General features: G+C 35.4%; 1 protein-coding gene and 1 pseudogene across 1 annotated transcript; both read right to left on the bottom strand.

The window, feature by feature from the left end:
• Positions 1-2,194: 2,194 nt before the first annotated feature.
• On the bottom strand, positions 2,195-2,513 carry LOC111148344 (annotated as a pseudogene).
• Positions 2,514-20,994: 18,481 nt separating this feature from the next.
• LOC111148383 (family with sequence similarity 174 member A) lies at positions 20,995-44,001 on the bottom strand. Its single transcript, XM_022504891.1, has 2 exons — positions 43,385-44,001; positions 20,995-21,133 (listed from the first exon to the last, which is right to left on the bottom strand). Exons 1-2 carry the CDS (start codon positions 43,807-43,809, stop codon positions 20,995-20,997), a joined length of 564 nt encoding a protein of 187 aa, XP_022360599.1. The 5' UTR covers positions 43,810-44,001.
• Between the last annotated feature and the right edge of the window lie 28,088 nt (positions 44,002-72,089).

Below are 72,089 nucleotides of genomic sequence, written 5' to 3'. Positions count from 1 at the left end.
AACAAATTTCCTGAACTCATATTCAATAGGCCATTCTGCTACTTTCTAGCTGTTGGATTTGAAACAAATTCTCTAATCTTTCTGAGCCTCTGTATCCTTATCTGCTAAATGAGGATAATAATCTCTCTCTCAGTTAGTGTGAGGATTGAACGAATGAACAAATCTAAAGCATTTAGCACACTAGTGTTCAGTTAGTCTGAACTATTTGTATAGGTGGAGAATAGGAGGTTGTGAAAAAAGAAATACTGAAGATACCAAGAGGAAAATGATGGAGCCATAATTCAGTACAGGTCTGTTAGACTCTGAAGCTCTGCTCTCAATCACAATGTGATTAATCTTTAGACTGGAGAAGGATCTCAATCTGAGTTTACAAAATAATCGCTCATGTAGCTTTCTAGCTGTAGAGATGCTTAATTAAGCCACCCCTTATGCCAATATAACAAGAATTTTTGTGTGTGGAACCAGCATATATGTACTTAATCTGCACCCCCCTGCCCCCCCCACTGCCAGGTCTAGGAGCCATCACTCTGCCTACAGAAAAAAATCTTGCTCTTCAACACTTCTATGTAGAGTCCCATTGGTTCTACTAATAGTTTAGGCTTTCAGATCCTCAGATATAATTGCTTTTTTTAAGCCATGTACATCATAAAAAAGTTAAAAGTAAATAACACTGTGAGCAGATATCCAGAATAGGTGCTTTTGCTGGGAATAATGTTGAGTACCTTGATAGGTAACTAATTCAGGAGCAATAAGCAGTGGATTCCTATGGATATAAGAAATAAACTTGATTAATCTACCTCTATCTGTCAAAGTCTATTTAGCCACAGGAAGTTGCAGGGAAAAAAAAAAACCCAAAACTATGGAATATTGTGAAATAAAATTAATTATCCATATTTTGAACACAGAATACTGAAATCCATTAAAAGGGTAAGCAAAGAATTGGGATGATTACTTTTGGAGCCTGGCTTGCCATAGTTCAAGAAAGAAATAATCAACAGCAGAAAAGATAGAGAATTTATCTTTTCTGAAAGACTGTATGTATTGACATCACCTAAGATCCTAGGATTTGTTAAACCCATAGTTTGGGTATGGTGTATTGCAAATCTGACAAATCAACACCAGCTAATCAAAGGTCACATATTTGTTGCTTGGAAACAAGTTATTATGCAGGCTTCCTGGATCTCCCTGACTATACTGGTACTAGAATACCTAAAATTTAGCTGATTTACCCACGAGAAGCTATTAGCCCAAGAAAAGCTTCCTGAGTAAAATAAAAATTTTAGAAAAGGAGAGTAGACCCTGAACAGATGAAGAGTAGCAACAGAATCAGTGGGGAAAATACATAATTTAAGGGGAGAAGAGCTAAAGTCTGAAGCTTACTATTTTGTTTTGGAGATAAAGGACAAACAAACAAACAACACAGCCCTCGAACTTTCTTCAGGCAAAGGGATGAGCAGAATCAAAGGTTGAAATGAACTCCTAATCCTTCTTAGGTCATAACAATAGGTGGGGCCCCTGGTTGCTCCAAAAAGGACCATGGCAGATTAACAGAAATAACTATCAGAGATGTTTGGCTTACTTTGCTTCAAATGCCTATTTGACCAAAGCGATCTGAGTAATTTTGCCTTATCGGCCTGGATGACACAGCATAGGCACTAAAGGAAACTGTATATTAAGAATAAAGACTGAATGTAATAAAAATAAATAAAAAATTTTTTAAATGGAAAAAAAAAAAGGAATAATGAGAAATCCAAATAAAAACACACAAATTTAGAGTCATATGTAAAAAACAGAAACAAAAAAAAAAAATAGAGCCAGACAACTGCCCATACTATGGCTCTATGACAGAAACTTGAAATGGAATACACAGCATTCAGGATTTCTCAAGCAGCTAGTCATGAAAGTTTTGGGGAGGATCCCCCCCACCCCTAATTTCTTCCCTTCTATTTTACCTCTTGGTTTGTAACATGTTAATGCCATGGGTAGGTTAAAAAAAAAACAACACTGGAGACTGTGGATTTAAAATGTTCAATTTCTGATACAGAGACTGATAGTATAATATGAGAGAAAATATCAAACATCTATCTTACTAAATCAAGCATAACATCTATAATAAGAATTTTTTTCGCTTGATTTTTTTTTTTTTTTACGACAGAACAAATCTACACCTTTGCTTATTTACTTTTCATTAAATTTAAATCCTTGAGGGGTACAGTATCACATGGGTTCTATGGCCAATGACTTTAGCAGGAAGGTTGCTTCAAATTTGGCACAAACCATGACACTGTTTCCATGAGCATGAGTTACTTTTCCCCAGATTACTCTGGTTTGCTGCCAAGAGTCACTGTGTTGTTCTTTCCTTTGTACACATAAGCACATCTCTTGCCTAAATAGAGTTCTGTTCCATCTCGAGCATATACACCTTCGATTTTAAGAAGAGCTGTGTGCTCCCTCTGGTTCCGTTGACCACGCTTATAGCCAGCAAAAATGGCCTTGGACCACAGCCTTCCAGATTATTATTTGGCGTTGTAGGGGTCCTATTCCAAGCAGGCTTACACCCAAAGTTCAGCAATAGGAGTTCCACTCACCTCTATTTTTTGCTTGATTCTTAAAAGTTACTGAAAGTTTTCTTTGACTAGGGTAGCCTTGGCAGGGTAACCAGAGGAATATTCGGGGGAGTACCCTAAATGTCTACAGAATAGATTATTTTGCTACATTCATCCCTTCAATCTTTTTTTTTTAAGATTTTATTTATTTATTTATTTGACAGACAGAGATCACAAGTAGGCGGAGAGGCGAGGCAGAGAGAGAGAGAGGAGGAAGCAGGCTCCCTGCTGAGCAGAGAACCTGATGTGGGGCTCTATCCCAGGACCCTGAGATCATGACCCAAGCTGAAGGCAGAGGCTTTAGCCCACTGAGCCACCCAGGCGCCCCTCTTTATTTTTTCTTAATAATTTCTTTTTACATCCCAAAATGAGAAAGACAAACTATCTTTCCTTTATTGTTTCACTTAGAGAGGTAAATTACGTAAAGCTATACTACATGAGTAAAAATAAATAAAATTAAAACTAAAGTAGCAAAAAAAGAAAAAAAAAAAGAAAAGGATAGGTGATACAAGGTAATAGATTATACCTTCAGTAAGGGAACTAAAGCCAGTAATTGCCTAGATGCTGACTGGGTGCAGTTTGAGTACCAAGCCCAAGGGCTTGTTTTCACTACACTATAGTTGGTTATCTACCTAATAATTACAAGAAATTAGGCAGAAAGAAGCTACTTAATTTTCCAGCCCCATTGGTCAGTTCAGTGTATAACATCTATAAATTATTCCAAACCTACCCTTTCTCTAATTTACTCTAATCCTAAACTATGAACACAATTATATTACTCTCTATTGATCTCTAATTCTTAGTTTAGGCTCTTAACAAAATAGCCACAAAGAAATACAAACTGGGAAAGGAGAAAAGTAACAGGTTTTCACAAGATTTATGATCCCCAGCTATTTTATAATGTACATACAGCTCTGTAGATGAAAATTCTAACCATTTTATTGGCATGCTTGTTACATACCTAATGAATCTAAAATCTGGCATACTACCTGGCATTTTAATAAGAGCATGGCTTATTATGATGATTATTTAAGAGTAGATTTGCAGTTCAGGAATGACTATATGAATGTTATGAAATAAGAGCATATTTAACAAACATGCCAGAATTTCCATATTCAGTTGAAGGATATTCTCTTTAAAGTAGTCAGTCACCTACTGAAATTGCGTATTTCCAATAAAGTTGCTGCTGCTGCTTAAAACATTTTAGTAACATCTTTAAACCTAACTTGGAGATCATTTATTAAAATTATCATTACTTTATCTTAAACAGAATTCTTATTCTAGGGTAGATTTGATTCTTAACTCCATTTAGTTTTAATGCAAATGTCAGTTTATAAATAACAGTGGTCAGTAGATTAATTATTACATATAATACATATATATCACATATACTATTATATGGGATTTTCAAATATTACAAAATGGTAAGTATGGAGCTAAACTTAAATCCAAAAATGTGTTCTATTCTAACACTTCAAAATGAGGAAACGTACAAGAAATCTGGAGTCCTGGCTTCTCTTGGGAAATAAAACTATGACTTAGTAGCATGAAGCAAGCGTTTCCTCAAAGTAACTGTTATGGGAGTCAAACAGAGGTTGATCCCTTTAGAAGAGGAAATATATTTGCACTTTAATTCCTCCTTACACAACACATAAAAATACAGTGACATCAGGGGGACTTGACTCACTGTGTTAAAGCCAGTTAGCATACTTGGTAAAACTAAGTTGGCATTTTGGGTGGTCAAATACTTCAACTTACCTCATTGCTAGAAGATTACCTATCCTTGCCTTGTTGAACTCTGGAGTAGCCTTAGGGTTTGTTTGGACCAATAAAATGTAGATGGAAAGGAAATATATCACTTTAGGGCAGAAGCTTATGAACTAGCATGCAGTTCGCACGTCTGGACATTTAGCTACGAGGCAATATTCCAAGCAGAGGTTTCTCCATTAGCCTTGACCCTGAAGAAAAGACAACGAAGAGTAAAATCATAGTCCATAACAAATGGGCAGCACGAGTGAGAAATAAATCTTTGTTGTAACCCACTGTGATTTGGGGACCATCTGTTACTACTATATGACCAAACCTATCTTGATAGACACCACATATTTACATTACCTCCCTGGCCTCTATAAGCAACTAAATTTGTGACCCATGCTTTTCCTGTAAGTTCCCCTCTAATTTTAGAATGTGAAAAATTGAAGCTCAACAGGGTTAAACAATTTGTTCAGAGCTATTAAGTCAATCTCTGTATTCAGGTCTGTCTGACTCCAGAGTCTACACACTTTAATTCCTTACTCTACCGCACCTTAATATATTACTAGAAGGCTATTCTATTACTTCTATCTTCCATAATACTATAAGTAAATAAAGTGGCTTTGAAATTCACTGTTTTCTAAAATATCTAATCAAAGCAGGTATCTTAAGTTGCTAAATGCAATAACCCTTTTTTGAAAGATTTTTCTAGAAACCATATAAAATAATTTTGTTAATATATAACACTACACTCTTTGGATTTATTTTGTAAACACATTCTGTCTGTACCACTTTAAAAGTAATTTTAAATCATATTTATTTTTTGCATACAATTCATTTATTAATATTTAAAAAAACCAAATGCAAAGTAATAAACTTGGCTTCTTTTTCCCACAAAAATGGGGAATACATCTCCGTAAAGAAATTTTAAATTATTTTTACACATCAGTTTGTTGCTGGGATTAGTTTCAGCAAAAAACAATTAATGGGGAAAAAAACAACTAATGGGCAACCCCTCCAAAAAAAAAAAAAAAAACCAAAACAAAACAACATTAACTAATATTTAAAACTGTTTATAATATGGTAAGTAAGAAACAGTAACTGATCAGAAAATACCCTGCTCTAAAGGAAATTTCACACAGATTTCTATTATAGTGCAGTTCACTCCCAACAACTCTGAGCCCATTAAGAGCACTTCTATACATACAGACATAACAAAATGATACAGTATTTATTGCAACAACAAATTAAAGTTTTTCATAATATATGTAACTTAAATACCCTCCCGCCCCCAGTGATAAAGTGGCTTCTTATTCCTTAAACATAGAAATTCTGCTCTTCATTGTAGAAAGATGAAGTTCTCTCATCAAAAGGCACATTCTTATCTGCAAGAAAAAAAAATAAAAACAAAATTTTAATACTCATTCTGGAACAAATTAAAACACATTTTAAAATATTCCCAAAGGTTTGGAGTAGCAGGAAGGTAATGAAAATATTTAAGGGAATTATAATGAATGGCACTCATAAAATACATGATTATTTTGCCTATATTAATTATATCAGATTCTATCTTTCAAAATATGATTCTAATATTTCCAGGATTTTATATATAATTAGTGTAGGTAATCAAAAATGATTTTAGTTATACTAAAGTGATAACCTCACATAATATTCTCAATTGACTTAAGTAAACAAAACAGTTATTTGTTTCTATAGTTTCTGTAAATAAAATTCTTAACTAATCCTTTTTCTTAACTCTCAGAAATAGGGATTTAACCAAAGCTGCAGGCCTGGAAGTATATTCTGAAACAAACAAACAAACAAATGTGTTTTTTTGTTTATTTGAGAAAGAGAGAGCAAGCACATCCGCATGTGCACATACACACCAGGGGGAGAGGCAGAGGAAGAGGGAGAGAGAATCCCAAGCAGACTGTACTGAGAGCAGAGCCCAACCAGGGGCTCTATCTCACAATGCAGAGATCATGACCTCAGGCAAAACCAAGAGTCTGATAGTTAATTGCCAAGGCCTCCAGGTGCCCCCTAAAATGTTTTTAATATTTATAATACAGTCAAAATGTATCCATATAGAGGTTTTCCACAGGTTTGCCTATTTTCTTACTCTACTCACTAGTTTATGGTAATATGAGGTTATTATTTTTATCACATCTTTATAGACCTTAATTCTAATTACACATCAGGCTGTACTATTAATCTAAATCACAGCTTCCAAAAAACTTCTGCTAGTAAAAACTATTACAACAAAAAGTATTTAGAGTAAAAGAACAGCAAAGGTGTGTGGATCTTACTAACTTAATAAATCTTTCTTCATAATCACCATTAAAATTTAGAATTCGTTGGAGATATCAATGACTAATACTCTCTTCTAATTTATTATTTTGTCTGAATCTTTAGTAAACAATCTAAAGCCAATGAAATTCTTATATATCTTAATTTGAGGATAAGTTTTTTAACAAAAATTCTGAAGGTTATTAAAAAAATGTAATCTAGTCCTCATTTTTACACAACTCTTGTCTTTTGCATGACTGAAACTCTTGATCGTTTCAATAATGAACTTGTGGACTATGAAAAAAATCAGATGAATAAAACTTGCAGTACCATTTAGCAGAGTGAGAACATAAAATGACAGGTACCTAATTCCCCACTGTAGAATTAAATAGACTTTTGAATTCAGACCACTTTTGAGAACGTAGGCAACATTTAACAATGTTTATAAAATGTTTTGGAATCAAGAAATACCTAGTACATGATGAATCTCTTAATGTACAGTTTCAGGAATGCAATTTAAGATTCATAATCAACCCCAAAACCGGTGAACATGCATACCTGTCTCTTATTTTAAATATACCCAACATTTTACTGAACCTGTTTTTACTTTCCAGACTCTACAACCTGCTTTCCTACTTAGAATATTGCATTCCTTGGGATTTCCTCAGAATTCCATCCCAGATGTTTCACCCTGACTAACACTTAAAATGTGCTATGCAGAACCACCATTCCCTAATTTTTCTGGCATGACTAAACTACAGATCACCAATACCTAAGAAGATCTTCTTTCTCTATATGCCCGGCAGGAAATATTTTTAGCCCATCAAGAATCAAACCCATTATCTTCTAGTCTTAAACCTGGTCTTCCTCTGAAACTTTTTTTTCTTTTTTTTAAGATTTTATTTATTTATTTGACATAGAGAGAAAGATCGCAAGTAGGCAGAGAGGCAGACAGAGAGAGAGGGGAAAGCAGGCTCCCCACTGAGCAGACAGCCCGAAGCGGGACTCGATCCCAGGACCCGGAGATCACAACCTGAGCCCAAGGCAAAGGCTCAACCCACTGAGCCACCCAGGTGCCACTCCTCTGAACCCTTTTAAGTCAAACATTTGTAACACAACTTACCTAGTCACCATTCCACCTGGGGGAGGTAGGGGACACTGAGGTCCTCCCTGCATTCTATTGAGTACTACTGTTTTTGTCAGTTTTTCATTTCCCTCCCCTCCTAAACTAGCTTTTGCTTCTGCTTTGATACCTCTCAAGTGAACAGGTGAAACAGCTGTTACAGCTGAAACTAAGATATTAGACCTTAGTTTCTTTCCACCTCTAATTTTTTCATAAGGTTATCAGGATCCATTTCCTAGAACATATATCTCATGGTATCACTCAGCTCCAAAGCAGTTGATGATTTATGACCATTTTCACAAATAGTAAAATTCAAATCCTTAATATATATAAATATATATATATATATATATATATATATATATATATTTTTTTTTTTTTTTAACATGGCCTTTCAGATCTGGCCCCAAATCTGACTGATTTTCCATGACCCTAGGACATAGCCTGTGTCCTAAAGAGGCTCACAACATACCACACGCATACACCCTCATACAGGGAATCCCTTAGCAATGCTTTCACTTGAAATGCAACTTTCCTTTTTCATAAGGCTCTTATTTGAATAACTTACTAGTTTTAAAAATAACTACAACTCAAATATCACCTCTTCAGTGAACTCTCTTATTTTCTACTCTAAACTCAGTTTCTCAGAGTTCTCACAGCAATTTGAAAAATAGGGAGCTAAGCATGGCATGAGGAAAATAACCAAGGGTTCCCACTGTCCAGAGAGGTAAAACTGTACAAGACAGACTGGAGACTCAAAGAAACTTGGGGACAGACCCAGGATTACATAGTTTAATCCATGTGGACCTGTTAACAAGACGCTCTTTTGGCACAAGTGGAAGGACCAGAGGCTCACGCCCCAAAACCTAGCAATACTGTAAGCCTACCTCCTCATACGGAGACACTATATTTCACAGTTTCTAAAACACATTTTTCATATTTTAACATCTCTGATTTTGAGATGCATCTTCCAACTGATGACAGGCTTTTTAGAATTGCTACTACACAGTTATCACTGCCTATGCACAAAGTTGATCAAGCTGTTGTCACTTCAACAGAATTACAAGCATTTTTACAAGGGATGAGTTTAATATTTGGAATGCCTTTAAAAAGATAATATCATGAATCATCACTGAAGCAAAAGTTACTGTATATGTACATAAAATGAAAGTAGTAGGCTATAGTTTATTGTCGGTGAAGCCAAAGTTTATTACTGGAACAATGGTATGAATTCCATATTTTTCCAAGAAACAACCATGTCTTTAAAAATGAGAAGAGGTCCGGGACGCCTGGGTGGCTCAGTTGGTTAAGCGGCTGCCTTCGGCTCAGGTCACGGTCCCAGCGACCTGGGATCAAGTCCCACATCGGGCTCCTTGCTTGGCGGGGAGCCTGCTTCTCCCTCTGCCTCTGCCTGCCACTCTGCCTGTGCTCGTGCTCTCTCTCTCTCTCTAACAAATAAATAAATAAAATCTTTAAAAAAAAAAAAAAAATGAGAAGAGGTCCCAATGTTCCAGGTAGATGAAACTCTAATTTCTGTTCTGAGAAGCTATTACAAACCAAGAAATGCATGTGTAGGCAGAAGCAACTGCCAAATTCTTTAGAAGCAATGAAGAATGTGAAAGTATTTAGAAGATAATATGCACAATTCCTGCATTACATGAAAATATTGCATTATTTCATAATAAAACTATTTTTTCTTTCTTTGTGTAACAGCTTAAAATTAGTAATATCTTAGATTAAATGGTACAAATCTCCATACAACTTTTATCACCTTAGAGTGAAGGGAATGGGGGAAAGGCATAGAGAATCTTCAATTAATATTGCTTAAATTTTGAGTTGATAATTTTTAAGTTGGAAATAACTACTGAAATTAACAGGTTAAAGTTTTTCACCAATTAGAATTTAAGATCTAAAATTCTCTAAGAACATCACATCCTTCCTCAACCACTCTATGGTAGTGACATGCAGAACAAGTACAGACAAATCTATTTCAAAGATAGTCTCATGTAAAGGCAGGCATAGGTAACCATGATACTTACTGCCTTGATTTATTTAAAATAGGGTGTACAACATATTGGGCTGTGTGTGCTAGCTACTAAGTTTAATACTTAAGCACATTTTTTAAAAAAGGACATTCAATCAATCACCGAACATATACTGAGTTATTATCTGTCAGGAAAACTGCTTGATAATGGGTAAGATGGTGATGACAAAAAAGAATAAAGGAGAAAAACAATAACCATAATTCCCTGTTCTTATTATAGAGTCACAAATACAGCATGGAAATCACTTAGAGGACAAAAAACTATGGCCTAGAAAGGAAGTCTGAATTCTAGTACCACTGATCAATTATTTACTGGGTAAGTCTTTCTTCATAATAATGGGATAAAACAGTTTCTAAAAGATTAAGCATATCTTTTTATGGAAGTTTTCAGGATGAAAAAAGAAACCTTTACAGAGCCCAAGAGCTGAAAAAGCATTTAGGGATGCAGTACAATCACACTATTGTCAGGTGATTTGGTAAGGAAGAGCCAAGATTCAGGAGACTGAAGTAAGGAGGTTCAGTTGTCAATGCCAGAAGCTCATGAAAATACACTTGAGTCTACATAATCATATTATGCTGCTCCTTATTTTACCATAACACTTCTCAGTCTTTTTTTTTTTTTTTTAAGATTTTTTATTCATCCATTTGACAGACAGAGATCACAAGTAGGCAGAGAGGCAGGCAGAGAGAGAGAGGGAAGCAGGCTCCCTGCTGAGCAGAGAGCCCGACTCGGAGCTCGATCCCAGGTCCCTGAGACCATGACCTGAGCCGAAGGCAGAGGCTTTAACCCACTGAGCCACCCAGGCGCCCCACACTTCTCAGTCTTGAGGATTTAATCACTGAAGTCTAAGGATTAGATCAGATGTCAAATGTTCTATTGTTCAGCCATTTACAGAATTCCCACTGTACTAAAAAACAAAAACAAAAACAAAAACAACCTCATCTCTTTATGATGTTAAATTCCTATTCTTACCGTTCTGCATAACTGCTACTCATGAACAATTCATTAGAACTCACTCCTTTATGCAGTGACCTTCAAAACCAAATACTTCTCTTACCAGGTGCCAAATTTAACCTTCAGAAAACATTCTGAATAATCAGGGTGACATATTATAAGCTGTCTATTCAACACTTACTATCTCCTTTTTGACTGCTAATAAAAATATTGACTTTTTGTTTGTTTTTGTTTTTGCTAGCAAGGCAGGTAAAAGACTGTTGGGAAGAAGAGGATAGTTCTGAGAAATTTTGATTTCCTGATCAAGAGCCTGATGTGAGATGGGTTCTTGCCTCCCAACCCTTGTTGCCTAAAACACAGATGCAATGGCTGAAATTACAGCAGTCATCTAAGCAAGATAAGACAAGCATGAGGAAAGGTTGAAGAAAACTGCCTAACTGTAGATCTTATGATCAAATAGCCACTGAATCGATACCAGGAGCTAACTACTACAGACTTCTCATGACTTGAAAAAAACTCCTGAATTCAGAAAAAATTTCTGTAATTCTATGCTCTTTATTAAAATAGACAAAACTAAAAACGTAGTTAAAAAAAAATAGTCCATCATAGAGAAGCAGAGAGTTCATTAGTGGTTGCTTACATTTGAGAGGAGAGTGAAATGAAGAGTTGCTATTCAATGTTAGGTATAAAGTTTGAGTTATACAAGATGGGTACGTTCTAAAGATTTGTCCAACAACATTGCACCTATGGTTAATAAACTGTAGTGTACACCTAAAAATCTAAGAAGGTAGATCTCATGTTAAGTATTCTTAACACAATAAAAAAATCACCATGCTTTTCTGTGAGGTAAAGTGAACTGCAGTTATTAATAAATTTTATGGGAACCTCAGCTTAAGTATTTTTCAAACCTCAAGAATGTTCTGCCCTTCATACTATACAATAATACAATGATTAAAAGAAAAGACACTATTTTCAAGGATAACTTAAAAACTAACTCAGAAAATCTTAAACTATAAAAATAGCTACAAATAAATGCACATCAGGTTCAGGAACAAAACAAAACAAAACAAAACTGTCCTAGTAGAGGCAAGAGTATTGTTACTCTTTACTAACTTAAAAAAATTTGCAAATATTAGATTCTTGGAGCTATTGGGGGTTTTTGTTTTGTTCTGTTTTCTCTCTCAAGTTCTTTTAAAGATACGGTACCTAAGGATTTTAAAGAATGGATAGAGTGTGGATTTTAAAGAACACTATCTGAGAATAAAGGGAAAGGTTAATGACTTAACTGTGTTTATAACTTTTCTGTCCATAAACTTGAGATCTTTGTCCTGTACTGTCTTTAGCCCTATTCACACATATCAGCCTCATGAGTAGTTATGGTCTGCCTCCCATATCCATCTTATCACCATAGAGAGACTGCAATCCAAACAATCACAGAATATAAATCCTGAACAAAAGCAGTAAACATTTCACTAAATGGATCGAGTGCTATAGAAACAGAAACTTGCGGGGCACCTAGGTGGCTCAGTCCATTAAGTGTCTGCCTTTGGCTCAGGACATGATCCCGGGGTCCTGGGACGGAGCCCTGCAACAGTCTACCTGCTCAGAGGGGAGCCAGCTTCTCCTTCTTCCTCTCCCCCAGCTTGTGCTTTCTCTCTCTCTCCAATAAATAAAATCTTTAAAAAATTATAATAATAAAAAGAAAAAAAAAGAAACTTGTGATTTAACTGTTGGATAAGCTTTCATTTAATAGAATTAATTTGAACCAGATCAGTCAAACATACTTCGCTCCAGGTATGTTTTGTCCAACGCAACAGCAACTAGGCACATCTGGCAATTAATAGTGAAATTCAATAAAATTAAAACTTCAGTTCCTGGGGCGCCTGGGTGGCTCAGTGGGTTAAGCCGCTGCCTTCAGCTCAGGTCATGATCCCAGGGTCCTGGGATCGAGTCCCGCATCGGGTTCTCTGCTCAGCAGGAAGCCTGCTTCCCTTCCTCTCTCTCTGCCTGCCTCTCTGCCTACTTGTGATCTCTGTCAAATAAATAAATAAAATCTTAAAAAAAACCAAAAACTTCAGTTCCTCAGTCACACTAGTCACACTTCAAATGCTCAAGAGCCACATGTGGCCAGTAGCTATCGAATTAGACAGGACAACTCTAGATCGTGCAATGAGGGAGAAAATAGCACTATCAAATAAAATTTGATGTTACAGAGCATTTGTTAAAATAATATACAAATGATTCATGTTCTTAATTAATAAGCACATTGCAATGTCTAATTATTAATGGGGCAAGGCAAATTTTCTTCTAAGGCTTGATGTCCACACAAACGTAAAACATACCAAAAAAGAACAGCATTACAGTTCTCTTTTATTACCTTTTATCACTTACTATTTTTATCATTCAAGTAATGACAAATATAGGATAACACCCTTTAAAGCAGAAAAAGTACAGATGATCCTACTAGTAACACACCACTAGACATCCTAAAATACTAATTTTTATCTAACATAAACATTAGTAATTGACACATTCCTATAATCCTTTTACTTTGAATAGCCTTAGTGTTTATTCTGATAAAATGTTAAGTTTCACATTGAAAGTAGTGTTTTAGAAATTAGAACTGTTTTCCAATTGGAAATTCTTTGAATAAGATCTTAATGAGTGTTTCTTGTTAAATACTTTCATCAAATTTGCTTTCTAATTCTGATATGCTGAGGTTAATTGTCAGAAAATATTTTGTGGTCAAGTAACACTGAGCACAAATGTAATGAAGACATACAGTATTACATTTAATGAAGCAGAACGAAAGTAGCTAAAAAGCAAATTTAGGGTTTTAAAATTATATACTTGACAAAAATTACTTAAATAGCCTTGAAGTGATGGTATGTATCAGCTTCTATTTTTTTTTTTTTTTTAAGATTTTATTTATTTATTTGACAGAGAGAGCAGATGTGCATAAGCAGGGGGAGCTGGACAGAGAGAGGGAGAAGCAGGCTTCCCACCAAGCAGGGAGCCCGATGTGGGACTCAATCCCAGGACCCTGGGATCATGACCTGAGCTAAAGGCAGATGCTCAACTGACTGAGCCACCCAGGCACCCCGTAAGTGTCAGCTTTTAGAAGCTGCTACCAAGACTGTTAAAATGTCTTATAGCGTACATCATCATAAAATACTAATAATTTTACTTTTCAGGAGAAATCAAACAAAATTGCAAAAGAGTATTGTTCCCATTTGTTGTTTTGTGTTGTAAAGCACTGATTTAAACTGTTTTAGGGACTGGTTATGAGTATTTGTTTCCAATATTTTTCTTTGAGAAAATGAAGGTAATTTTTAGTCAGCATATGCTAATTCCTCATTAGTTTTTCTATCCAAGAGGGCTGAAACACCCAACAAAACAGTTAAAGAATCGACATTCGTTTTTTAGTTTTACAAAATCTTTGTGCAAAATGTTTCAGTAATCAAACATAAGAAATTACCCTAATATACAAAATCAGGATGTCAATAGCACATTTGAGAAAAATTATATTAACCGAGTTGTTCAAGATATTTTTTTCACATTCCTACATTTTCCGAATTTGATTAAATTAACCTCAATGCTTAAAGTGCTAGATATAGTGGCAATGGTGGTTAACTCCTCAGTATCTATTCAAACACAGATGATAATTCTGAGCTAATCATGGTACTTCCATTTTTCTTCCCAGGTTTTAATTTAGAAATGGCCACATGGCCAATGATATGGAAAACAAAAACAAACAAACAAACCAAACAAACAAAAAAACACCTCTATTAAGAGCTTCTGGGGAAATCTTTCTCATTCCTAAGGAAGGTACACAAGAGAGCAAGTCCCTAACTTCCACTGAAAGTTACCATTCTAGGTATAATTATAGGAACTGCTCGCACCATCCTATTAATCAGCCTAAAAATGAAGCCAACACATGGTGTGCAGAACCAAGGGGATTGCAAAGAAAAGGAGCCAGAGCCTTGATATACTGTGTTTAGAGTCAGCCCTATCTGTGACATACTATTATATGAAATAATAAATTTCCTTGAAATTTAGATTAAACCATATATTGGCAGATTCATATGGTTCCATCTAATACAAAGAAACAGTAAAAATAATTACCCCAAATTCTAACTACCAACAACAATCGTTAAAATTCTAATGTATTAAAAACCACAATAAAAACACTCCTCTCAGAAAGAGCTGACTACAAAAGGATAGTTTTATGCTGTGATAAAATTATAGGCAAGGAAATTCATTTGCCTCTCTGGAAATAACTTGCTTCCTGTTATTCTGTGGATAGAATCTGGAAAATAAAGAGGAACTAATTTTAGAAAGCACTTAAACAATGAAGGCAGCATCAGTAAGAGCTAATTCCACAAGAATTACCAGCAGTTATACTGTAAACTAATATGATTCTGCATTGCAGTTGGCAAGGTGGGCAAATCATAATATTTACATTCCTCATTTTTAGGGCCCTCATTTGCAAAATAAAGAGTAATAGCAAGAGCTGATATAGAAGACAGAATGAAGAGAATTTATAATTATTCTCTTTATAAAGGTATAAATCAAATAAATATTTAAGAAGTAGAATTAAATTACAGCAGGAAGAAAAGCCTCAATTACTTTAACTCTCTGAGCCTCAGATTTCTTATCTTTAAAATAAGACCAAAAGAAACAACTTTATAAGACTGTCTCAATGATTCCATAATGTATGTAAGGAGCCTAGTACAGTGCCGGTATATCCTGTACTCAAGTAGATACTAACAAGTGACTATTTAATTGCTCCTAGTGTAGTTCTGTTAATCCACTGTGTCCAGGCTCTCCCCTGAGCTCAGTGATAAGTCCTCTGATTTTATCCTTCTAAAGATATCTCTACCAATATCATCATCCATTCTCCTGGTTTCTTCTACCATTTATGTAAGACTGCTGGGAAGTCTTTGGTGGAAGTCCTCTTTCAGGGTCTAAAAATACCTTACAATACACTCTCCATATAAGTATTGATTTTCCCCCTTTATTAACGGGAGAAACAAATGGCATTAACCCTGATAATGTTACTTAAGTCAGTCACAATAAGATCTATGTGTATCTTTCCCACAGGATAAATTTGAAATGTTGACTAAATTGATGGCATAATGCATGTTTAATCTCTAACACTAACATTAGAAGATTAGAGAGAGTCTTGCCCAATGAATCAGCTTCAAATAAAGTAGAAGAGTTTGGACCATGTATCTTATCACAGACAATAATCTCTAAGTTACAGATGGTAATAGGAATATTAACACACCTCTACGAAATTGTTGTCAGCAGCAGAAAATGACTGTTTTCTACTATGAGACTGTAGTAGAAATGTGTCTACCTTCCTGTAAGTGAGAGTCAGAAAAAGGGGTCTGTAATTGCACAGACTATGAAAAAAAAAAAAAAAATCGAAACAGAGGTCTAGAATCAGTGTAGGTGTTATTTAAATGATGTTTAATATTGTGTGAAGAATTAAAAAAAGGAGAACAAGAGAAAAACTGCTTCTCAATGTTTGAAATATCCATCTTATTGCTCATTTTAGAAGAGGCAAAAGTAGGTGTGCCCTGGAAAAGAACATTACCCCTGATTTTGGCAAGGTCAAAAATAATAAAGGGAACCCCAAGTCTAGCCAGGATGTCTTTGTTCTCTATTCTGGCCTATGCATATCTACTACATTGTTAACTAAAATGAGGTTGGGCGTTTTGTCTCATTTTGTTCACCACCATATCCCCATAGCTTAGTAAAGTATTTGGGGACAAACAGGCAGTTTTTCATTGTTTTTAATGAAAAAAAAAATGAATCCATGCAATTTGCTATGTCCACTGGGATGCCTCATAGTCACCTCTCATTTTCATGGTTAAAACTGCTTTCACCCTTTTTGACCTATAATCCCAGTTCTGGAAATTTACCCTGAAAATGACCTGCAACAATACAAAAACACATATGCACAAGGTTATTCACTGAAGTATAACTTGTAATTGCAAAGTAATTGAAAATTACCTACATGTCAAAGCATAGGCAGTGGAGTGAATAAGTCATGGTACCTACACAGCATGGGACATTATGCAGATGTTAAAATTGAAAAATATCTCTGTGAACTTATACAGCATGAGTTATAGGAGATATCACAAAGTGCAACAAAAAAGTATAAAAGAACATACATTGTAGGCTACCTCTTGTGTAAGAAAGACAAGTGTTAAGAAATATATATTTCTACCAACTTTTATCAAAAGAACCACAGGGAAGACAGACCAGATAAATAATGAAAGTGATTACCTACAAGAGGTAAGATGATGAGAATGGAGAGGAAAGAATACAAGAGGGAAAGATAGTTCTCTGAGTGTATGTGCATGTATAATCTTCAAACAAATGTGTACAGTTTTTAGTTTGGGAGGCATGTTGGTATTTTATATATTAAAATGACAACGACTGACAAATAAAAAATCTTTAAAAAAATGACAATGAAAATGGGAAGGGGAGGAAAAAATCTACAACAGAAAGCAAGTTCAAATTACTTCAATTATATTTCAAGTGATTATGATAAACACACTGAAGAGGGAGGAAGAAACCAGGCCAAATCACTTACATATCTAATAATAAACTCTAAGTTTTGGGCAAGATGGGGTTGTGAAGAGAGAAGAAACAAATACTAAACCTTCTTAGGAGGCTTGTTTATTTTAGTGCCATAGGAAAAGCAATTCTGAAACTGTATTAGTTCTATTACAGAATTGAGTAAATGAATAAATGCTGATGTTGGGATCCAAAAGATTGTTGGAAGTCACTCTAATGACGGAACAAAGAGAATGCCACTATGGAAAAGGAAGAAGGCAAGAACACAGTGGCAACGGACCAGCAAGGTAGAATGGGAGGTATGAAGTAATACTATGTAAGCTATGCATACATATGTGAATATGCATGCGCATGGACACACATGTCTATGTGCACATACACATACATTTCACAGACCTGTCTGCTGAAGGGGCCAAGAAGCAAGGACACACCCTAGTAACGAAGAGCTCACTTGGCCACTCAAAGAAACCAAGGCTCTTTGGAGAAATGGCTAATTCTACCACTAGGGCAGGGTAGGTATAAAATGAGCCTGGAACATCTTATTAGGCCAGAATGTGAGGAACTGCTTTAAAAAAATGAAAGCAAGTCACAAGGGCACAGAAGCCAGCTTGAAGAGGCTCTCACTGGCAAGGAGAGCAATGGATTCTAAACCACTGAAAAGGGAGAAAAATCATGACTCCGTACTGTCAATAGTTAGATAAATGAAACAGAAGGAATGAGGGAGAGCTCTTGCTTACACTACAATATCAATGCTGATAGGTAAATATAAAGGAAATGTTGAAGTTGGAAAATTATTATTTTGCAATTATCACAGTGAAGATTAGATCAGGCAAGAATCAAGACTAATGACTGCTAAACTTAGGGCAAAATTTTGATAAAAACAGAATATTTTCATGATTTTAAAACCTCTTATTAGTTGCAATGGAGAAAAAATAGTAACATACTAGAGAAACTGGGAAAACCTTAAGCAGGTGCATCAAAGTTACTACTGCTAATGAAAGAAAGAAGGGCACTGTGGGTCTCCAGACAGGATACCCTGAAAAAGACATATCCTGATCTATACAGTGTTTCAGGTAAGAATGCATAATTTGAATCTAATTATAAGGAAACATCAGAATATTAGGTAAATATAAAATGAGGAATATGCATTCTTCTGTATCTATATTATAAGATAGAAAAGGAGCACACAAGAGAACAAATGAAATAAAATGTCGGTAAATCTAGATTTAAGAACAACAGGATATTCTTTGTACTATTTGTATTCTTATAACTTTCTGAAATTCTGAAATTATCCCTAAATAGGCAAATTTTTCCTAAAGTAATGCATAAATATGTGATCTTTGAGAAAAGATCACATATTTATGTGAAAAAATCAACATAGAAGGATATATAAGGACAAATGAAAATAAAAATGAACTGTCAATCTCCCAATCTCACCTTTTCAATACTAGAAGTTAAGCATCACAAAGTCAGGATTTTTTTTCTTTTTCTTTTCTATTTTGTGACTGTAGTGTATCCCAAGTGGCCAGATCAGTGCCAGACATTCAACAGCTGCTATATAAATAGCTGCTCCATCATTCATTCCTTAGATGAATGAATGAATGAATGCATGCATGCACGCATAAATGAATAAGTAAGCAGCATTTATTTGCTGTTCTTACTTTAAACATATCTATATTAAAGTTTTTTTTCTAAGTCTTTTTTTAAGTATATGGGGTCACACTACTAAAAATCTGAAGATGATGTCATTATCAATTATCATTGATATCACTGATAATTATCATTACCCCTGAAACATGCTTCTCCATTATTACAGCCATTTCTCCCTCCTTTACTACCCAAACACAATTACTAAATTGTGTTCATAATACCTTTCAAAGTCTCTTTAATAATTTACTCCTTTCTATTTCTCTTGCTATTGCTCTGGTACTGGATACCCCATGAACTTGTGCCAGTCACCCCATGTACTTGTACCATCTAACTGGTCTTCCTGGTTGCCTTACTCCTTGTCTTGCTTTTCTTCAATCTACGCAATCTTCAGAACAGAACTTTGATTACGTTTCCCCGTCTTAAAATCTTCCAGGTGACTTTTCATAACCTGTTGAGTGACTTCTCACTGACTGCCATGGATCATGATCTGTCTTTTGATTCTTTGTTCTGCCTTACCCATTACTCTTATTTTTGCATTTAAAGCTCAAAAACTATTCATTCACTCAATCATTTATTCTTATAAATATTAATATAGCATCTATTTAACTTCTTTTAGTTCCTCGAATACTCTATATTCTCTTTGGCTTCTGGTACTTTGTACCTATCGTTCTCTCTCCAACCCCAACCCCTATATCCACTTTTAATTCTGCTAATTTTTACTCATTTTTTTCAGGTCTCAATTAACATATCATATCCAAGAGGCTTCTCTGGACCATTAGTTTTTGGTTATTTGTTCTATGTCACCACTACAAGTTCTCATATCACCTTATACTTTGTTCATGTAACCCTAATTAATGTCTAGCTCCTTAATAGAATACAAATTCATGAAAAGTGGGGCATAAGAGAGGGATAAGTACTGGAGAAATATCTGTGATGATGCATGCTGCAAAATAAAAGATAACTATAGGTAATTATATCTCATGGAAATCATTCCCTTCTTTATGTGCCTCCTACATTCCCTGGTCTGTCTCTCTTCATCCTTCATCTTTCTAGGCCAACTTCCACTAATACAAGAAGTATTATTCCACAACACAAATCTGATTATCTGATTACATACACTCCACATAAACAATACCAATGGTTCTCCAAAAAGAGCAGGGTAATACCAAACTCTTTAGCAGACTGTAAAACTCTACATATTTCCCTCAAATACAAACAACAACAACAACAAAAGCTTGCATATCCCTATGTCCTACCAGAGCTGATCCTCCCAACCTTGCATGTATAAAAATCCAAGATTTCTGTACTCATGGTACTTCTTGTACTTGATTGTGGACTCCAGTTTTCCTTTAGCCAAATAGTCTCCCTTGTATTCCAACATGTCTTTCCCTACTGAGTGGAATCTTTACTACCTCCTTTCCTTATTCCATTTGCTTTGAAACTAAGTCTATAACCATGTAATTTTGCTTATACAAATCTCTTAGGAAGGGTCTTAACACTCAGCAAGAACAGATCTGGGAATAGATACCACAGCAAAACTAGCAGACCATCATTCCCACAATTTTGAGTGAAAGTATGATTTACAAATAAAAGAGCACATACTAAAATCAAAATATCTTCAGAATGCAAAAAGAAAACCAATTTTACTAATATTTCTTTCTCCCTCTCTCTCACACACATGTAAGACTTACTACATATTACTTTGAGTTACTTTGAGCAGTTAAAAGGACAAAGCTCTCCAAGGGGATCTATTAACACAGATTTCTTTTTGGAATGGTATTCTATTACTTAAACCTATTTCAGCAAAGCAATATACAAGTGAACTATTGGTTGGGTAGCACAAAGAACATCATGAAATAGAACTGAATAAAATCTGTTACGATAAAAACTGCTAAATGAAATACTGTATTTTTTTACTTTATTTTTTCAATTTAGTTATCCAGGATTTGCCTCCCTAATTCATGGAATGAAACTGCCCAACAGTTACTTACCTTCGAGGATGATTGGCATCAAACAAAGTGTTATCATCATCCTCATCATCTTGTTCTAAAGGCGTCAACTCCATGTTTTCTATGTTAGTGTCCAAAACTCCGTATCTCCTGGTCTTTCGGTTTCTTCTTCTCATCCTATTAAACGGAACATATTGATCAATAAAAATTATTTGAATATGGCATTGATGATCCTTACTTTATATTTATTTATAAACTACAAAATAATCCCTCGGTTGCTGACATCAGAGGCACTCAGTATCAGAATGACTGCATTTCAGAAATGTAAACAATTTACTATCTAGGGTTATTTATGAAACAAAATCTATCCTACTTGTCTTGTACCACTTTTTCTGTCTGACCTGTTCTCTTCTCTAGCAGCTTATGGTATGGACAGATAAATCCTTAAGGTACCATATACTTATGAAAGCCTTCTATTCCAGCCTTTTCCCTACCTTCCTCATGCCTTCTTACTATTGTGCAAGATTTGGTACTTTCTGCCCCACTAAGAAACCTATTATGTATATGCATGTTCAAATTCTGCACGAAGTAGCTTACAAACCCGGCTGCACGTCAGAATCACCCTGGGTATGTTAAAAAGCTTCATACTTAGTCCTTATTTCCACATAATTAGTTCAGAGTTTCCAAAGAAAAGGAACTAAGCATCAATATTTTGTTGAAGTTCTACAAGTTATTCCAATGTGCTGAAAACCACGATCAGTGGTTCCTGAAGTGTGGTTTCCTGGATCAGCAGAATCACTATCAACCAATAATTTTTTAGAAATGCAAATCCTCATGCCCACTCAGACCTAGTAAATGACAAACTTTGACCTTGAGGCCCACAAACTCATGTTTTAACACACACTTCTCATCAGTAAGATGCATGCTAAAGTTTCAGAACCACTGCTCTAGAGAACTCAAATAACTTGATTTTTTTCCTTCAAAGTGTTCACCTCAATCTGCATTTACATTTGCTTATGTAATGGTTATTTGAGTGTTCATCTGCCTCTCTCCCACCAAGTTCCATGAGGGCAATTATGCATGTCTTGTTCACCACTCTATTACTACTCTGTAGCAGTGTCTGATTCAGATGTTCTTTAAATATTCATTCAGGGTCTGAGTGATATCATATTCTAGCTCAGTGCTCCAAATCCTACCCTATAATTAGTGCCTAAGTTACCTCCAATGAAATAACCTCAAATCCACACACAAGAAAACATGTTTTACACAAATATCTATGGGAGATTAAGAACAAAATAGAGGATATTTCAGTAAGTGACAACATGAAAATTTACTTAAATGTATGTTTCTGGGTCACTTTATTTGATGTAACAGTGTGATAACAAATACCATGACTACCGGGCCAACTCTGAAGAGCTATCTATACAAGTTTCTGCAAATGTGACTATGGGAATCCCCTGGGAGAAAAACTGTCCCACACATACATACACGTAATACACAGATATACACAAACATTTGCTCAAGAGATATTTGAATTTTATTAAGCATCAGGCATTGTGCTAGCTTCTGAGTGTGAAGCACCTGGTCTCAATGGTGAAAATTTAGAAAATTATACTAAGCCTGGATAAAACCCAAGAAAAGCTTCCACCTGCCACTGCCTATAGATCTATCTATATGTCTACCCAAAGGTGATGGGACAGGAAACAAGAGGTTTAAGTACAGTATTTAAAACTACAAATGTAACCAGAGTTACATAAGAGTTAATACTAATGTTAAGACTTAAAAAAAGGCAATAAGAAGTATAAGCCAGTCTTTATATAGTGAGAACTTAAATGTTTAGGTTGCTATATTAACAAGGACATATATGTGTGCATGTTTGTATGTATGTGTGTGTGCGCACATTGACACACACACCCTATGTAGATCAAAAATCTAAACTTTTTCTGCAAAACATCAAATATAAATATTGTAGACTTACAGATCACATATGGCTTCTTGCCACACATAGTCACCTTAATTTTTTGTTGTTAGTTTAGTTCTTCATAATCCTTCAAAAATGTAAAAAAAAAAAATTCTTGGTTCATAGGTCTTAAAAAAATAGGTCAGTGAACCAGATCTGGCTGATGGGTCACAGTGTACCAACCTGTGATTTTATGTAAAAATTTTATGTAAAATTTTATGTAAAATGTAATTTTACGTAAAAATGTATGAGGCCACAGAAAATAAACACAACAGAATTACTTCTGAAATGGGGCGCCTGGGTGGCTCAGTGGGTTAAAGCCTCTGCCTTCAGCTCAGGTCATGATCTCAGGGTCCTGGGATCGAGCCCCACATCAGGGTCTCTGCTCAGAAGGGAGCCTGCTTCCTCCCTCTCTCTGCCTGCCTCTCTGCCTACTTGTGATCTCTGTCAAATAAATAAATAAAATCTTAAAAAAAAAAAAAAAGAATTACTTCTGAAAGTAATTCACAGAAAAACTAAGAAAAATACTGACCCAGGAAGAAGGAATAAAAAGGTCTGGGGAATTACAGTTCATTATTAGTCCTTTTGAGCCACATAACTGAATAACATCTTCAAGCATTCCTTTGGTTTAAAAAAGTTAATACACAAGAGTGAGTAAAGCCACTTGGCAGTCTAAGTTAGGATATCCAGAGTTAGAATTTCTCCTCTTCCCTTTTGCCAGGTTTCCACTCAAGTTTCTACACCATATATGGCTTTTCAAACATTCTCTCATTTTCAGTAAACAAAGAAGAAATTAATGTCATGTGACTTATTTTCAGAAAAAACAAGATCCTTCCAGGTCATATATCCCAAGTAGTCAATCTGTCAATATCCTAGTCATTGCCAGTCACAGGATACTCTGGCAAGGCTTAAAAAAGAGAAGGATACAAATATAGACCTTAAGGACTGTTGCAATTTTATCTCAGCTGACATTCTTCTTCACTCCCAAGGTCTTCATCCTCTCTTGAATGAATTCCCAATCTTTCAATGAGTGGCTAATCTGGCAAGCAATGCTGTTTTCTCTATCTTTGTATAGTGTAAACGTTTGACTGTATCGGTTTGAGCACTTTGTTATTCTAGCTTGCACTCCCCTTTAATCATTCATATAAAATAGTATCTTCTAAACATAAAGAGCTTCCTAAGTTCTTTAAAAACAAGAACCCATTTCATATACACAGAAAGTAGACTGTTAGGCACCAAGTAAGTGGGGGAATGCAGTTCAATTTAAATGAAGTCAGCATTTTAGTAAATGTTACTAATTCATACAAGAATAAGTCAAGTAAAAAAAAAACAACAAGGGGCACCTGGGTGGCTCAGTGGGTTAAGGCCTCTGCCTTCGGCTCAGGTCATGGTCCTGGTGTCCTGGGATCGAGCCCCACATCGGGCTCTGTGCTCTGCAGGAAGCCTGCTTCCACCTCTCTCTATCTGTCTGCTTCTCTGCCTACTTGTGATCTCTGTCTGTCAAATAAATAAATAAAATCTTTGAAAAAAAAAAAAAAACAACTGTATATTGTTAAATAGAATTTAAAGTTGAAATGCAATTTCTAAAAAAAAAAAAAAGTTCCCTAAATCCAAAGATCTAAGCACTGATGGCTACACGATTGTGACAGCAACTTGAGTATAAAAACATCACATATATACATATGCAGTGATTTTTCTCAGGGAGGGTCAAAAACATCTGTAAAGCTTCAAAATTACTGAGCTGATTCAATGAACTATCTACTTAAAATAATAAATATTAAACATAAAATACAAACATAAAATAAAACTATACTGAAATTTTAAGTAAAAAGACTACTCTTTTTTTAATATTCAGTGTGCCTTGTTTTTTTATACAAAGGTATAAGAGGGCTTTTAAAATTCACACAATTTTAACAGCTATAGTTCTTTTCTCACAAATGAATGCTTTCAGTAAGTTCATGACAGACAATCTTGTCTATGTGTGTTGACAATTATACACATATAATTATAGATATGACACTTTTCTCTTAGACATAGTAAATGCATACTGCAGTATGGGAACAAATTTTATTGACTCTTAACAAAAAAGTAGGGACTTTATAAATGTGTAGAGGAAAATATGGAAGATTAAAAGGGCAAAAGAAAATAACTAATAGGGTTGATTATACTGAGTGATATTCACTCATCACATGGCATGCACAGGTAAATGATCTTGATCAGATCCATTGCAAATAATCACGTTATCATTCAAATAGCTCTCTAATATAGTTGTAGATTCCTCAATGTTCCATTATGCTCAGGTTGGTAAGAATTATTTCTGTTTAAATAGCATGTAAAAGCTACAGTACAAAAATAAAACTGAACTGCTAAAGTAAGCTTGATAAAATTTTATGTAAAAATGTATGAGGCCACATAAAATAAACACAACAGAATAAAACTCCATTTCATTTTACTACTCTATGAAAGAGAGAAAACTGATCAATAGAACTTGCTGTGCCCATCTGGTTTTATTCTTTTTCCTTTCTTTTAAATGAAAGCCTATAGGGTATTAAGTATGGAAAGATTTAAGTAATACTCCTTAATTTCCTTAACTCCTTAATTTCTACAGCACATTCAAAACTAAACTGAGGAATATATTATTTACTGGGTATTTTATATACATACATTCTCCTATCTGAGAGGCATAATGATAAAGCAGAATAATTCTTAATAACTAAAAGTATAACTACTGATAAAAAAGTTTTGTCTTAGCTATTTATGGGAAAACAATAAAATATTGATCAAGAATGATTTTGAAACAATTACTTTGCCATTATAACATAATACAAATAAAAATTAGTGAGCCACAATTTTAGTTGTCTACGATTTATCAAGAAATCCAACTCAACTGAATACGTATATATAAAATACTTTAATCTGATACCTCTCTCATCTTCATTCCCCATTGCCAAAACCCAATCCATCAGTTGTCATTTCAAGTTCTTCAAGAAGCAGAAACCAGTAAGAAATAAGATTATGTTATGGGCTGAACTATTCAAATTCATATGCTGAAATCCCAACCCCTAGCTCCTCAGACTATGACTTTATTTCAAGATAAAGTCTTAACAGTCAATCAAGATAATATAAAGTCATCAGAATGGGTTCTAATCCAGCATGATGTTGGGGAAAAAAAAGGAAAAGAAGAAAGTTTTCAGACAGACACACATATAGAACGAATACCAAGTGGAGAAGAAGATGGCCATCTTCATGCCAAGGAGAGAAATTTGAACAGAACTTTCTGTTTATTAGTCTGCTCAGGCTGCCATAACAAAATGCCATAAAATTGATTGCTTAAACAACAGAAAGGTATTTGTCAATATATTGGAGGTTAGAAAGTCTAAGATCAAGGTACCAGGTTTCATTCTGAGGCTTCTCTTGGCTTGTAGGCAGCTGCCATTTCACATGTGCTCACTTGACCTCTTCTTTGTGTGTGTAGGGAGAGAGCTCTGGTATCTCTTCCTTTTCTTATAAGATGCATCAGCCCTACTGAATGAGGGCACTGCCCTTATGGCCTCATGTGACTTTTATCATTTCTTGTAAGTCCTGTCTTTAAATACAGTCACATATGAACGTGGTAGGACATAAACATTCAGTCCAGAACATTCCCTCACAGTATTCAGAAGGAACCAAGCCTGCCAATATCTTGATTTCAGTTATCTAGCCTCTAAAACTGCGAAGTAAAAAATTTTTGTTGTTTGAGTCACCAGTTACAGCAGGAAACCCTGGCAAACTGATAGATCATAGGGGATTTATTAGCAGGAAGGTCTCCAAATATAGAGGGAGGGAAAGGAGAAGAGGAGATCCTATGAAGGTTAATGCAGGCCTAAGGCCTGTGAAAGAGTGGAAAGAAAGAATGGTTGGGTAGGAAGAGCAATAGACTACAATGCGGTTCTGAGAAAGTTTTGACCAGCCAATGGGATGTCCTTAGGCAAAGAAAGATTACCCATTAGAGGAAGGAGTCCTCTGTTAATCAGGATGGCCAGGTTTGGCCACTCTCAGTCACTGGCCGGAAAAGGCCTAAGAATTATGGCCCTGGCATGGATACAATTATGGATCCACAGCTGTGACAGCTGGAGGCTGTCAGTCAACTATGTTTCCTGCAGCAGGGTCTCTTAAAAGGGAAGTCTGATCAGTATATCTCCGGGGCTGTCACAATCACAAAGTCCTATTGATTGTACTTCCTGAGAATCATTCAAATTCACTTCAAGTATTCATCACTGCTATTATCAATCACCTGGACTTGATACAGCTTAATACCTGTGTACCTCTATCTGCTCTGGTCACCCACTAACCTCCCCTCCATCCTCTAAAATCTCCAATGGTTTCCTATTGTTCAGGAGTAACAATTGTGTAATACGGCCTATAAAGTTCAACATAGGATGGCTCATACTTACCTTGCTAGCCTCACCTTGCTGTTTACTCTATATTCTGCTTCACCTTCTGCACTCCAGCCACAAAGACTTCTAACTTGTGTTCCCTTATAATGGCCATGTGTTCTCTGTCATTGGCCTCATACTTTTCCCCACACACCATGCAATTGCCGTGTAAATTCCTATTCACCTTTCAGCTCCAGCTTCCTTAGAGAAGTTTCCCTAATCCACCTGGCTAGGTTACAAATAAACACCTAATATTGGTTTCCATAGCACCCCTGTACATCTCCTTCAAAGTACTTATTAATGATACACTTGCATACTTTTTTGTGTAACCTATTTGTCTTTCCTACTAGACTTAGTTTCATGGGAGCAGGTGTTTTTGCTCACCACTATACTCCCAGTACACAGGGAATGGCATAAAGCAGATGCCTACTATCTATTAAATGAACTAACTAAAATATATGGATTGACAATATATATTGTGTTTTCTATGTATAACAACAAAACCTACAATTTTTATGTTAATATCACCCCTGGGATAAGAGAAGGATGAAAAGAACATCATCTCCAAAAATACACCACAGCAAAACCTATAGGAGCTAGCCAATTTTTTTTAAATTTTTTAAAATTTAAATTCAATTAGCCAACACATCACTAGCTTCAGATGTAGTGTTCCACAATTCATCACAATTTTTAAATCATAATATGGATAACATCCTTCTGGCTCAGGACAGAAAAAAAAAGGACTAGAATAATTAAACATATTAAACATGCACTCACTCCAGGACTTCTCAGATACTCATTTAGTATGTTTAAGTCAAGCCTAGGTGATTCTCATATCCAAATTAGAACCAACTATATTCAACCTGCATCCTGTTCTGAGTAGTTTCATTTTTATCTTTTGCGTATACAATTACCATGTTGTAAAATGTAGTTATACTTCATTTACACTCTAAATAATTGAAGTTTATCCATTCAAAAGCCAAAGGGACCTTTTTTTGGCCTTCTTTTAAATTCTCGGCATTTGAATGTAACTATATGCAATGCTAAAGATATCACTGCCTTACCATACAGGATAAATGAGTTAATTCTACTCCTTTTGATGTCTCAAGATTATTATGGCTTTTCCACTTTGACGTAAAACAGTAATGCTCTCAGGAGCTGTTGATCCCATGTTGAAATTCTCAGGCTACTGTGCTTTTTTAAAATTCCTTTGGCTTGTTTTCATAATTATTCTTCGGTCCTCTCTACTGGCCCATCAGCTAACAAGCTCTGTCACTATCATGACCTTGACTAAGTGCAGCACTAAAAAGAAGACTGTCCCAACAAGGTATCCTGCCACTGTTCATCTCCAGTAAATGTTCATTGCTAACACCCAAAACTTTGGAAAAAAAAAAAAATCAAATGCATGTTCATTTATGTTTAGGAATACTACAATGTTGTTTTCTCTGATAGATCCCTCTTCTCATCCAGTTCCCTATAATTCAGTACATAACAATCAATTCCTGTGTTTAGACTTGTCTTCTATTTGATGGTATACTGGTAGACAGCCACAGGTGAAGTAAATCCTAAATAAGTATTATATAACTTAGCTAGGAAGTGTCCTGTAGGAGAGTGCAGAGCACATAACCCCCTTGTTCACCTCTCACCTTGGTTTTTTTCATGGATTTCCTAGTATTATTTTCAGGTACTAAAGCTTAGGATATAAGGCTTGATAATTCTTCTGACCTACACTTCTAATAATTCAGCATGGAATTATTTCCCAACCACCTTTATTTACTTTTTTATTTTTCAGATTTTATTTATTTATTTGACAGAGAGAAAGAGGGAGAGAGAGCACAAGCAGGAGTATAGGTAGGCAGAGGGAGAGGGAGAAGCAGGCTCCCTGCTGAGCAGGGAGCCTGACGTGGGGCTCGATCCCAGGACTCTGGGATCATGACCTGAGCCAAAGGAAGATGCTTAACCAACTGAGCCACCCAGGCACCCCTACCAACCAACTTTAAATTCCTATTTACAAATCAGCATTTCCAAAGTTCATTCTACCTCACCTCCTACTCTATGATCAACCATTGCTCACAGGAGATTTCTCGTACAATCTCCCCATATCCCACCTTATCTCTAACCATGTCAGACCTACGTCTACATATAAAACACTACATACACAGAGTATGTGAAGAGGTGTCCAAAAAATACAGCAAAACCCCCGAACTATATTACAAATGCTACTCTAGACATATGAAATTACTAATAATGTTAATTTTTACCTGGTGTGCTCATATGTCAGGCACTAAGACAAGCAGCTTACAAGCATTACCTGATACAATCCTCACAACCATCCTATAAAAACCTTCATTTTAACATAGAAAGGCAGGGCTTAGAAAAAACATTAAACTTGAAATAGTAAATGGTAGAGCTAGGATTCAACACAGACACTTGACTCCTAAGTCTGGGATCTTAAACATCAAGCAAAACTGTCTTCCTAATGAATCGAAATAATTTTAACTGAGGTCACGAAATCAGCTACCAAAACAGTCTTCTGATCCCCAATACAACGATCTTACGTTACACCAAAATGAATACATTATTTTAGTGAACTGCAGTTTCTGGTTCATTCTTTCATAGTAAAAAGTAGTAACCTGCAGTTACTTGCGTTAACGAGTGCATTTATGTTCTGATTAACCATCTCTAAGTTTTGATCACAGCAGCAGAATATGCTTTTTGTTTATCTGAAAGGAAACCGTATTCTGTTTTATCAGTATGGTGATTTTGTTTAGAGAGCCACTGGGCCCAGCCCTAAGAGATACATAATGATCGTAAGAATTGGTGTAAACCAATCATGAAAATATAATTTTCCTTTTGCCAGTCATTGTCTAGGGCTGAACAGAAAAAGCAGTCTACACAAATGAGACAGAATGGTATGACCCTAGCAGTGCGGTTTCTGGGAAAGATTTTTCTCCCTGATTAAAAAAAAAAAAGAACATAGGAAGAGAAGGCCTCTTTTCAGGGCCCCTTCTTCTTTCCTGTTTGAGACACTACTTTGTGGAAACAAACTCTTTAAAACTGAGGTAGCCATCTTATAGAGGGAAAGGATGGAAAAAAAAAAATAATTCTTGATAATCTTACAAAATCACTGAACCAACTCTGAGCCTGCCCATATTCATAAGTAAATAACAACAACAAATTATGTCCTACGTTAAAGTCACTTTTAATGGGAGATTGCATTACTTATAGGTAAAAACTTCCTAACTGATCAGGACACTTAGCATTTTAGCTTCTCTGAGTTAGGTTGCCAAACTTTCACCACTCAAATATGTATTTGCTTCTAACTTTCTTCTTTTTAAGAATCTTCTAGGCAGGTTTTATTACCAATCCCCCCATTCTGAATAATCACTTTTTTTTTCTTTGCAGTTTTCAATAAAATAATACAGTGCCACAAAAAAAGTCCACTAAAACTTTTCAGTTTCATTCTACACTTTTCTTTTCAGTAACCCAGTAGTCTCATCTCCATCTAGATCATAACCTTTTCATTTTTTTCTCTCCTCAGAGATTCAGCAGCCCAAATTCATGAACACAACTGTTTTTAAACTGGACTCTTTGAAGTCCTAGGTGTTTCAGTCAAAGTGTAGCTGATCTCTACCACTAAAAAAGATAAGACTTCAACATTAGAACAATGCACAAAGCCTCCCATCATGGGACCTGTCATGTCCGCTAGCCCTAGCCTCTCTAAGAAAAATTACTTTGCCTACAAGCTCTTTTGAATGGCTAACAGCAGTTAATGGTGTGTTCTACAGTGCAGAACCCCCTACTCTCAACCCACAACTAACATGACCCTCTGATAGGCACTTTTTCTAAGGTTTGTCAGTCTCTAGATTGGATGATGACGGATGATGTGGCCTAGTCTACAAAGATAAGCCAATTAGAATATATACCATAGGAAATCAATGTAGAAGAAAACACATGCACATAGGTGCAAACAAGAACATGAGACAATTTGAAGCTGTGATGGAGAGTAGCTCATGGAGAGGCTGCAAGGCATACATAGTAAAGGAAATAACGGGTCACAGTAGCCCTAAATTACTAAATTACTTAACTTTTATTAAGAAAGTAAAAACTAGAAGCCACTCCCTCTTACTTTCCAGCTCTTCATACAGTTTAGGCTCCTTTCTAGGCTAAACCAGTCAAGAGCTCTTGTACATTCTTTAGTCTCTTTTGCCAAGCTCTGACAACTGTGGAGGGCTTAGGCTGAAATGGTAAAATCCTAAAATCAAGGTCAGCTGAACTGCTGACAACCCAAGCCTGCAGCTGAATTTTCTAAAGGAGAAATAAACTTTTACTGTATTAAGCCACTGAGACTGAGATAGTTTATTGCCTCAGCATAACCTATATTGTCCTGATTAAAATATTCAGATTCTCACATCCATTCCAATGTCTATAAAATCATCTACCTCAGAGGTGAGAATAGAGTAACATGTTTTAAAAAAAAAACTTTATAAAAGTTCTGTATAAGCCCATATAAATTAAAGGTGTGTGTCTATTATGCCTAATAAAAAGAAAAAGTGTATACATAATAACATAAGGTTATAAATATTCAGAATGTAGTATGTTGCTAACATGAATTGACATTTACAGACTTGGGTAATAAAAGAAGGTTAAAACTATCACATTAACTAGAGGAATATAAGCCTACGTGGGATAGTACACATGAACACATCTGTATGTAAATTAACTAGTACAGGAAGTTTATTTTTTATCTTTTCAATCTTTTGTCATATTACTGAGAAAATCAGTGAATAAAGAAAATTACAATATCAACTAGAGACAAACCAAGGTATATTTTAATATTTTTTACTTTAGAAAAACAACACAATTTGGCTACAAAGAAGGAATAACATTATGTGCCAACCAAAATCTCCTAAGAAGACTCTGTATCTTCATGTTATTCTGAGAATTGTCAAGTCTCTGCCTACTTTTTATTACAGGAAAAAAAAATTGTATTAAAGAAAATAACAGTAAAGATCTCTGAGAAATGACTAGGAAAACCCTAGATGATTTCTTAAGAAAATGACTTTAAGATTCCAAATTTATGACTGAAGTATTTTTCATGCTATTTTATATCATACTGAGCAATGTAACTTATCAAGATACCTTTTAACCCAATTTTAGCTTTTTATTTTATTTCTCATGCTTGAGAAAAGACAGAGCATAAGTAATTTTAAAAATATAGATTTGAGAGTTTCTTTACCAAAAATAAAATTAAAGGCAAATGTTGTAATATAAAAGATAGATACAAACATGGGCAATGGAGATCATGATAAAACAACTCAAACTTTGAAGAGGTATTCAAGATATTTAACTATTTAACAACTAGATATTTAGCTATTTAACAACTGCAAGACATAAAAATCAACTAATCAAGACGGATACTGGCTTTAACAACTGGCCCAAGTATACTAGTGAAGTGTGCTTATATATACCATCTGAATATTAGTACTAAAGTTTCAAAACTCACATTTGTTGATTATTTCACTTTCAGGAAAACTCTGTAGTAACTAACCAGAGGCATCTCAATCAAGTTTCCCCTGTTTGTCCCAAATCCAACCTTTTTAGTTACCAGCAAATGCATCTCCCAGTTACTACAATTCATCCCGATGACTGCAGTTATCTTAGATAACCATAATGCATATTATCTTGGGTAAATATATGCATCATATTTATGTATTTTAAACACTCCCAGTTGATGTTTCTGGAGAACCACAGATCATGAGTCCACAGCTCTTCAAATATAGAAAGTATGTGAAGTAAATTAAAATAACTGGATTATTACAGAGTTGATGTTAATACCCATTGCAACAACTACCTCACATTTCTGATCTTCACTTCCATGCTTTGCTTTAGTTTTTCCATACATTCTTCCTATTTCCTTCAGCTATTTATTTAGGAAACATTTGAATAACTATTTTAGAAAAAGGTCTAAGGAATAAATAGTGTACAGAGGGCAGACAAGTGAACCAACTATTACAGTTTACTGGAAATACTGCCATTATACTGGTGCTATGCCTGAGTATTTGTGTACCTCCAAAACTCATGTTGAAACCTAACCCCCAAGGTAATTGCATTAGGAGGATGGGTCTTTGGGAGGTGATTAGGTCATGAAAGTGGAGTCCTCATAAATGGGATTAGTGCCCTTATAAAAGCAGCCCCAGAAAGTCCCCCAGCCTTTCCACCACATGTGGTTACAGCTGGAAGCACTGTTTATGAATCAAAAAGTAAGCTGTCACCAGTCACTATATCCGTCAGTATCATGATGATGGACTTTTTGACCCAAGAACTGTGAGAAGAAAATGTCTATTGTTTATAAGCCATCTAGTCTGTGGTACTTTTGTTATAGCACCCTGAATGGACCAAGACAACAAAGTCTTCTGGGACCACAGAGGTTTTTTGATATAGCTGATGTTTTATTTTTACCTTCAAAGACATCTAGGATTTGATAAACACATGTAAACTCTCTGTTTGAAAAATGCACTTCCATAAAAATATAGCACACTTGAGACTAGAACAAAATAAACATGGAAAATTATGAAAAAAAGTTAGACTGAGGAGGACCTTAAATGTTAGGCTACGTAATATGAACTTCATCCCATCAGATGCCATAGAATAACACTTCCCAATAGAACTTTCTGTGATAATGGAAATATTCTATACTATGCAGTCCAATATGATAGACAGCCAGGAGACTCATGTGTTTAGAGAGCTCTTAAAATGTTGCTAGTGCATCTAACAAGCTGAATTCAATTTTAATGTACTGGAGTTTTTAAAAGGTCACATGTAGCTAGTTGACTACCATACTGTACAGCCATAAAGCACAAGTGTAAGCATGATCAGATTTACATTTCAGAAGGAAGACTAGCTATTTAGTTGAAAGGGAGACAGGCTTCGGGGTGAAGAAATAACTTAGGATGGTAACAGAGTAGCCAAATGATGTGATCCTAAAGGAATATGGTATCAACAGAGCTAGCCAAGTGGTAACTGTGGTCAAGAACTATTTACAAAATGAAACTGTATTTTCATTTTCGTTTCACATCCATTGAGTGGATGCAAAGAGTAAACAAAAGGGAGACTTGGGGTGGCTCAGGATTCCAGTTCAAGAAACCAGGTATATGGTGATACCATTTACCTTTACAGAACAGTGCAGGGAAAGTTTGGGGACAAAAATGATGGTTTCATTTGAACTTTATGAGTTTGAATCATATTTCCAGTAAAAGTTGGCTGGACATAAGTGATGGAAACTAAGAAAGGAATCAATAGCTTAGAGGTGGTTATTAAAGAAGTGAATTTTGGATGGAACACTCAGAACACATGGGCAGTCAAGCTGCAGGGTTAAGGAAAGCACCCAGAGAATACCCAAATATAGAAGAGGTGAAAGTCATTCTCCTCCACAAACATTTAATAAATATTTGTCTTCTAGAAACAGGGCAGAGGCTTTTAGGGACCAAAGATGAGTAAGATGCAGATTCCGTTCTCCAGGAGGTCAGAGGTATAAAAAAAAACGCTAGTAATAGGAAGAAGGGTCTGTGGAGAAAGAAGTTCATGGATAACATGGAGAATAAATACTGGAAGAGTTAAGAAAATCAGAAGCTGAAAGAAATGATAAAATATCAAATGCTACAGGAAAGATAAGAAAGTGTCCATTAAACTGATGTGATAAAGTTATTAACTATCTCCTGCTAGGGCACTTTCAGAACAGCAGAAGTGGAGGGCAGCCTGGGTGGCTCAGTCGGTTAAGCGTCTACCTTTGGCTCAGGTCATGACCCCAGGGTCCTGCGATCAAGCCCAGCACTGTTTCTTCCTTTCCCTTTGTTCCTATCCACACCACTCAAGCTCTCTCCCTCTCACTTTCTCTCTCAAATTAAAAAAAAAAAAAAGACTTAGAATAGTAGAAGTAGAAACCAGACTGTAGCAACCAGAGAAGCAAATGAAAGGATATCTCTGCAATGGAAGATAACTCTCCCCTCTCACCCATGTTATTCCTACTACATAGGATTCTTTTAGATTCCTTCTTTCCATGTCTTCTCAAGGACCTTCCTTTCCTTTAATTTCAATATTTCTTTTTCTATTGGCTCTTTTCCTACTACCAACATTTGAATATACTTCAATATTATATTCTTAAATGTACATCACCCCCCTCCTATTCAATACTTCTCCCTGACAGCATAGCCAAAATTGTTAAGAGTGACTAAAACATATCCAAAGAGAAAAGGCCGACTGAAAAGTAGATTCAGTTATAGAGAAAGTTTTTAGATCATTCATGTTGATTAGGAATAAAGATTCCAGGCTTCTAGACAAATTTAATAGTTTTTGCTGTATTAACTGACTGTCCAAATAGCTTTGTCCAGCCTCCCCCAACTAGCTTAACTTCTTGCAACTGTATTGCTCAAAGTTCAGTTTCTTATCACAAAAAGTAGTGATACTCTTCCACTAGATGTTAAGCTCCTTGAGGAAAAAATACAACCTCTTAGTTATCCTTTAAGTTCCCATACCCAGGCTGTTATGTCACTCAAACTTATATGATACCCTGAACAGTTAATTAAGTGACATAATAGTCATGCAAACTTATCATGAAATAATTTGACTGAATTTAAAGGTAGCCAACATAGTAACGTCTCCAACCACTTCTTAGCATAGTCCACATTCAGCATGTTACAAACATTCTCCCAACAACTGCACCATAAATGCAAAATGATTTACTGATGTGACAAAACAAAAAACCCCTTAGCCCTTGGTTGTCCAAAGTGGACAGAGACAGAGGATAAATACTATCAAACACTCACCCCACATGGATATCAATTTCTAAGTGTGGCATGACATGAAAAAGTTGGGAAGGGTTGCTCTGGGCCCAATATCCCCAATAAATTAACCCCCTTACTTTTATCTCCTAAAACTGTATACTTGATGAACACTGCTTAAATAGAGAAAGTCCTATAATCACATGTAGAAAAACAGAGTGGAGAGACAAGCTTTAAAAGCACTTTAAAAGATTATTCCAGGACAAAAGAGACAAGACCAGTGGAAGAGATCAAAAAATAGTAATGAAAAAAAAATAATAATAGTCATTATCGCTACTAAAATTCATTGAGCAGTTACTATGTGCCAAGAACTGTGCTAAATACTTTGTATAGATTCTTGAAACAATCCTTTCTGATAAATCCTATCGTTTTCTCTATTTTACAAAACCTGGGCTGAACCTTAGATCTGCCATTTAATTCACATGAGGATATACAGCATTTACACTCTCATGTAAAGCTACGATTAGAACTCAGGGAATCTGCTCATCAGGCTACACTGAAATGGGATCAGAACAGCATAATGAAAGAGAGGTCAAGGCAGCAAAAATAACTCAAGAATTAAATGATAAGTAACAAATGCAGCCAAACTGTTCAGAATAATGACTCCTCTGGTAGAATAAAGAACACTTGGTTGTTTGACAGTGATTAGTGACTACCAACTGAGGGTCAAATTGCAGTACACTTTTTAGCCAGTCATAGGAACTTGTACTTTAAACTGCTGTATTAAAAAATATATATATATATTTAGCAAGATGGGTATGAATAATTTATATCCCTCCTTGAAACCTGGAGCAAAGGTGGATCAGGGAGGTAAACATCTCTTGTTTTTGGTAACTGTGTATTCTTTTCCTGCTTACATTCATACTCCTTTATTGGTAGTATCTGTACCACAATAAACACAGTCTGGTAAGGTAATAATTAGGATTGCAAGCATCTCTGCCAAGAGGTAAGTAAAATTTATTTCTCCTTCCATGGAATTTAATTCCTGAACTGAGAGACAAAAAGACTGAAAACCACTGTACATCTATATAGTGGAAACTTCTGTTTTGGTTTCTTACCTCCTAAACTGCTGTAGTTCCTACCTATTACCAAAACCTAATTCTTCAGTTACTCTTTGACTTTTTGGGATTAAAAAAATCCCCCTTAGTTTAAGTTATCTAGGACTGTTTCATGTGTTTAGCCAAAATAGTGAGTGATACAAGCAGTAACCTAATCCTTTAATGTTAATTAGAAGGAAGTAGGAAAGGAAAAGTACACAGGAAATGGATGAGGGACGTTATTTCTTTTGAAAAACCTAGTAACTATTTTCCCTACCTAAATATTTATTTTCTCTGTCTGGTCAAACCTGCTTCATTTACTAGATATCTAGGTACAAACATTGTGCTTAGTCCTGGGTAAAAAATAAGTAAATAGCCTCTGTCCTCATAGGGTTTCTATGCATCTTCTCCAACCACTTCATTTCACAATGATTCTGCTTATAGCACTGATGCATAATCACCGTGACCTTTTGGCACTTCACCACAAAGCCACATAAGCATTTCATAATATTTTAAGAGTATGACTAAATGGTTAAGGAAGGTAAGTTGCATCTGTACAAAGAATATCAATTCTTTAAGAATGTTGTTAAATATATTTCCAAGCTCTGAGTCTCTATATAAAACATTCAATATATCTTACTTTGCTAAACAAATGATGGCAATCTAGGACAATTTATACTTGTTGAGAAAAATCCACTTTCCAAGGATGTATTAACACACAGAATGTAAGTTCCAAGAAGGCAAAGGTTTTTCTCCTCTCGAGCACCGCTGGTTCTTACCACAGGGCCCACCACTAGCACACTGTAATCACTCAAGCGCATTTACTGAATAAATGGCAGTGAGTAAATACATAAATGTTAAGTAGTCAAAGTATTCCCTGTTTTTGCCTAAAGTGAGTGATTTCTATTGATGTCTTATGATTTTATAAGTAGTGCTGAAACCATATGTCCTCTGGGAGTATAAGAAAATAAATTCTGTAATGGAGATTCTTATTAAGCAACCAGATGGAAAAGATATCATTACCAATCCCACATTCCTAATTCAATAATGAATTGCTCCAGGAGGAACTGAGGTAGAAATATGTATGATCAGATTAATAGAAGTTGCCGTGAAATATCACTACTCCCTGACTGTGTCTAGCAAATTAAGAAAGCCTCTGACGGAGGAAAGGGAAGTAGGGGTTGAGGTAGAACGCTAAATTATTTCGGGTTGGCAGAGATACACTATCAATAAATGCTAAGGTTAACTCACTTTTTAAAAAATAAAATTTGGGTTTTTTTAATACTCACAAAAAGCATTGTTTTAAATAGAAAGGTACTGTGCATATAATATTCACTTGATTTTTGTCTGAAAATAAGCTAGTCATCCTTATGTGCAGTATCACTTTAAATTGGTGACTTTAAGTAATCACAGAAAGCAGTATAGTAAATAGGCATGTTAAAAAAATTCAGATAGGGCTGGATTTCAATGCAGTTCTGCCAGGGCCTATTTTGTTGACTTGGACAAATTATTTAACCTCAATTTCTTTACCTTTACAGGAATACTTGTAATACTTGAATACTTTACAAGAATAGTATTATTTGTTTTGAAGGTTTTTGGCGGGTATTAAAATGGAAAATGCCCATGAAGTACGTGGCATTGTATCTGGTACATAAAAAACTAACAAATGTTAGATAGCATGATGATAAGTAAAATTTCAAAAATAATGTTTCAGTTACAAAGGAAGGTTCTTTTAAAGAAAACTAGTTTAGTGTCTTAGCTTATAGGTACAGGAACCATTAAAATTAAATTAGTATTGGGTATTTGTCAACATTAAGTACAACATTAAGTATTAATAGGACCTGACTTTTTTTTACTTTTCCAGAGATCCTGCACATTCTTTATTATCCATTTGATTGTGTGATTAGTGTCTCTCTGCTCCTCTAGTCTGTAAGTGTCATGGAGGCAGAAACATCTATTTCGCTCACATTGGATCCCCAATGCCCAGTTCTGAGCAGCTGAATAAATACTTACTGCCTGAATGAAGGCTAGTGTACTAAATTTCATGCTCATCTCATGGTATAAAATAGACTCCCCCTCCCCATTTCACATCAAGAGATGTTAAACTAGAAAGGTTAAGTGACTTGCTGAAATCAGAGAGGAGAAAAGTGTCGGGACTGGAATCTAAGTCTTGGTCTCCTAATACACCATACTGAATACAGTATTGAAAAGCATCACTGCCACAGCATGAAAAAATAACTAATTCCTTGTTTTTAAGGCAAGACCATTCTTCACAAAGTTATACCAAAATTGCTTTTAAAATATTTAAAAATCAAATATCTGCTAAAAAAATAATAACCCTGTCATTTTTTTCTTGCTTTATTGATTTTACTGTGAGAAGAATGTCTTACAGGGAGGAAGGAAATCTAAGTATTATTAATTGAGATCTTCATTCCTCTTTGTTCTATCAATAAGAAGCAATTACCATTAAATTTCCAAATCCTTACCACCTACCTATAACAATATTTAAAAAAAGAATACTCATTCATTAGACAACTACTTATTCAGTGCCTATCATATGTTGTACATAAGGTTCAGCACTTAGGATATAGTACTGAATAAGACAGAGAAGGAGTCTTTTCTCATAGAGACTATTTTAATCTTAGGAAGCCTACTCTTTTCCTTATATATATTTTTCAATTTCTGAGACAATCTAGTTGTTTTTTGGAATATTTTCAGCTTCAAAATGAATTATTATTATCTCCAGTCACATATTCATTATAATTGAATTAGATTAAAACAAAACAACTTATAAGTTTCATGGAGTTCAAGTATTTTACAAATAAAATATTCTCAGTGTTACTACCCAAGAGTTAGGGAAATGATTTTTGCCCATTCTTTCTCCCCGGCACAAATAAACCAACGCTGGCAAGCTGTTAGATGTACTTTCAAAGTGGGGAGCCAAAATGGGCATTCACCAAAATAAATAGTTTTCATCCCATAATCTTGGAGCAAATATATGAATTCTGAACACTGCCCAAACACTGTTAGCATCAATCAAGCCTGGAACATCAGGTAGCCTCTGAGGTAACTCCCTCAGCTCTTTTCTTGGTTGAATTCTTCAAATAGTGATGTCTTGGCTCTACGTCAGCTCTTCAGAAAGACAGTAACCATCTAAGCCACTTAAATAATGACCTTATTATAGATTTTCAACCCTAAATTTAGTACTTGAACTAAATGTTCATATATCAGATAATGGTTCAGAACGAATAAATGAATATATTAGATGCTGGTTAAACTGATCATGTGCATTTTTTCTTAGCCAAAGTTCAGAATTTGGCTATTAACATGCAATATGTTAGTGTGTCATCTAATGGAATCATACTGAAGACTGTACCCTTCCAAGCTTTACAGAAATGAAGACAGAAAATCAATGGCAATAAACATTTATATGTAAGATTATAAACTAGGTAGAAGCAAAATGAAAAGATAAGAATCATCCCAAAAAAAGTTATCAGACCCATAATTTACAAGTATAAGAAACATAATATTCAGGGAACTATGGATCTTTAAAGGAACTATAGATACAGCATTAAGTAACAGTGAAAAAAATAATGTCTCCTTCAATTTTCTTCTAATCTTTGTATCAAGAAGAAAGTCTCATATCGTGGCTATGTCTTTAACACTTTATGAACATGTTCTTTATGTCTTTAACACTTTATGAACATGAACATGTTTTGCTGGCTTTGTGAACCAATAGTATCTAGCTTAAATAATACTCTTTACACCAGTGGTTCTCAAATGTTTTGGTCTTAGGATTTCTTTACACTCTTAAAAATTATTCCAAACTCCAGAGAACTTATTTTGTATGTGGATTACACATATCAATAGTTAATATATTAAACCTAAGAAACTTTATAATATTTATCATTTAAAATAATAAATCCATTACATGTTAACATAACTTTTTACAAAAAATATACTTGTCAAAAAGAAGACTGAAAAAGGTGAAAAATGGCACTGATAGAGACTTTCTCAAATTCCTTTAATATCTGGCTTAAACCAATAAAACTAGATAGAAGAAGGAAAACAGCCAGGTGTTCATATTTTTTCCCGCATTTGATCATTTGCAATATGTTATTTGGTCAAAATATATAAAATCCAGGTTCACATACATATGAACCCGGGAAAGGGAGACTTTAATAGTCTTCTCAAATACTAGTGTTTATTTTTTTTAATACTACACCAAAACTCCACAAGAGGTGAAAACTACTTCAACAGTGCTCCCTCAGCTCTTTTCCTGGTTGAATTCTTCAAATAGTGATGTCTTGGCTCTATGTCAGCTCTTCAGAAAGATAGTAACCATCTAAGCCACTTAAATAATAACCTTATTATAGATTTTCAACCCTATAATCTTATTATAGATTTCTTCCAAGTCAATCTTACTACATGAAATATTTAAGTATAATTGATGTCATAAAACAATTTTACTTCAGTAATAAAAAATGTATCAAATGAAGGCGACTGATAACAGTAATAAATGTCATTAATTTGATTATATAACTCCTTTTCTGCTTTATATGGCATTAAGTAAAATAATAAGTGGCAATCAATCATCTACTTGTATTCATAACCTAGTACTTAAACAACATAATGACCTGGTCTACTTAATCCAAAGGCTGAGCGTATGTCAGACCTAGACTTCTTGTTAAGGGGGAAAAAGGACGGAAAAACATTCAAAAACATTGGAATTTATCATCATAGATATTAGACCTCGCGGCACCTGCATGGCTCAGTCGTTAAGCATCTATCTGCCTTCAGCTCAGGTTATGATCTCAGGGTCCTGGGATCAAGCCCTGCATCAGGCTCCCTGCTCAGGAGGGAAGCCTGCTGCTTCTCCCTCTCCCACTCCTCCTTGCTTGTGTTTCCTCTCTTGCTGTGTCTCTGTGTCAAATAAATAAATAAAGTCTTAAAAAAAAAAAAAAAAGATTATCAGACAACATGGGACAACAGATAAATCACTTTATTCCTCTGAGTCATTTTCCTCACAGGTAAGGTGAAAGGTGTCATTTAAGTCATCATATATGTTCCAAATCTGAAATTTAAAGAATTCCATAATCAAGCATTCTGTAGTAAGAACAGGCTCAAAATGATTAATTTTGTAAATTTAAACTTTTGAATGACTTAGAACTATTATTTATAGATGAATTCATTTTATAAAGCCTTTTTGGTAAGTGAAATATCAAATTTATCCATTTACAAATTCAAAATTTTGTATATTTGAAGTCATATATTTAGTTTTGTTAGGTATTAAATATTTGCTCCAATATTAAAATTGAATATGTTTGTCATTCTTTTGCTGTATAGGTTTCCCATTTCATCATGCAATTGTTAACATTTTGCACTGAAATTCTTCGTGCCATGCAAAATGAGTGCTAAATGTTTCCGATTAATGGGGTACAGGCTTAGACTGAACCACAGGAAGTTGTTACTTTTTCCAGGTCAAAAACAGTGGAAGGTAGTAAACTTTATATATTATAATCTAATTACTTACATGGCAGATTAAAGACCAATATGAGAAAATGCTCATAAGGAATAACTTTTCCTATAAGTTTTATAAAATTTTATAAATTAAAAAATTTTTTTTAATTTTATAAACTTAAAATTTTTTAAATTTTTAATTTTACAAAATTTTATAAAATATTCTCAAGGCCTTTCTGCAGTACTATTAATAAATAATGCTAATTTTCTAATAAGTGAGAGTATTTTACAGAGAACTCTAGGTCTCACAGGTGCTATTAATAGGAATCCTATCCTTAGGAGGCTTGCATTCTGATAAGCAAAATGACAAAGTACACAACAATATATAGAGTAGAAAGAGAAAAGTAGTAGAAGATAGTGTGGTCAATACAAGATTGCTTTGTCTTCAAGGAAACGGTGCCCTTTGAGCCAGGTAAAGAGATTTGGAGGTGAGGTATAAATTTATAATTTATAAATGAAAGAAACTACTTGGTGGTTTAACTTCTTCCATTGGTACCACAGGCTTTTAAAGACAAATATCACAATCGCACTCAGGCAGGCATCCCTGATAATGCGGGCAAGCAAGTGCAACGCCAGGTCACAGAAATCTGCCTTGCTAGGTCACCAGGGAGCCCATCTCAGGTCTGCAAGGGAAGCTCACAGAGGCTTTGCCTCACCTGACTGTTCTGACGACGAAGTACACCAGCACGGCGCCGCTCACCACCATCAACACGGTCAGGGCCCGTTGGGTCATAGGCTTGTCGCCGGGGTTGGGGCTCACAGCAAGGCTCCCACCCACTGAGTCTTCTTCCCCCGCCTTCCCTCCGGAGTCGTCTGCTGAAAGCCCCGCCCGGGGACTACTGCCATTGCCGCCCTCAGCGCCCCGCGGCCCTGCGGCTTCTGCCGGAACGCGGCCGGGAGACTGGGCCGCGGTGGGGCCTTGGGGAAGGGGTGGCGGGGTCCGCTGCCCGCGGTCCGGAGCGGCCTCGGCCGCCTTCAGCAGCAAAGCCAAAGGCCCTCCCAATCCTGGCAGCAATAGCAGCAGCAGGAGGGCGAAGGCCAAGAAGTGGCTGAGACAGGAGCTGCAGTGCCGGACCTTCATCGTCCCCCCGACCGCCCTCTCACCACGCGGGAGCCGCCGGGCCCGCCGCCCTGGCTCCAGGAGGAACCATGGGCGCAGTGGAAAACGAAGAAGTGACCAAATCCTGAACTGATGCCCGGCCCTGGCAGGTGGCAGGGGCAGCAACAGCGACAGCGGCAGCGACAGCTGCCCGGACAACCGGAAGTTCGTACATCTCGGCTGCCGGTGATACTACGGACGCTTTAGGTTGCTAACAAGTAAGGGCTGGCGCGTTCAATGACGTCAGGCGCGTACTGTCTTCTGCGCAAGCGCCCTGCCAGAAGGCTCTGATAAGCCCTGCGGTTTTGTCAGAAGTAGGAAAGTAAACAAAAGAAGGTGGTGTAAAATGAACAGCAGCTCTCTTTAGGGAACCGTGAGAGAGCGGAAGTTCATAATTGAGTTCCTTGGTGCAAAGCTGCAGAAACACAGCTAAACATTGGTCAAGACGGGCTTGACTTTACCTCAGCTCAGGTACAAATTATGGACCTCTTTCTGCCTCTAAGACCCTGACCTCCCTTAGAGCATTTACTTTAGAAACTCGTGATTGTAAATTCATTCTCTGCCCTTCTGAAATAGAAATCCTTTTTAAAAAGTTCACGTTGGTTTTACCGCCAAGGGCTGTCTTTTTAAAGGAACATCTTTTTGAAATGTAATCAAAGAAGACGGCCACCCTTCTCTATCCCAGTCAATGTGGAAGGGTAGAAGAGCTAAATCAGGCTCGCACTCTGTGCCAAGTCGTAAAACTGCTTTCACAAAATTAGAGGGAAAAGTAAGCATTTCCTTTGGGAAAGGCCAATTAGTAAACAGGATCTACAATGCACCCTACCCCAGCTTTTAAAATCTCCAGGAGGTTCCGACGGCTTGAGCTGGAACAGAGTTGTGGCCTCTCTCCTCTATTGGCATAATCTTGAATAAAACCTTCCTTATCTGTTTAATTTTGACATCAATAACAAGGAACTTCGGTTTGAGCAGATAACCAACAAACAAAAAACGCCTGACCAGACCTGAAGTTAACATTTTTTTAAAAGTTTAATTTATTTATTAGAGAGAGAAAGAGAGCATGAGCAGGGGGAGGGGCAGAGGGAGAAGCAGATGACCCTGGAATCATGACCTGAGCTAAAGGCAGAGGCTTACCCAAAAGAGCCACCCAGGCACTTATCATTTGTTCTTTTTTTTTTTTTTTAAAGAAAGGTTATTCATTCAACAAATTGATTAGAATTTCTACTCCTTGCTTAGCAGTATGCTAAATTATGGGTATCTGACAGTAGACAAATAAGATGTGATCCTTGCTCTTATAGCATTTAAGTTCAAATAGAGGTAACACAATAAGTAATTGCACTCATTCTGAATTCTGAAATGAGTATTATAAATGACAAGTACAAGGTCTATAGTAAAACTTTGGTAAAGGGCTATTGTAGTTAGTGTGGACGGGATAATATCTTTTAGCTGCTTTATGCTTTAGCTGGAAGTAATAGAATAATGCAATTGTTCCTGCCCAGTAGAATTGCAGAGACTAGACTTCTTAATGCTGGATTGCAGTGTAAGGAAGAGCATTAGTGACACACCCTAATTTTAGCTTCCAGCCTGGCCTTTATCAGTAATAAAATGGCTGTTTGATTTTCCATCTCCCTTATTCACAACTTTCTTCAGAGCTATATATGGAAGAGGGTTGGTATTTAATGCTTTTCCACCTTTCAAAAAGTCCAATATACAACACATCAAAAAAAAAATGCATCACCTTTCCTTCCTTACAATATGTCATTTTACCAGTGTGTACTTCATCTTCATTAATGGCATTATTTGTCTCTCAGATGGTTAAAAGTGAAATCTTAGGGTCATTCTTTACCATTGATTTACCATTTGCATCAATCCCTGCCAGAAACTAGGACATATGAAGTGCTAAATAATTGAAATAGCAAAGTCAAATTAATGCTTCCAGATGATTTTCATGTTCTATTTTTTTCTCCAAATGTGACTCTCAGCTACCTGAATCAGAATCAGAAATGGAATATGCTTAAACTGTAGGTTCTAAATCACTTTTCCAGAAATTCTGAACTAGAATTCTTGGGAATGGGGATAAGGATTATCTATGCATTTTTACTAAGCTCTCAGAGTGATTTTCATTTGCAGTAATGTTCAAAGATCTCATTCCTTTCCCTTGCCACCTGCATCCAGATGCTGTCAAATTATCCACTTTCCCAATATCTTTTTCATTAATTAACTCTTTTCTCCTGTGCTTCTGACAACAATCATTTTTTCATCTTACTAGGGCTATTCTCGAGCCTGCTTGGATCCCAGCCCTTTCTACCTTCAGTTAAACTTTATGTATTACTGTGAGCATAAACTTTCAAGCTCAGATCTCTCTTACAAAAACAAAAACAAACAAAAAAAATAGATTTTTTTCCCCAGAGATTCTGAGTCCTCAACAACAGTGATCTTAAGCATGCAAAGCATCTACAAATTATTGTGTTCTTCAAAGAACACTATTATTTGTAAAGTATAATGAAAAAAAAATATTTTCAATTTCATCTCAGGAGCTGGAGCAAAATTCTTGGGAGAAAATACTGTATTTTGCTTGTGTAATAGAAAATGACAATTTGGGCCACACATGTCTATTTAAAAAACATTATCAAACTAAGTATAATTAGTGTTTCTGAATTGTTTCTGTTAATAGTAATACCACATGTTCATTCACTTGTTTTCATCTGGCTTGCAAACAAATTGTGCCAAACAATAAAGATTTTAAAACACATAGGGAAGAAAAATTCTTATAACCAGGAATTTATATGAATTTACTTAATCTGTTTACTAGGAAAAGGCTGCCATTATTCTCATTTATTAAGGAACACCTCAGCTGACATACAACAATTTTCATGTCTTCCATGAAAATATAGTTAAAAACCACTGGTCTGCTGAGAAAAACCTAAAACCTTCAGTTTGGTATTAAGTACTAATTACATATCTATTATATACTAGATTTCATATTATCGTATGTTAAACTATTATCTGTTTAATCCTCATCAAAAAAAAGCAGATTGTTTTTCCTGTTTTATAATTAAACTGAGACACAGGATAATCAATTGGGTGAAAATCTGCTGAATGAAAATAGAGGTGGGCAGTGAACCCAGGCAGTAGTAGAGGTGGTCTATTTCCTCCTACATTTCTATCTTCTAATTACAAGTTTCCAATATTTGAGTCTAGCTTATTGTTTCAGTCAGCTTCACTAGAATCAGTGCTACATAATCAATACCAAAAAGATCTCGGGGCATATAGCAAATAAGAATTTATTTCTCACATCTTTGGTAGAGCTGAGATTGACTGACACAAGCTGACTTCATATAGGCTTGGTTTTAGGCCACAGATTTAGTTCATTTTTACTCCAGGCACCTCTCATTCTTCTGGGATCTCATGGCTTTCTGGGTCATGTTCTTCTCAAGTTTAAGATCAGACCTTCGTGGAACAGAGTGCATGAGTGGAAAGGTGATTGGAGCCATGTTTGATTGTTTGTTTGTTTGTTTTTAAACTGGTTACCCAAAAGTCCTGCCTAATGCCCTTGACGTGCATTTCTGTGCAGGGAAGTGTTACATGGCCGCTTTGGGCTTGCAGGAATCTGGGAATTTTAATATTTATTTAGATGGACATATTCTGATCTTTAGCTAAATTCTATTTGTTAACAAAGAAAAAGAGGAAATTTATATTGATAGTCATTTTATTTTTAGTACAGTCTAATAGAAAATAAGGTTCAATAAGTGTTTCCTGGTGTCAGAATCCCCTTGCTTGTCACTTAAGGATGACGGAAGGTAGGAGGATGGTTTAACCGTAATAGTTATCCATAGTCATATCTGACAGAAAGAATGTCTTATATTTTAAGGGGCAGAAACTTCCATATCAGGAGACTATCTCTATCCTGAAATCCAAAAGGAAATAGAGTTCAGTAGTCCAGAAAAGAGAACATGAACTGTTATTTAACCAGAAGGCCAAGAGAATTTACTGAAAGCTAGAATATGAAGGTAGAATTGAAATGTCAGATAGCTAAATAAAGGGCAACAGTTAAAGAATAAGAGGATGATGCTATTGGGGTGGGCACTGCATAGCCAACGAGGAATATGAACAAATGTTAGAATTAAGTATGTCAAATAACATGGCCACACAAATGGACTATGGTTCCTAAGAGGAAAAAAATAGGTGACCTTCTAGTTTCTCTGGACCTCTGTGTAGGGAGTATTTCCCAGCTCCAGTGCAGTGACCTGAAATTCAGTCAGAAATTGTATCTCTCTCTCTCTCTCTCTCTCTCTCTCACACACACACACACACACACACACACACACATCTAAAGAGGCAGAGATGAAAGTTCTGAATGTCTGAAGTGGTTGGAATCTGTGGGGCAGGAGATTAAGAAAAGGAGTCTATAGAGGTCATGCAATTCATATGAGTGTTTCCTATAAATACTTGACTGAGAGCTGGGCTAGACAACCATACACATGGCCGGTCAAGTCTTGTAAGAGAGTGACTGCTACAGAGGTGAGAGCAGAACAGAGATATTAAGATATTAATGAGTGCTGGAGACTTTGGAGTTTTGACCCAGACATACTGAATAGACCTTAACACCTCCTTAACAACATGGAAATCAGGCTGAACAACTGTGTGATAAAGGCCACATCCAGAGAAAGGTCCACTTTAGACCCACTTTAAAAAGCTTGAAACCAAGCCCTAAGAAGATTCTGAGAGGAGACAGTTTGGAGATTGAACCTCTCCAGTTTAGAGGGACTTGGAACACAGAAGTTATGGTCTCAGGAACAGAGATATAAAGATTCAAGAAAAATGAAAAAAAAAAAAAAAAGAAAAATGAACAGAACCTCATGACCTCATGGGACAATATTATGCAGTTTAATAAATACACATTGGAGCTCCAAAAGTAAAATCCAAATACAATGAGGCAATAAAATGTTTTTTTTAAAGATTTTATTTATTTATTTGGCAGAGAGAGAGGGGTGAAGCAGGGTCCCCGCCGAGCAGAGAACCCGCCGTGGGGCTAGATCCCAGGACCCCAAGATCATGACCCAAGCAGAAGGCAGAGGCTCAACCCACTGAGCCACCCAGGCGCCCCGGCAATAAAATGTTTTTAAAAAATGATAGCAGAAGAACTTTCACTGATAGTGCCAGAAAGATCAGAGAGCCGTAAGCAAGGTAAAAAAAAGAAAACCACATTTAGACATATCAATCATATAGACAGTCACAAATATCAGTGTCCAAAATAGAAAATCTTGAGATTTAAAAAAAAAAATGCATTACATACCAAATAAATAAATAAATAGAAATGAAGGCATGCATTTCAATAGAAACAATGGAGACCAGAAGACAATGCAATGGCATCTTCAAGGTGCTAAGAGAAATTTTAAAAAGCTATTAATTTTGAATTACACAGTGGCAAAAAAATCATCCCCAAAACTATGATGAAATAAAGATATTTTCAGGCAAATAAAATACAGATGCCATTGTACAACACTGGGTTAAAATTTTACAAGTTTTAAATTAAATAATTGTCCTTCAATAAGCAAAATGCATTTTTAAAATCTCTTCATCCATAGGACTGAATAACATGAAACTTATTCCATGTGGTATAGTCTACACTAGTTAACCTCAACTGCATTACTGGTTTTTATTGGACAAATTGGCATATCTAACTTCTCTGCCAGGCTTTGTAAAGAAAAACAGTAAAAACAATGTATGAGCTTCTGTATGGTAAGGGTAGAAAATCACCAATGCTATAAAAATAGTAAGTTACTACAAGAATTCATGATTTTAATTTTACTTGATTGTATCTGAATTCTGTATGTCTCACATAAATTTATCCTTAAACAATTTCCTCAAACAGGTAAAACAGGAATGTCTAATTTTGTAGAACTCTTCTGTATTATGTATTGACAAATCAGGATCTTTTTATATCATTTTACACAAAGCTATTGTCCCCCTAAAATAGTCCTACCAGAATGGGACACTGTTATATGAGTTGAGATTTTAATGTTTCTAAAAATCTCTGCTCTTAAGAATTTTAAATTGAAAGATGAGCTATTAAAATAAGATTCTTACAAGAATGCCTGTGAGATTCAGTGCAGCTTCAAGTTAAGCTAGGGTTTCAAAATATTTGAATCTGAGAAAACTACTAAGATTTTTGTTCTTTTTGGTTTTTTCGTTTTGTTTTGTTTTTGCAGCACAAAATGGGTTGAAAGATCTTTGTACAACCTAGTGATGAAAAGTCGTTCTGAGGAATACTATATATTATTGAAGAGTAGTAATGAGGTCTGGGAAATTTAATCTCATTCTGGAAAATAATTTTGCAGATTTATATTTTGAAGTGACAGAGAGAGATGTCTGCAAACTGCAGATTCTTAGCCTGTTCAGATTAAAGCAGGTATTAGACATTCTTCTCTGGTCACTAGAGAGTAGTCTTTTGTTAAAAGTAAAGGTCTGTGTCTAATAGATACATTAGGAGAATTTCAGAATTAGATTTTAGGCTACTCTGTTGAAATCAGAATGCCTATGAAGAAAATAATCACTTATCAGAAAAGGTTATAAGAAATGGTGAAAAAGTATATTATTAATTGATTTGGATTTTTAAATGTTCATTTAAAAACTGAGTTATTAAGGGACAGCAGATATATTAGTTTAAGAAAAATGCATAGTGTGTGCATGTTTCCTATATCTCTGATAAGCTAAAAAATCCTTTTTCATGCTAACGTGGAAAGAAATTCTAGAGCAGACTTTGGGACATCAATCAGTCTTCTTGGGGCTCAAAAGCTTGGGAAGAACCAGTGAGCCTCAAGAAGCCCCATCTCCCCTTTGCCTTCATGAATCTGTCATACTCAGGGTACTCTCATTCTCCCCAATCTCCACCCCCCAACATGTTAAGTAAAAGAAAGAATTTGATATTAGTAATGACACCCCTGAAACCTGGGAGGAAACACCAGGGAAATGAATTGTTAGTGGCCAACCTGAAAGAACAAGAGATTTTAACCTAGACCTTCTTCTCACCTCAATATTTATTGTGTCAATCCTGATGTACTATCCTGCTTTGCGTACTCTCCAAAGAGAACACACCATCTTTAATTTTTTCCCCAGGCTTCTTCCTCCCTCAGAATCTAATTTAAAACTTTTTTCCTCTAGTGTATTTTCCCTAATTAGCCTTTAGTCAGCTTACATCTCTTGCTCAACTTTTATCAGTTTAACTCTTCATATTGCAAATAGGAGCATACACTATCTGTCCTATGTTAATGTACTTAGGTCATCCATACCTCTTCTGAAATTTCACTATGTGGTATTTAAAGTCAACTATACTATTTAAGCTTCTATTATTGAGATGGCTCTACAGAAGAGCATAGATTTGGTGAAAGCATCCAATTAAGATAAATTAAGTTCTTTTTTTTCCCCTATTTTTTTCTTTTTTCTTTTTAGGATAGAGAATCTTGATAACTCTGTGATAGCGGTGTGGGAGGTTCAAACCCCCTAATTATACAATTTTGTAATGTTACCCCTAATCTAAATAATATTTTATATTTTTCCAAGTAATATTTTAAACTGTGCAAGATGATCAGTTCATATATTTAAGAGCAACTGACTTTGAACTTTTAAATAGATATATTTCAGAAAAATATTTAATTAAATCTATAAGATAGATTTGCAGTAGAAAGAAAGGAAGAAAGAAAGAGTTGCACTAGAATTTCATGCTCTGAGACTGATACACCTGTTTTTCCAAAACTGGTATAACAGCGTGGTGACTAGGTCTTTCCTGTACCTGGAAATTGGTAACTAGGAACAAAAACTGGGGATAAGGAGTCTTAGATACTCTGTGTTCTAAGGAAATCTGGGGACACATGGAGACCAAAATACTCTGCAGTTTATTTAAAGGACAATATCCCTTTTATCCTACTAGGGACTCAAAGATGTTCTTAAGGAGAAAAGTGGAGAAAGAGACTTTTGACAGAGGCTAGTTGAAGGCAAAGAACAGGAAAAAATAAAACCATTTCAAGTTTCTAGCCCACTAAGTTTAGATTCAGTAAAATGGTTGTGTTAGCTCTGTAGTCTTCATTGTCATTTTTGGACAGCCACCTTGAAAGACAGGATTGTCAGCAGCATAATGCCATTGCATACACTTCCAGGCTAGGATTCCATGTAAGACTGACTCAGTCAGAATGCCCTTTGGAAAGTGAAAGTTTTATAGGTTGTAGCTTCGAAGCTTCTGTTTTACAAGCTTAAAAACATAAATAAATCATTAGGTGTGGTCACAGTAATCACATCTAAAATATTTAATATTCATTAGCATTTTTTAGCTTTTAGCTCTGAAAAACAATATGCAGTGTTAAAGGACATCACACAAATCTTACATTATATGATCTGAACACCAAGTGCATAAGTCAATTTATGACTTAGCATTTTTAGAGAGTTATGATGTAACAGGACAAATAATTATCCTACATCTTCAAGATCGTTTAATAAACTCTCAGTATATGTTGTTTCAGGCATATTCCTCACAAAACATTCTCCAAAGTGATTATTTTGTTTGGTTTATTTAATACAGATAATAAATAAAAATCTAATAGCTTAATCTCTGCTGTGATTATTATAGCAAGTTTAAAATTATCTTTCATAGAGATTTATGAGGAAATGATGTGTTCATGTGCATATTTTCAAGTACTAAGAAAATACAGAAAAACTTTAAGATAACTACAAAGGTTAATAGATTAATTTTGTTCATAGTTTCCAAATTTTCAGGTCAGAACAGTAACTTCTGATGTGAGTTTTTCAGCATTCTAGGATTTTTCTTCTTAATTTCTTAAGTGCCCCAAAGTTTAAAGTCATTTTCTTAAACAAAAACCTTAATTCAGTAAACTTAAAATTATGTTCATGCTGTATTCACAATCTTAAATAATTTTGTATAGAAAGTGCTAAAGTAATTACCAGCAACATATTAATGTACTTTTTATAAGTTAGCCGTAAGTATAAATCATCAATGGTAGGACAGTTGTTCTATTAGAGAATGGAGCACATAGCATCAGCATGACCTGGAGACTTGTTAGAAATGAACATTCTCAGGTGCCAGTTAAAGCTATTGAATCTGGAACTTTGGGCTGAGCCCAGCAATCTCTAATTTTAGAAGCCCAATGCATAATCTGGAAGCATGCTATAGTTTAAGAATCACTACAGTAGGCTACTAAGAAAAGATTAAAGCAGGCTGATGAGTTATTTTCTGTAAATTGAATCTTCTGATTGTAAAATTAGTTTTAATCTTGGATGCACATTAGAATCATGTAGGGAACTTAAAAAGATTCTGATGTGAGGGCCAAAAGAAAAACCAAGTAAGTGAGATTCTCTGGGACTGGGACTGAGGCATATTTTGTAAAGCATCCCAGGTTATTATAAAGTACGGTCCATTTTAAGAACCGCTGCATTTATATAATGATCTCCTGGAAAAATAGTCCCCTGTAAGAGCTATAAAGATATTTGCTAACCATTAGGGCACTTTTTGATGGGATAGCAAATGGAGGTGCTTGAATGCAGAGATACCACAGGCACCCTCTGCCTTGGGCGTTCCATATCATTCAGAGGATCTGGAGTGGCCAGAGTTAATGCACCCCTAGATTTTTCTCCAGCTCCCACAGTTTACAGGAAAAAATTAACCAGAAGTCTGAAGAACAAATCTATAAAGGGTAATACTGCAGCCTAAACAAACCAGAATTAATAAAGAAACTATTTCACAATTTAAGTGTAAGAAATATCCTTAGGAAACAGATAATATTGGTAGCATAAAGGAGAAACAAAAAATTATTAGGAAGAATGAAGCAGAAATACTAAGTATAAAAAAATGGACTCTTGCCTCATTCTAGTCTCCCTTCTTATCAATGCCTATATTCCCTTTTAATATTATGAAACAAGAGTTTTAGTTCTGCCTTGTTTTAGACTTTTCCTTTCTTCATTCCTTCTTTCCATTCCCAGTTTTGATGCTTGCTTTCTAGACATTAATGGATTAAATTAATTATTCACCCTTGCTTCTTAGGTATCTGTGCAAGGCAGGAAAAATAAGAAAAGGAAAGGCAGTATCTAAATAGGCAGCATGCCCGCCCTTCCCCCGGCACCGTTTCCCCTTGCAATGGCAACCACTAGACATTGTACCATGTCCCCTGGGGGACACAAACACTCCTAGTTGAGAACCACCGGTAAACACTATTCTAGCTTCTCTTACCACTGATTAATTTTGCCTGTTGTTGAATTTCACATAAAATGGATTAAATGGTATGCATTTTTTTTTCTGTCTTTGTTTAGTCCATCACTGTCCTTGAGTATAGATCTGTGTCTGTGCTGCTAGAGATGTTTTGGCCATGGTTGTGAGATTGGGCTGTGTTGTTGCAGGTAGCTATAATTTCTCTTTTATTGATGCACCATTTTATTGTTTATAATTTAATTCCTTCTCTTGATGATGGACATTTGAATGGTTTCTAAATTTGACTATTATGAATAAAGCTAATATGACCAATTTTGTACATGTCATTCTGTGGATATGTGCTCATTTCCATTGATGTTGGTGTTAATATTTGTTGATATTGGTGTTCATTACATCTAAGAACTTCTGTTATGAAAAGACCACCGAGAGAGTGAGAAAACAAGTTTTACTCTGAAAGAAAATATTTCAATACATACTTTTATCAAGGAATTCATATCTAAATATATAGAGAGCGCTCCTACAAATCTATAAGAAAAAGAACATGGAAAAATGAGCAAAACTTGAATAGGCTCTTGACAAAAGAGAATGTCCAGTATGACCAATAAGCATGTAAGAAAGTGTTTATGCCCACCCCCATAGTTATAAAAGATACGCATGTTGAAATAATAATGAAGTAACCTTATATAGCCACCAAAATACTTAAAATTAAAGAGACATTTACAGACTTTTGGAAAGAATATGAAACAAGCTGATCTTTCACAAAACTTAGGCCTTAAAACATTCTTACTATGATAAATATATCTAAATTCTCTGACTGATGAACATGTGGAGCGTTTCTCATATTTTCTCATTAGCAGCACTGCAGTGATAAGCATTCTTTACTTTCATCTCTGCGTTTTGTGTGAAAATTGGTTCTTGATTTCTAAAACAGCCTGTTTCACTACGACTTGTGGAAACTTTATGTATCGTGGATATTAACTCTTTTATATATGTTGAAAATATTTGTTCCTGTGTCACTTCTCTTAATTTTGTTTATAGTTCTGGTAATATACAGAAGTTTACAGTTTTAATGTCAAATCTATCTTCTACAGCATCTTGTTCACATCATGGTTAGAAAAGTCTTAGGCACATTAAAATATATATTTTTTCCTAATACTGCATGTTTTACATAAAATTTTAAATTGCCCAGTCATTTATAGTTTATTTTTCATTATTGCATAAGACTGGAATTATCCCCCTATTATTTAGTCCCTATTGAAGTAAAATTTTCTCCTTTTCATATACAAATCTCCCTTACATGTTTGTGTTTTTTTTCTTAACTCCTCACTTGCTTCTTTTGATCTCTTTGTCCATTATTACATCAATACCATATTTTTAAAAATTTCAGCTTTAATTTTCTTCTTTTTCAGAAATCTCCTGGGTATTCTTGAACATTTACTCATTCAGATAAGCCATCTAATGAATTTGTTGTTCCCTCCCCTGAAAAACCCTCTGAGAATTTTATTGAGTTTGGCATTTACTGTTGCATCATTTTGCTTTTATGATATCAAATCTTTTCATCTAAAAGTGTAGTATATATTTCCCTTAACTTTTATATATTTAAGCAAAGATTTGCAGTTTGTTTTATAGGTTTACACATTTCTTGTTTGGTTTATGCCTGTGTGTTTTATAGTTTTTGCTGTTATTGTAAATTTGAATTATTTTTTCACTTTCAAAAAGATTTAGTATTTGAAAGATATATCAGTATTTGCCTGGAACGTCACTAAACTCTCCTGGAATATCTAATAGTATTTTTTTCTTAGCATAATTTTATTTTTTTAGTTAAATATTATATTCTTGGAAATAATGAAAAGTTGCCTTATTATTTTTAAAGTTTAAATATTTATTTTAATTGATATATTGCTCCAATTATGACCTCTAATACAATATCAAATTCTGAAATTCTAGTGGTGTTAATGGACACCCTTATCCTCCCCCCAGCCTCACTTAAATGTAATTGGTTCTAGTGTTTTACTTGTAAAATACATAGAGTGTACATTTGTTTTTTGGATATAGTTTTTTTTTTCTTTTAAAGATTTTATTTATTTATTTGACAGAGAAAAAAGGAGCACAGGTAGGAGGAGTGGGAGAGGGAGAAGCAGCTCCCGCCCTCCTTGAGTTGAGCAGGAAGCCTGCTGTGGGGCTCAATCCCAGGACCCTGGGATCATAACCTGCAGATGCTTAAGGGACTTGAGGGCGCCACACAGGTGCCCAGTGCCCCCACTGGATATAGTTTTATCATGATAAGTAAGTTTCCTTTAAATGCAAAATGGCTAGATAGTAAATCTTAACTGGTAGCACTTCTTTCTGCCCTTCGACCCAGTGCAAACATCCTCTGAAATAGGATGATGTAGGAAAACATGTATCTCTTTATTCAGATAAACTCCATTCCTGTTTACCTCTCATTGTTGGAAGATTTCTAAGATGACTTTTTATTCTAGTATTTAAATGTATTTATTTTTAAATCAAGGGGGCTCCTAAATGCAAAGCAAATATTTAATCTATTTAATATTTAATTTTAAGAAATTTACTATAATAAGCTCTTATTTATCTTACTTATCATGGTTGATTTTACATTCTATGTTATTTAGTTTCTTATGCGTTCTTTTATTTTTTGTTTTTTATGAATTCTGCTAAAATAAGACTTTATTCATTCCACTATTCCCTTGCACGGTAGTAATGTTTTTGTGTCAAGTTTGTGTTTTTGTAGAGTTGTTCTTAATTTTAAAAACATTTATGGTGGGATGTGTGGGTGGCTTAGTCAGTTAAGCATCAGACTCTTGATTTTGGCTCAGGTCCTGATCTCAGTGTCCCGAGATAGAGCCCTACATCAGGCTCTGCATGGAGCATGGAGCCTGCTTAAGAATCTCTCTCTCCCTTTCCCTTTGTCCCTCTCCCTACTCACATTCTCTCTCTCTCTCTCTCTCTCAAAAAAAAAAAAAAAAAATACAGCTATAGATTTTAAGAAATGTGATGCTTTTCTGATTTCCATTAGGTACAATCTCTTTTTCTATTTTTCTGTTTCAAAAATGTTTAAAGTCAATTCCATGTTATAACTGTTCTGAAATGTTCCTAGGTAATGGTGAGATTTTTGCATATATCATTGTCACATCGTAATTTATTAAAAAGTTGTTATGCTTATTCTCACTTTTATACTCTCCCTCGGATCTTAAAACTTCATATATGAATGTTGAAACTTTCTCTTATTATCCCATGATAGTAAAAAAACGATCTCAGTCTGAGCTTTTATGTCCTAGAAATTCTAGACAATGGAGTCTCTAGGGGAAGAAGAGAGGATCTGTGAAAATGAATAGCTGACTCTTACCTGAAAACTTGTCAGTTTATTTTGGAAGATACACATATAACCAACTTATTTAAATCCAAATGTATCAGTAATAAATAGAGGTGAACTGGTGTCAGGGAAGAAAATAAGTACAGAAGGAAGAACTTAGCAAAAGAATAAGAGAAGGTGTGAAATGACTGGCATTTTCACACACCAAACAATGATAGAATGAATCTAAATCTGAAGGGCATGGGACTGAGTGGCAAGGGATCTAACTAGAATCGATAATGGGGATGCGAAAGAGATGATTGGGAGTATGAACTTTATCCTGTATGTAATTAGAATAATTGAAAGCTTTTGTTCAAGGGAATAATATGAAAAGTCTTTTGCATTTATGAATAACTCAGGTAATGAGTGGAAAATGACTTAGAACTGAGATAAAAGTCTGAACAAGGGTAGGGGGAAAAAGAATTTATATAAAGACATTTTTGACACCAATTTATCAAAATTCACATATAAATTACATGTGGGTATTATTGTGGTCAGAATTATCTCTTAGACTTCAGGTATGAATGATTACTGGATGCTGCAACTCTTTTTTTTTTTTTTTTTTTTTTTTATAAAGATTTTATTTATTTGACAGACAGAGATCACAAGTAGGCAGAGAGGCAGGCAGAGAGAGAGAGGAGGAAGCAGGCTCCCTGCCAAACAGAGAGCCCGATGTGGGGCTCGATCCCAGGACTCTGGGATCATGACCTGAGCCGAAGGCAGAGGCTTTAACCCACTGAGCCACCCAGGTGCCCCTGGATGCTGCAACTCTTAACTGAGCTTTAAACAAGACAGAAAAGCAGGTTTCATTCTACATAAAATTTATTTTGGGAAGCAGTAGAGCAATGAAATTCAAATGAAATAGTGAACTTTAAATCACTGCACTTGTTCTTACTGGTTTTTGACACTGTACACATTACTTAATCTTTCTTAGTTTTGTTCATGATAAAACAGGGAGCAATTCTTTTGGTGGGATTATTATAGAAATTAAAACAGATATTGTATATGAAATATATTACTATTTCTATCATAACATTAATATAATAGTTATTAGTATTATTTTTATACCTAATATATTTTCTATTGAAGAACTGTATAGATGTTTAGAGTCTATTAAGTCAACTAAAATGAGCCTTGCATTCAGGAGAAAGTTTAATAATGGAGAAATAATTTTATATAGTGGATATCATGGAAGGGACCATATAAAATAGGAACAAAGATGGTTGGTTATCTGTGGACAAGAAAGCAGATGAAAAACTGATGGTAAGCCACCAGATAAATAATTTTAAGTATTAAGAAGGAAAACCAAAATAGTACTGGCAGTTAAGCTATAAGAGGGGAGAATTAGGAAAACAGATATCACAAAGAAAGCAAGACAGGTAGAAAGTAGTCTATTTCACAATCCAGGAGTCAATTTCAAGTAGTTTCAGTGGAGTGGTAGAGAGAAAAAATACAGTGCAGTGAATTCAAGACTCACTAGAGGCAGAAGAGTGAAAAAAGTGGGTGTAGATTACTCTTGAGAGTCTATGTCAAAAAAGGAGAAAGATGTGGAAGCTGAAATACATTGATCATTTTGTCCATTTTCTAGAAGGAGTGGAAAGGACTGAGCATGTTTGCAGGCTAGGGATTCAGGGAGAGGAGTAAAGTACAACGAAACCAGTGAGGAGAGTGGGAAAAGAAGTCATTAAGAAGGTGTTGCCTTACATCATTCATACAAATGATCATGTACTTAAATGCTCAAGTAGAAAAAGGAAAAGGTCTGTATTCAAATAAAAATTTAAATCTCAGCACACAGCTCTGCATCTTATATTTTCTACAGTTTCTGTTAGTGTGTCCTGTTATGAGATGTATATATCATTCCTAGAGCCCTCATAAGTATGGCAAAAATACTTATGAAATACATCATACTCTGATTTTTTTTAGATTTTGTTTTAGCTTCTTCCCTCTTACCATCTCTTAATGCCTCATCCTTCCTGTATCTCACTATCCATGTTTCCAAAATATGCACATTTCACAAAGGAATGTATTTCCATTTTCTGCTACAGGCACATATTCTGTAGAATGTTACATTGCAGATGCAAACTTTAGGAAAAAATGAAGAGTCAGTAACTCTGATAAGCCATAGAAACAGGTTAGGAAACAATAGATATAATCTGTTTTCTATACTGACAAGATGGACTAAGTTAGCAATTACCGACATTCAAAAAGTTGGATTTGACAAATGCAACATCTTAAAAAAACAAAATCAGTCCTTTCTTTGGTTTATTTATTCAATGGCCAAACAGTTACATATAGTATTAATTTACTTTTTCTAGTTCTGTTACCAAGTAGAATAAAATTCCCAGTGAATGAACATAGATATTCATCAAGTACAGGGATGTTTGTGGAATCTTCTTCTTTATGTAATTCTGGATAAGCAAAATTATTTTACCTTATAGTATCAGGAGAGATCTAAACTGTGATTTTATTGTTGGGCATTTTTATTATGATTTTGTCCTTGGTAACCTTTACATTTTTTAATACTATTGGAAGAGCTAATTTGGAGAATATAAAACTGCATTTACCAGTATTGAGCTATAATGATGTAAAAAGTTTCGATTCAGTAGTCATGTCATATTTGGTCAATTGCCAGCAATTGCCATTAGTGAGAAGTGAAGCACCTACAAGAAGTACCAAATCGGTAAGAGAAACAAATCAAAGGGAGATGAAATGATCCGTAATGAGCAGAGAAAAATCAATAAGGGAAAAAAGGAGCCTCTCTCTTAAAATAATGAAGAAGAGACAGGCTGATGTTTGAACTACATTTGTTCCATGTAAGTAGTCACTCTAAGCGGTAGAGCTTAGCACAGAAATACTTGTTGCTTTTTTCAATTCTCCTGGATTGCGAGTCTATTCTAAAACTGTATACATTGGTGTACCTAATAATACACTGAAAAATGTATATCTTATTTAAAAATCCTGTTTAAAGAGGCAAGCTTAAAACAAGGTTACACTTTATAAAACCCTCTCTATGCGATGTAAACCATACACCTTATTGTCATTCTAGACTGCATCACTTCTACTACTAATTAAGAGTGAATAAAGAACAGACTGTGAATTCTCAGCCTGGAGTGTAGGTTCACCTTGGGGCTAACTTAATTCGGTGTTCTGTCTTGAAGCATATAGAAAACTTTTCAAGAAAACATCAAAGAGGAATTCGTAAGTCCTCAAAGAGCTAAACTATTTTATGGATCCCAGAGGGATAAATGGGAACTTTGAAGAGAATGAAGAATGTAGCATCTCAAAGGTACCATTGCTCTGCTGTTCTGTTCAGTTCTTCCCAGTAAGAAAACTGCTTCACTTTCTGATTAACAATAGGCTTTTCTAGTAAATTCATTGCTTTAACTAGAAAGTGCACAGAAGCAGGGGAATTCAGGATTTTAGGGAGCATTCAGTGCCTCATTTCTCAAATACACTGTCTCCCAAGGAATAGACAAATTAGGGAGTATATCCAGTACCTCTGAGGGAAGAGCAAGGATATTTTCTAATTATAGAAATTTGGGAGAAGGTAAGGGAAGAAGTTTCATCCTCCCCTACCACCCAAATGATTTTACTAACCCAAATCTTTAGATTCCATGTCAAGGGCTTTGTGTTCAGCCTTATAGATGGCCCCTAATGCCTCCTGGTATTCATAGCTTTGTGAATTACAGTAGACTCGGTCTGTTTGGTGAATCAAGTATTACAGAGGGAATGGTATGTCACTTCTGAGTTGAAGTTATAAGAGATTATAGCTTCCAACTTTCTCGCTCTCTCACTCTGTTTTGCTTTCTCTCTCAGATCACTCCATCTGGGGGAAGCCCTGTAGAGGCCCACACGGTGAGGAACTAAAACCTCTTACTAATAGCCATGTGAGTGGGCTTGGAAACAGATTCTCCAGTTCCATTCCTAGAGATGCAGACCATCCAACAACTTGATTACACCCTCATGAGATACCCTGAGCCATAGACACATGGATAAGCTACTTCTGGATTTCTGACCCTCAGAAACTGTGTGACCCTATGAAGTTTCTTGTCTTACGTCACTAAATTTTGCAGTAATTTGTTATGCAGCAGTAGTGAGGTCTATTTTCATGTCTATTTTCATCTACCCTGGAACAAAGCTTTTCCTTTATGAAATGATTTTTTAAAAATAAATGATGACAAAGATTCTTTCATTTTATGATTGTCATTCATAGAGTAGGACTGTATCCTTTCAGTTTTTCGTAATTTTACTGATCTTAATTTAGTTCACAGTGTCCAGGATACATGGCAGACACTAAGATTAGGGGCAATCTCTACAAGGACTGTAAAGGTTTACATTCTGCTATTAAGTATTTTTATTGCCCTCTTTCTCCAAGTAATTCTAGCTTCTTGTACTAGTCTTTATATATAAGTTGAGGATAATAATAGTACTGGGTTGTTACATAAAATGAGTAAATATATGTAAAGTATTTCAAATAGTGCCTGGAATTTTGCAGTTACTTGGTACGTGCACATTCCTGTATTATCTCCATCTCATCATCTTGACAAGCAGAGATATTATTAGGAAAATCTCAACCTGTGATTCTCACTTCTTTCCAGAGTTTGTTGTCCTAGAATGTGTTCTGCATTATGAAGAACTTGGTGTTTCTCGAAATATTACCTTAACACTCTAGATTTTGGGTCCATCCCTTTGCCAGGATCAATTTATTGGATAATATTCAAACTTAAATATAGCCTACCTTTTAAATAAGAGATCATCCTAAACATCTTAACATTAAAAGAAAATGTCAATAATCATTAGTCCTTTAATGAGAAAAGGAACCACCAGTTGATTAACCTAAGAGAGTAATGGAAAAATATTAGGAAGCTAGGTTTGAATGCAGACTCTGCCACATAAGCAAGGAATCTAAAATACAGCTTTAATACAGATTTTGACAGATTAGTATAGCTTTAATACAGATTTTACTGTAAAAAAAGATTTTTCTTATTGTAAAAAATACTTTTACAATACTTTAACATAATAACTTAGAAAGTATTAAGGAAATAAAGTTATAAGATAACTAAAAAGTCATATAAATCCCTATACTGAACTTGGAAATAATCCCTCTAGTACTGGGCCTGTACATATTTTATCCAGTGTAAGATACCATCAATTATAAGATGTTCCATTATGTTATGAACACTAAGAAAGAAAATAAATATGCTTCCAATTAAAACTATGATAAAATGCTTGTCCATGACACATTATTTTTACCTTTATGTATTGAAAGGTCTTTTTTGGCAATTTAGCAAATAACTCTAGTCATAGATCACAGTTGTACATGCATGCAGAAGGAAGAAAATATGAGCAAAACAAATTGGTTAAGATACTCCTAAATTGTCTTTACATGAAATACAAATTCTGCTGATGCATAGGGGTCCTTGTACGTGCTTTTACCCATAATATCTGCTAGACTGTAAGGGCATAGATGATGCAGTGTTTCTTAAAAGAGTGTTCTGGAGTACATGAGTGGCTCAGTTGGTTAAGCTGCCGACTCTTGGTTTTGGCTCAGGTCATGATCTCAGGATCATGGGATTGAGCCCGATGTGGGGCTCCATGCTCAGCAGGGAGTCTGCTTGAGATTCTCTCTCCCTCTTCCCCTGCCCCTTCCTCCACTTACATGCTCTCTCTCTCTAAATAAAATATATTTTTTAAAGTATTCTATTGTCTTCTCTGAGGTCTTCTTTTAAGCTACTGATACTCATTCTGTAAGTTTTGATGCACATACAGACAGTTGCAGATAAGTCAGTTTTGCTATCTCCCCAACAAAACTGCTAGATCCACTCCAATTTCAGAGACATTAGAATAACAAAGCAATGTGAGCATCGGTTAGCATCTAGTCAGAAAACAGAAGTAATGTCAAGAAATTCAATAGAAAGAATTTAATAGAAAACTACTTGGAGAATTTTTAGAGAACTAAAAAGGCAAGACAGATGTAGGTAAGACGATCAGAGATTTGCCACTGAGGGAAGCTGCTCTCACTTTTAAGGTAGGCGTGTAATGGGATGAGGTGTCATTTGGGCACTTGCGTTGCCTTTTCCCTTTGCCTCCACCAGTTGCTCATGGGTACCTTCTATTAGTTGAAACTAAGGAAGTCAGCTGGGAAGAAGCCTAGGGAATAGAGTTTGCAGGGCCAGCAGAGTAAGAGATGGGTGAGAAATGGATCTGAGAGCAACCATGGAAACACCAGCAAAATAAGCATTTTAGAATTGATTAAATATGGTATTTCTCTATCATTATCCTTACCTGTGTAATGAAGGTGATCATATTATGCATGCTCTTTTATAACCCAGCTTTTTATATTTACACTGCATCTTGTATGTGTATTTGGTTATGCTGGGTACTGCATTACTTGAATACATTTATTAAAGAAATTCATAAAAGAGTTTGTCTTTGTAGCTCTGTAAACTTTGCACTCATTTTTACATATTATTTGCATAATACACATTTTTGTTGCCCTTTCCTTAAAAGTGAACACCCCTCAGATGCTTTTATATTTCTTGCCTATTTCTAATAAAGATAGCACACATATGTATTTATTAAACTAGACTGATTGGAATAATAAAATAGACATCCAAATTATAATTTTTCTAAGGAGGCTGTTTGTTATAGTGGAAAGCTCATGTTTGCATTTTAGAGTCATATGAATGTTGCACACCATTCTATAATTAACACATGCTAAGTAGAGATTGGTTATTTGGGTGAGTTATTTAAACTTTATGGACCCAGCATGCTTCTGCTGCACCACTCTGCTTATTTAAACTTTAAATTAGATTTCTTTTTCTACCAAATGGGGATATTAATTCCCACCTCTTAAGTTATTGTGAAACTATATAAGATATGCCTGACACACAGCATACACTCAATGTTATTCCCATCCCTCCAGCATCAATCTTAAAACTTCCATGCAATTTTCCCTTTCTATTTTGTATTTAACAAATAGTAACTGGCAACTAATTTACTCCCAGTTCAGTTCAGTTGTTCCTTGCGACTTAAATTTAAGGATTTGCCTAGGAGGAAACAACAGGAAAAATGTAGTCAATGAAAAAAAAAATGTGATCCATAGCAGCTGACTTGTTGAAAGCACCCGAACTATAATGTGCTGCATCATGTTATATATACAGTAAAAATTCAATGATGTAGTCAAATCATTGCTTTAGTTTGATTTTGATAATGCAGGGCTCTGGAACTGGGACTGAGAAGTGATTATTAATATGTATTTTTTTAGGGCATGGGTATTATTTGTATTATCTTTTTAATTTAAATTTTAGGTAGTTAACATACAGTGCAATGTTGATTCTGGGGTAGAATTCACTGATTCATCACTTACATACCACACCCAGTGCTTATCCTAACAAATGCCATCCTTAGTATCCATAACCCGTCTACCCCATCTCCCCTCCACCTCCCTCCATCAACCCTCAGTTTGTTCTCTGTTGTTAAGAGTCTTGTATGGTTTTGTACCCTCTCTCTTCTTTTATTCCTTTCTTCCTTCTTATATAGTCATCTTTTTTCTTTCTTGAATGCCACATATGAGTGAAATCGTATGTTATTTTTCTTTCTCTGACTTATTTTGTTTGACATAATATACTGTAGCTCCCCTCACGTCATTGCATATGGCAAGATTTCATTCTTTTTGATGGCTGAGTAATATTCCATTTATATATATTTTTAATATATATTTAATATTTATATATATAAAATAGTGATATATATAAAAACCAAAACTATATATATATATGTATATATATATATATATAGAGAGAGAGAGAAACCAAAAACATTCTGTTATTCTCCATAGGTTATCTATTGTTGACAATGGTACTATAAACGTCAGGATTCATGTATCCTTTCGAGTTTTTATTTTTGTATCCTTTAGGTAAATACCTATTAGTACAATTGCTATATCACAGGGTAATTCTATTTTTAACATTTTGAGGAACCTCCATACTGTTGTTCAGAGTGGCTGTACCAGTTTGCATTCCCATCAACAATACAAGAGTGTTCCCCTTTTTCTGCATCTTCACCAACACCTGTTGTTTCTTGTGTGATTTATTTTAGCCATCCTGACAGGTGTGAGATGGTATCTCATTGTGGTTTTGATTTGTATTTCCCTTATGATAAGTGATGTTGAACATTTTTTCATGTGTTTGTTAGCCATCTGGTTGTCTTTTTTGGAAAAGTATGTGTTCATGTCTTCTGCCCATTTCTTAGCTGGGTTATTTGTTTTTTTGAGTGTTGAGTTTGATAATTTCTTTGTAGATTTTGGGTACTAATCCTTTATCAGACAAAACAAGAGTGTCCACTTTCACTATTACTATTTAACGTGGTACTGGAATAAAAAGAAAAGACATCTAAATTGGCAAGGAGGAAATCAAACTTTCACTATTTACAGATGGCATGATACTCTATATAGAAAACCTGAAAGACTCCACCCAAAATTTGCTATAACTCATATATGAATTCAGCAAAGTCACAGAATATAAAATCAATGTGCAGAAATCTGGTGCATTTCTATACACCAACAACAAAGCAGCAGAAAAAGAAATCAAGGAATTGATCCCATTTGCAATTGCACTGAAAACAGTAAAATACTTAGGAATAAATCTAACTAAAGAAATAAAAGATCTGTGGGGCACCTGGGTGGCTCAGTGGGTTAAAGCCTCTGCCTTCGGCTCAGGTCATGATCCCAGGGTCCTGGGATCGAGCCCCACATCGGGCTCTCTGCTCAGCGGGGAGCCTGCTTCCTCCTCTCTCTCTGTTTGCCTCTCTGCCTACTTGTAATCTCTGTCTGTCAAATAAATAAATAAAAATCTTTAAAAAAAAAAAGAAATAAAAGATCTGTACTCTGAAAACTGTAGAACACAAGAAAGAAATTGAAGAGGATGCAAAGAAATGAAGACCATCCCATGCTCATGGATGAGAAGACAAACATTGTTAAAATGTCTGTACTACCCAAAGCAATTATACATTTAATGCAATCCCTATCAAAATACCATCATCATTTTTCACAGAGCTAGAATGAACTATCCTAAAATTTGTATGGAACCATGAAAGATTGTGATTAGCCAAAGCAAACCTCAAGAAAGAAAAGCAAAACTGAAAGCATCACAAATTCCAGACTTCAAGCTCTATTACAAAGATGTAGTCATCAAGACAGTGTGGTACTGGCACAAAAACAGACACATAGAGTAGTGGAACAAAATAGACAACCCAGAAATGGACGCTCACAGCTCTATGGTCAACTAATCTTTGACAAAGCAGGAAAGAATATCCAGTGGAAAAAAGCGTCTTCAACAAACGGTGTTGGGAAAATTGGACAGCCATGTGCAGCAGAATAAAACCAGACCACTTTCTTAACACTATATACAAATATAAATTCGAAAGGGATGAAAGACCTAAATGTGATACCAGAAACCATCAGAATCCTAGAGGAGAACAGAGACAGCAACCTCTTTCACACGGGCTGTAGCAACTTCTTACTAGACGCATCTCCTGCAGCAAGAGAGACAAAAGCAAAAATGAACTTTTGGGACTATATCAAGGTAAAATCTTCCGCACAGTGAAAGAAACAATGAACAAAACTAAAAGCAGCCTACAGAGTGGGAGAAGATAACGCATGGATATTAAACCAGCTACGCATTCTTCATCCAGCTATTCTTCCATTCATTTCATCAATTTAACAAATAACTGACTTACTGCCTTCAAGTTTCAGACACGATATTGGGTGCTGAGGATATGATGGAAACCAAACCCAAAACCAAACCAAATGAGAGAGAGAGAGAGAGCAAATGCAACCTAGCATGACTGTATTAGAGCAAGAGAGGGAGAGAGAGTGCGAGCAAGCACAAGGGTGAGCTAGTAAAGAAGAAAAGAGAAGGAAAAAAACAACACAAGACTTAGTTTCTAGGGGTGAGGAGTAGTACTATGAAATGATTCTACAAAGGTACAGAAATTTAATTCGTAATGAAAAGCTATACAAAAGTAAAAGGTAAAACTAGAAATCGTAACAGCACTCTGGTTTAGTTTGTCAGGTAAAGGAAGGTTTTCTGAAAAAGAGACATTTAAGTATAGATCTGAAAGATGAGTAGTAGTAACAAGGGAAAGTAGAATAAGTTTTGTTGAAAGAAATGTATCCATTTTTATTAAAGCAAGCTTCTACTTTTAGTATATTATGGTCCTAGCCATGGATATCCCATATAAAATGTTTAGTAAACTATGTTCTTGACAATTTGTAGTCAGGCCTTTTTAGGTCAACTTCTTCATTTGAAGAGTAGGCTAGCTTAAAGTATAATGATTTCATCACTGAATTCTGTATTATTCCTCACTATGGAAATTTCTGTTGACAGGAATATTAAATAATGCTGAACTTTTGTCAACCTTACTTTGTCCTTTATCTCTTTGATTAAAAGTGACCAAGACTCAAAATAGTTTAATAAAAAAAAGGAATTCGGGGACACCTGGGAGGCTCAATCAGTTTTAAACATCTGCTTTCAGCCCAGGTCATGATCCCAGGGTTCTGGGTTTGAGTTCCACATCAGGCTCCTTGCTCAGTGGGGATCCTCCTTCTTCCTTTGCCCGCCGCTCTCCCTGCTTGTGCTCTCTCTCTCTCTCAGTCTGACAAATAAATAAAATCTTTTTAAAAAATTAAAAAAGGAATTCATTGGTCCATGTAAATCACAGGTCTGTTTTTATCAGAATAATCTCTAAATTTATGTCATACATATATAATATCTAAGTTAAAAGCTATATGGGATCTAGGTAGATAACCTCATCACCAATTTTTATGCAGAACTCATATTTTGATACTTTTTAAAAAAAAAATAAGTTTGGTAGGAAAAATTTCAACTTGCTGCCACTTTTGCCACTTTCTTGAGCATGTCCTTTACAGATAGAATAGGACACATTCTCTTTGGGCAAATGACAGAAATCCATTTTCTTAAGTTTGGAGCCAACTGAATCGATTAAGTAATTAATGTCAGAAAGAATAAATTCATATCAGCTCTTCTAAAACCAAAGGCATATATTACCTTTGGTACATGTCTTCCAACAATTTACTGCTTTGTTTCCAGCGATGACACATATATTGTAATATGTACTATGATCATTCATTAGTAAATATTTGTGGGTACAAATATTTTTTGTACCCACAAATTTGCTGAAGAATACACAGAGATACACACTTCTAAAAAAAAATCAGGAAGTGTGACTAAAATGAGCTGTACATCTTTTCTGGACTAATATTATTGCCATCATTTTTCCTACAGACCTCAAAGCTTTCACTATTTATGCTTTCATTCAATGGTATGATTTCCTAATAGCTCTGTGGAGACCCCAGGAACTGTTATATGTCCTCAGTGCAGAGAAGAAAGACCTGTTAAATTAAGCAGTGTGTGTGTGTGTGTGTGTGTGTGTGTGTGTGTGTGTGTGTGTGTCTATCATCTTTATTCTCTCTGTCTTCACCTCTCTCTCTCTCTCTTAAAGTTCTGCTGTTTCTCCTCCCTGCTTTAACAATTAACTCCTGTCTGGCTTTGGTTTAAGAGCACAGAATCCATGCACTAGAGCTTATCAGGCAGAATAACCTCAAACTCACTATTGCTCAATGTCTGAAAATCTTTGTGGAAATAAATACAAAGGATTTCCTGAAAATTAAGTAATCCATCTATTTTTCTAGCTCAGAGTTTCTTAACCTTGGGTAAAGGAGTTTCAAGAGCTTTATAAAATTGTATACAAATTTTATATTTCTGAATTTTAATGGACAGTCTGTTATTTTCACCAGGTGTTCAAATGGTCTGTAACTAAGAAATCATTAAGAATCATCTCACCCGATATTTTAAAATCTATAATTGGATTAAACTAAAGACTAGAACACTGTGTGCTGTGTACTTGGACTTCAGTACTCCAGAAATGCATACATATTTAATTGTGCCTAAGTTGAATATGTTAAAATTATGCATACATGCACACACATTAAAAAAAAATAGCAGAGGGGCGCCTGGGTGGCTCAGTGGGTTAAGCCGCTGCCTTCGGCTCAGGTCATGATCTCAGGGTCCTGGGATCGAGTCCCGCATCGGGCTCTGCTCAGCAGGGAGCCTGCTTCCCTCTCTCTCTCTCTCTCTCTCTCTGCCTGCCTCTCCGTCTACTTGTGATCTTTCTCTGTCAAATAAATAAATAAAATCTTTAAAAAAAGTAGCAGAAACAAAACATATCACTTTGCCTAATGAAGATATTTACCTTTGGTCGCCATATGAACAATAAATATGCTTTTTTGAGAAACTAGCCTATCTTCATATATTTGAAACAATGGGTCAAGGAACTGGTTGTGTTTTGTCGGGTTTTACTGTTGTAGACAGTGAACCACCAAATTAGAGGCTTGATGTTTGCTGTTGTTCTCCAGGACATGCATTTTGTGTAACTTTTGAATTTATTCTTTTATTTCTACCTTTATTTACCTTTGCCACAAATTTTTCACTTCTTTTCTTACGCATTTTATTGTATTGTGTATTTTTGTAAGTTGCCCTAAATCATTTCCAAAAGTACCAAGAGTACAAATATAAATGAATAAATAACAATAGTGACTGAGACAACCTATAAATCATTTTGTTTTATGTTTTTTTTAACATGGTCCGTAGTTTTAAAATGCTTTCAGAAATGTTTCTTTAACAACATACTTTTGTAGTTTTTTTGTTGTAAATACTTATTATTTAGGTTTAAAAGCTGGTAATGTATTCTTAATATAGTACTAAGAAAACCAATATTGAAAAATGACTCCAAAGTATTTTACTTGGATGGTGAAGTGGGGAAGCTCTTTTTTTCCCCTTTTAGGTTTAAAAACATATTTTGGTATCACTGCTTTCACTAAATGAACTGTTTTGCAGTTGCTTATTCAGGTACTCTAACAAAATTGAATATACTACTTAGAAAGTGTCTACTATGTCTTCTACTTATAAACGTAATTGTGAGTTTCTACCTTGGGAAGTGTTTTAGTGCACACCAGTATATTTTGGATGTGGGTATGTACAACTAAGCTTTGTCTTTTAGTAAAATTGCAGTCATTTATATAATCCCTTTTTTGATTTCTTTTAGTTTTAAACTTGGATTTGTTGTAAGTTAACAATAGATACTGCTCCTTTGCTGCTATTAGGTATGAGTGGGTTGCTCACTATATTACTGTGTCGTGGTAGGATATGCTGATGAATGGGGAAAAAAGTTTGAAAAGGAATCAGTTTTTCTTTTTATGCCCTAAAAGGGATCCCCCCAGTCTACATTGCAATCTAGAGAATAATTATTTGAATCTATGTTTAGTGGATAAGTTGAAGCCCACGCCTTTGGCACCCCTTATCTAATGGACATACCCTAGAGGTCAACTATAAAACCACTTTTTCCCAGCTACATATTGTGCTGTAATGGAGGTTTTAAGAGTTAATTTGGAGAAAAGAATGAGAGTCCACACAAAACTCTAGCAGTGACAGGTTAGGTAAAAATTAAAAAGTATATATACTTTAGGTAGCCTGCATCCCCAAGAATATGCTGTGTCCTCAGACAAACTAAGAAGTCTTCCTCATCACATATCTCATTCCAGGCAAGGCCTAGGCTTACTTCTAAGCCAGGTGCATGATATGTATTCAGTTAATACTTACAGAGTAATTGATAAGGAACTGTAAGGAAAAAGAAGGGCCCTGCATAATGGACCTGTGACTCAGATATAGCTGTCAGGAAAGAAAAATGAAGTGCCCAAGTTACCAAAAACTAGGTTTGCTGAAATAAAAGGAAATGGCTGTCTGGTAGCTCCTAGGCAGAGGGCTAATATCCACTGCTCCCTTCCACATTATGGGTGACTTAGTGCTGTGCAAGAAGATGTGGTCATTGCTCTACTGTGCTTCTGCTAGGGATAACACAGTTAGGCTTCCTTCGTTAAGGAAGGAAAAGAAATTGTGAGCATCTTTTCCTTCACAAGTTTGCAGTGAATTGCTAAACTGTAAAGACTTCACTCTTAATTAATGGAGAGAAAGCCTATTATAGTTTTTTGTTTTGTTTTGTTTTTTGTTTTTTTAAGGGCTGCTAAAATAACCTGAGGGACAATCTCTCCAAATAGTTGCAAGTAGGCAGAGAAAAGAACCAAGTCACTTCAGACTGAAGACTTTAGTGGGTTTGAGAGTACATAGCTGAAGGAGTAGCTATGAGAAGCTATATTCTTTATACTTTGGAGAAACTCAGTATTGTTGTGTAAAGTAGTCTCTAAAATAAAATAAGGACTATCAAGGTATGAATTCAAGGCCGTGAAATCCACTCAAAGAAGATAAAGGCTTCCAGGTTTTTCCGCTAACTGCCTTTGAGAGTGTTTGGACATTAATCCCTTTGATTAATTTCTTCATGTCACTGCGTTACTGCTTTATCTGTAGGATTTGGCCTGAGAAATAGAATCACTCTGAGTGATGTAGAGTAGAGATTCATCATAGAGACTTCTACCTCGTACAGTTGTGGGAGCTGGTGTAGAAATCTATGCAAGGCTGTTGCCTGTGCGTCTTATTCTCGGTCTCAAGTCTCAAAAGATCAGCTAGGCCATCAGTCTAGAAAGAAAGCTGGATGTGTAACAGGGGAGAACAGAGAAAAATTGAAACCTGTGAGGACTAACTG

Source organism: Enhydra lutris, unplaced genomic scaffold (assembly GCF_002288905.1).
Source record: "Enhydra lutris kenyoni isolate GAN:26980312 unplaced genomic scaffold, ASM228890v2 scaffoldscaffold19, whole genome shotgun sequence".
NCBI classification, from domain to species: domain Eukaryota; kingdom Metazoa; phylum Chordata; class Mammalia; order Carnivora; family Mustelidae; genus Enhydra; species Enhydra lutris.
The sequence above is the reverse complement of the archived record's forward strand: the minus strand, read 5'-3'. Positions and strand labels throughout refer to the sequence as shown.

Excerpts from the sequence above, each read along its gene's own strand:
- LOC111148383 (XM_022504891.1), bottom strand. The coding sequence starts at position 43,809 with ATGAAGGTCCGGCACTGCAGCTCCTGTCTCAGCCACTTCTTGGCCTTC. Across the intron at positions 21,134-43,384 it reads TTCGTCGTCAGAACAGTCAG|GATGAGAAGAAGAAACCGAA; the intron begins GTGAGGCAAAGC and ends TCCGTTTAATAG.